The 72089-nt window shown below is 41.7% G+C and overlaps 4 protein-coding genes and 1 non-coding gene across 7 annotated transcripts in view; 3 read left to right on the top strand and 2 right to left on the bottom strand.

The window, feature by feature from the left end:
• The window catches only part of MRE11 (MRE11 double strand break repair nuclease), a 62825-nt gene extending 50217 nt beyond the window's left edge, over window positions 1–12608 (bottom strand). For both annotated transcript variants that reach the window (XR_003001253.1, XM_024731314.1), the window contains exons 1-4: window positions 12503–12608; window positions 11654–11771; window positions 8829–8961; window positions 4491–4651 (exon numbers count right to left, since the gene is read on the bottom strand). Coding sequence is in view for 1 of the 2 variants with exons in the window: in XM_024731314.1 (XP_024587082.1) it covers window positions 4491–4651; window positions 8829–8961; window positions 11654–11673 (314 nt within the window). In the remaining variant the exon portion in view is untranslated. The remainder of the gene's footprint in view (window positions 1–4490; window positions 4652–8828; window positions 8962–11653; window positions 11772–12502) is intronic.
• Window positions 12609–12714: 106 nt separating this feature from the next.
• ANKRD49 (ankyrin repeat domain 49) lies at window positions 12715–18559 on the top strand. Of its 2 annotated transcripts, none has more exons than XM_024731325.1 (3): window positions 12715–12786; window positions 15249–15600; window positions 16982–18559. In XM_024731325.1, exons 2-3 carry the CDS (start codon window positions 15346–15348, stop codon window positions 17441–17443), a joined length of 717 nt encoding a protein of 238 aa, XP_024587093.1. In that variant the 5' UTR covers window positions 12715–12786; window positions 15249–15345; the 3' UTR covers window positions 17444–18559. The 2 variants fall into 2 exon arrangements, with proteins under 2 accessions (XP_024587093.1, XP_024587094.1); XM_024731326.1 differs by lacking the exon at window positions 12715–12786 and adding an exon at window positions 13283–13394.
• A 29444-nt stretch (window positions 18560–48003) lies between these two features.
• Window positions 48004–48110, top strand: LOC112390383 (U6 spliceosomal RNA). Its single transcript, XR_003001257.1, has one exon. It is a non-coding gene; the product is annotated as a U6 spliceosomal RNA (small nuclear RNA).
• Window positions 48111–51991: 3881 nt separating this feature from the next.
• Window positions 51992–54704, top strand: FUT4 (fucosyltransferase 4). The gene has a single exon (XM_024731322.1). The coding sequence runs from the start codon at window positions 52511–52513 to the stop codon at window positions 53885–53887; it is 1377 nt and encodes a 458-aa protein (XP_024587090.1). The 5' UTR covers window positions 51992–52510; the 3' UTR covers window positions 53888–54704.
• Window positions 54705–64978: 10274 nt separating this feature from the next.
• Window positions 64979–68477, bottom strand: LOC112390349 (hereditary hemochromatosis protein-like). Its single transcript, XM_024731282.1, is given in 3 exon segments — window positions 64979–66672; window positions 67588–67727; window positions 68113–68477. Coding segments are annotated over 3 exon segments (759 nt in total). The 3' UTR covers window positions 64979–66418.
• Window positions 68478–72089: the final 3612 nt, after the last annotated feature.

Genomic DNA, 72089 nt, shown 5'->3' with positions numbered 1-72089 from the left:
TGGAGACTGGGCATCAGTATTTTTTAAGATTCTTAGGTAATGATAATGTGCACCCAGGACTGAGAAATACTGATCTATATCAATCTTATAGGAGAAAAATATATCAGTATACTTCATTTTGCATCTTTCATATTCTTTTAATATGTTAAAATGCTACTTTATTTCCTTTTCTATGAACTATGTCCATATTCTTTACCTAATTTTTATTAAGTCATGGATTTTTTTTTAATTGACTTGAAAGAACTACTTAACTATTAACTATTGGGAAAATTAGACCGTAATTTGCCATGAGTTGCAAATATTCTTCCTGGTTGAACCCAGACTTTTGACTTCGCTTTGGGAGGCTCTTGCCATGCAGAAATTTACTTTTACAAAGACAAACATATCAATCTTTTTTTTTTTATGGATTCTGGGTTTGTGTTAACACTTAGAAAAGTCTTTTTCACATCCAGATCTTTTTTTAAAATGTCTAACAGTTTCTTCTAGTTCTTTTATTAAATAAGCTATATTTTTTGTGGAGATATGAGATACCACCTTTATCAAATACTAAATTCCCACATGTATTGTGGCTATTTCTGGAATTTCTATACTCTTCCACTTATCTGCCTATCAATTCATGAGTCATACCACTTTTTAAATTATTGTAGCATTATAATATACTTTCTTTTTTCCAGCTTTATTGTGATATAATTGACATGTAACATTTATGACTTTAAGGTATACAATGTGTTGATTTGATACACTCATATTTTGTAAAATGATAACCACTATAGCTTACTTACCACTTTAAGCTTCACACACACCTAGCTTAACAGCTGCATCATGTCACATAACTGCCATTTCTTTTTCGTAATGAGAATATTTAAGATCTACTCTCTTAGAAACTTTCAAGTATAAAATACAATATTACTAACTATAACCACTATGCTGTACATTAGATCCTGAGAACTTATTCATTTTTAAACTGAAAATTATATATTTTTTTGATCAACATCTCCCCTTTTCCCCCCAACTCCCTGCTCCTGGTAACCACCATTCTAGTCTCCATTTATATGAGTTCAGCTTTTTCAGATTCCATATACTGTATAAGTGATATCACACAGTATTTGTCTCTTTGTCTGATTTATTTTACTTAGCATAAAGCCCTCAAGGTCCATCCATGTTGTCTCAAATGAAAGGATGTCCTTTCTCATGGCTGAATATATATATATACATGGCTGTGTGTGTGCATATATATCTGCACACACACACACACACACACACACACACACACACATACATATATCACAACTTTATCCCTTCTTCCACTGATGGACACTTATGTTGTTGCCATATCTTGGCCATTGTGAATAATGCTGTAATGAATGTGGGAATGCAGATTACCTCTTTGAGATCCCATTTTCATTTCCTTTGGATATACACCCAGAGGTAGGATTGCTGGATCACATAATAATTCTATCTTTAATTTGGGGAGGAACCTCCACAGTGTTCTCCATAGTGGCTGCACAAATTTACATTCCCGCCAACAGTGCACAAGGGTTCCCTTTTCTCCACACCCTCTCCAACACTTGTTCTCCCTTATCTTTTTGATGACAGACATCCTAACAGGTGTGAGTGAGCTGATATCTCACTGTGGTTTTGATTTGCATTTCCCTGATGATTAGTGATGTTGAGCACCTTTTCATGTACCTGTTGGTTGTTCTATTTTTGTGAAAAATGCCATTGGGATTTTGATAGGGATTGAACTGAGCTAGTCACTACTTAGTAGTCTTCTTTTCTCAGTTTCCCTATCTTTGTTTTTTTTTTTTTTGGTCTATTTTTTACATGAACTAGTAAACCAGAGGGAAAATTATCCAAAATATAGTACAAACAGATAAAGTTATAGGGAATATTAAAAAGTGGGTAAAATATAAATAATTTTCAGAAAGAAAAAGAATAGGAAACAGAAAACATACTGGATAAGAATTTTCCAAAATTGCTGCAAAAAAAATTCTTAGTTTGAAATGCATGTAGCCCAAACAGGATAAATAGAACTAAATCCACAACTAAATATGTCACAGTAAGACTGCAAAATGCTAAGGGCAATGAGAAAAACTTAATGGTTACCTGAGTGCTTTCTTTATGCCAGCTATTATTCTAAGCAATTTTCTTATTAACTACTCCTAACAACAATTCTGTAAGATTAGCACTATTCCCATCTTATAATAATGAAACTAAGGCAGGGCAAATCCAGGATTTGACCTCAGACAGTCTTATATCAGAATCCATGCTTTTAAGTACTATGTTATACTGCTTTTCCAGCAACTAAAACGATAGCAAGACTCCTCAAAAGCACCTAAAAATAAGAGTTTACTGACAAAAAAAAAAAAAAAAAAAAAAAAAAAAAAAAGAGTTTACTGACAGGCAGTGAAAAACTACTAAAAACTGTACTTCAGAAAGGAAACTGAATCTAGACAAAAGGAATGAAACATAAGAAACAGCAATAGTAAGTAAAGAAATAGGTAAACACGTCTATGGGGTGGGTGAAGCAGTTTAAAAATAATAAAGTTTTAGATTTGAATAGAAGATGGGTAAAGACTGATCAGAATTCTTAAAAACAAGGACATATGTTAAAAATTACAAGAATCTTTTAAAATCCAATTATATACTCAGCCAAATTATCAATCCGAAGTTAAAAATAGCCATTTTCTTACCTAAAAATATCTCCAAAAATTTACCTCCCAATATAAACTCATTTTTAAAATATATATATACAAATAGATAAGAAATAAATATAGCTATGTCTGTTTTCAGGGGTTACTTTATATATATATATTTTTTTTAATTTATTTTACATTTACATGTATACATGTGTGTATGTGTGTGTGTGTGTGTGTGTGTGTGTGTGTGTGTGTGTGTATTTAAGCTCTGTGCACTGAGAGAGCCTAGAAGCAGTGACAAGACAATAGCCATGTGCATGACTAGCATCCAGATTCTAGCTTCCAAAAGGAACCAAGACTTCTTGAAGAAATGGATGAGTCTAAAGCTAGGGAAAAGAAAATACAAAATTAGCCTGGAGCATCTTACAGAGCCAAAAAGGGGGGAAAAAAGATGACGCCATGTTGAAAGGACCCAAGAGGTGGTCTGAAAGAGTGTCCAATGGCTAAAGCTGGAACAATTTATTTGAGCGACAAAATAGATTATAATAGTATTAAATTACAATTCAAAGGAAAAAAATGAGTTCATACTGATATAAACAATTGAATAAATTCCTACTGATATAGACAATTGAATAAATAAATAAACAAGTGGGGGACAAGGGACAAATCTTTACAGAACTATTCCAATTAATAAATGCAGAAAGAATGTGGGAAATGTTTAGAAAATCACCATTAGGACACCACAGTTAAAACTGCTGTAGGCAAGAGCCACTGACGAGTGCTAAAATTATTGTACAAACTTTAAAGAGAAACAGAATAGTTGCATAGCCTCCCCTAAAATATTTACCAATTACTGTAGTGGTTTTAACACGTCCATAAATTCTTTGATACTCTTTGCTCTCTCCAGGAAATGAAACGTAATGCCCTCTCTTCGAGTGTGGGTTGGACTTAGCTACTCTCTTCTAACAAACAGTATATGGAAAGGGAAAAATAGTAACTTGACAGTGGAGAAACCTGCAAGACACCATCTTAACCAAGTGACCAAGGTTAACCTCACCAGTGCAGGCCATGTTGATAGCATGTACTCCTTACATACTGGGAAGGGCACTTCACCTATAAAGAATATTCTTTCCCCCAAACCAATAACCCTAGTCTAATCACGAGAAGAACCCAAGTTGAGAGACATTCTACAAAATATCTGACCAGTACAATTCAAAAGTGTCAGTGTCTGTCTGGAAAAGACTGGCATAGGCGAAAGGAGATTTTGAGACCATTTCAACTAAATGCAATGTGGTATCCTGTACGATGTTTAAGAAAAAACAGAGTACCTTTATGACATGGGGTTCTAGGTGAATACTGTAAATAAGTCCCCAAAGCACAAATATTAAAGAAGAAAAATAACGTGTTTGACTATGAACATCAAAATTAAATATTTCTGTCATCAAAAGGCCCTGTAAACAAAGTCAAAAGACAATCCACTGATTGGGAAAAAATACGTGCCTAGCAAAGGCTTAATATCTAGAAATAACTCCTGCAAATTCAACAGGAAAAGACAAAAATATCCCAATTTTTAAAATGGACAAAGGATATGAACAGAAGAGATACCAAATGTACAAAAAAAATTTGAGAAGTTACTCATCTCACTATTAATTAGGGAAATAGAATTTAATATAACAATGTACAGAAAATTCAAAGAACTACATTTACCAAGGAAATAGCTTATAGTAAAGGTAAAATGGCTAATTGTTACTGTGTCCATGTGTCTTACACAGAAAATATTATATATTATACATACATGTAATATTGAAATGTCATAAGGAAACATTCATTTAAGCATTTACATATACTTACTTACTAAAACCGAAGTTGACCGACTGATCGCTGATAATTTCAAACTGTACAGGACGATCCCCCATGCAATATTTTCTTAATAACTCAAGGCAGTTATGTACTGTTTTTCTTGAGGGTTTATTTTCATGAAAAAGATCACCCCCTAACAAAATGAAATCCACCTAATCAACAGAAAATAGTGTGAAAATTAGTATGCTTTATAGGTAAAATTTTTAAAACTATAGCGCAAAGAGATAGAAAAAAAATCTTGTAAAACATACAATTATGTGTGGAGATTTAAAGCTTCATATTTTGTTTAGTTAAAGGGCCTTTCAATCTGGTTATTAATATGACTTCAGCTTAGGTTCCTAGACCACCTTCAAAAAGGCCATCTTCAAATTACTACACCAAGTTTCTAATTCACACTACCCAAAGTGATCATACTTCTTTTTTTAAAGTTATCCAAATCGAACATAAACTTAGCACTTTAATAAAACCTATGGAAGGGATAGCAGATTCAATCCAAATTATTCACTTGATTCGTTCAACAATTATTTAGAGTCCCTACAGGCACTGGCAGCTAAGGAAATAGCAATCTACAAAATATATCATGTCCTTGCCCTCATTAAATACAGACAGCGTGCCATACCCTATACTGAGTGTGATAAGTAAAATACGATCCCTATCCTAAATATGTTCAAAATCTAATGGGAGAGACAAACTGCTAAGCATCTAAACGTAAGTCAGACTCTGACGCGCACTACAACAGATATATAGACAAACCAGGAGTAGAGATGACATTACAATTAATTCCAACTGAGAGGAGGAAATTCACCTGAGGACAACGTCTGGGAAGAATGGGCTAACATGGTGGCATCTGAGTTGCACCATGAAGGATAAATGAGATTTCGAGGAAGAACATTCAGGAACAACCAGAGAGAAGGGAAATCACACAGAAAGAAAGTCCAACACACTTTCAAAAGTGTACAATCTACTTAAAGAAACTTGATTAAGTTCTTAATTATACAAAAGAACCCAGCAATACAGATCGCCATGGGCTACAGTAGTGAGGGCAGCAGGATATGTCACCACAAAATGGACCACTGTGGCAATGGGGACTGTTTTGAGGTGAAGGCAATTAAGACCCAGCAGAGTCAGGAAAAGCTTTTTTACCTCTCTCTAAACTGCCTAAAAGAATCTGGATAGGGGGTATGTACCAGGAAGAGAGCTATTACTAGAGACAATTTCTGATATCAGAAAGACATCGCATGGCATGGCAAACACCTGTTTACCAAACATGTGCTCGTCTCATCTTCCTGTGCATTGCCTTCCTCCCCTTTAAAGCCCCAGACTCCTTTCCCCTTCTCCTTAGCTCAGGATGGCAGATAAGCCTCAATTACTTCACTGCTGAGGAGTCTCATACTTTTGTGGGGCTCCCATACATATGAAATTTATTTTTTACCCTGTTAATCTGTCTTACATCAACTTGATTATTAGACCAGCCAGGGAACTTAGAAGGGAAGAAGGCAAAGATTTCTGCCCTGACAACAGTCAGAGAGACTTCAATAAAAATGTGGGATTTAAGCCAGGTCTTCAAAACTAAACGTGATTTGAGTAAAGGGAGAAAATGATCATAATCCAAGGCATAGAAGAAACAAAACAAAAACAACAAAGCAAACAAACATTTTTACAGGGGAGGGGAAAGAGAAATAGTTGTTTAAATGATATAGTTTCCCTTTTACCAGACGAAAAGAGCTCTGGAGGTTGGTCACTCAACCATGCAAATGTGCTTAACCCTACGCAATTGCACCCTTAAAAGAGGTTAGGATGGTAAGTTTTATGGTATGTGTATTTTACCACAAACAAAAAAAAAATTTTTTTTAAATATTTTTAAAAACTGGTTTGTGACTCCAGGGATCACTGAGAACACAACTTGCTTCTGTGGTCTTCCTGCCCAAAGTGAATCTACTCATGAGAAAACGTCAGACATCTCCAACTGAGGAGTATTCTGCAAAAGTAACTACCCTGGATTCTTCAAAAGCGTCAGGGTCATGAAAGACAAGGCAGACAGATGAAACATCCCAGATTACAAGAGACTAAAGAGACATGACAACTAAATGCAAAATGTAATCCTGGATTGGCAACTGGACACCACTGACCTGCCCCCAAACTGCTATGACAGACTTTGTCGAGACAACTGGCAGCATCTTAGAATTACATGATCGTACTGAATCAACATAATTCCCTGGTTTTGATAAGTGCACTGTGGTTACATATGTAATTTACTCTCAAATGGTTCAGAAAAAGTGTGTGGGGCTTCCCACGTGGTTGAGAGTCCGCCTGCTGATGCAGGGGACACGGGTTTGTGCCCCGCTCCGTGAGGATCCCACATGCCGCGGAGCGGCTGGGCCCGTGAGCCATGGCCGCTGAGCCTGCGCGTCCGGAACCTCTGCTCCGCGACAGGAGAGGCCGCAACAGTGAGAAGCCCTCGTACCGCAAAAAAAAAGTGCCTACTGCTTGCCAGATCCTTTCTAGGTACTAGGATACACATGAGCAAACAAAAAAGATTTTTCATTCTCATGGAGTTCACCTTCTAGTAAAGAAGATAATACACACGTAAATAATTCAATAAATTATTTCAGATGGTGCTATTAAAAAAAAATAAATGAGTAATGTGATAAGAGTGTTTGGAGACATCAGGTAAGACCTCCCCCAAAAAGGTAAAACTGGAATTGAGAACTGAGAAGTCAACCCTGGCAAGATCAAGGTGCTCTGAGCAGGAAGAGAACCACACATGCAGAGGTACCAGAGTAGAAAAAACATCTCTGTATGGATGAAGCACAAACCAACCAGGCAGAGTGGAAGGAGATGAAGTCTCCTGGCAGGGGCCAGATCACACTGAACCTTGTAGTTTCATTTTTATTCTAGATTCAGTGGAAGGCCACTTAGATTATAAGCGGCAGAGTGACATGATCTGACATGATTTTTGTAAGTTCATTTTGGCTGCTATGCTGAATACTGTAGGGGGAAAGAATGGAAGTAAAAATACCTAAGGGGAGCTACTGCAGTCCAGCAAAATATGACAAAAGGTTTGGACTAAGTTTACAGACATGAAGGTAGAAAATAGTAGAGAGGTTCCAATTGTATACATTTGGGAATAAGAACCAAAGAACTTGTAGAAAAACTGAAGAGAACGCTGAGGAAAAGTCAAGGTTGAAGTTTGCAAGTTCCCAGCATTTATATTTATTCCCCAGCTGTCTTTTGGGCTCGAGATGGACATTTCAACTGTCTGCTGGAATGTTTCCTTGAATGTCCTATTGGAATCTCCAACTCAAATGGTCTCAATCAGAATTCATCACCTTCCCACATTAGGAAGGATGTTATAAGGAAGTATGAAAATACGGAAGAAATCTTCCTTATTTAAAACCTACTTCTATTATTGGTACCACCATCCACCCAAACATAATACACTCCAGAGTCACCGTCATCCCCTTCTCCCTCATCCCCACCCCCTACGACTGACTAACCAATCAAAGTATCCAAATCCTCTCTTTGTATTATCTCCTGCATTCACTTCCTCTTTTCCATTCCATGGCACCACTTTTAAAAAGCCTCCAACTTATCTTGCCTTCATGCTGGACTCTGTTGCCAGAAGACGTTCTATTAAACGGGGTACAAACTCCTCAATCTGGTATTTGAAGCTCTTGATGCAGCTCAAACCACATTTCTAGTCTTTCAGTGCGCTTTCTAACACGCGACCTACCAGTGAGCCAAACAGCTGCTGTACCCCTAATGGACCAATCATCTCGCCTCTGTGCCCTTCCTACTGCTTCACGGGAGGTGTACACTCTCTTTGCTCTTCACTCATTAAAAGCCTACCATCCTTCTAAGCCCAAGTTAAATGCCACTTCATTCACCTCATCTTGCTATCCTCATCTAAATGTGATCTCTTCTACCTCCAAACTCCCAGGAAATGCTGTTTATAATCTTATGGCTCTTGCATCTGAGCATCTTTGACATTTATCGTATCTCACATACTGACTTGCTTGCTGCATGTTCTTTGAAAGCAGAAACTATGACAGTCATCTTTACATTTCAAATAGAAACTGCCACGGGATACTGCACTCAGTAAACACTGTAAATATTTGTAAATTTTTACAGACTATTTACAAAAGTAGCTCCTACTTGAATTCAGGGAATAAAGCACACAAAATCTGCTTTGGGCTTTCAGTATACTGATATTTAAGCAGGCAGTGTGAGCACATGGGCCTATAAAACAAACCTCTATCTTTAAAAGGAAAAAGAGCAAGTTGAGTAAGGGAACTTGGTAGAAATCGCAAAAATGCAAACTAAACTCACATCATTTTCCTGGGCAAGTCTTAAAATTTCATCAAGTGTTACAAACGTATCATTTCCTCTGACGGCATCTTTTTCCATAAATCCCAGATGAATATCTGTTGCAACTAAGACTTTAAATGTATTTTCATCATCGCTGTATTTAAAAAGAAGAAACATGTCAATATAATTCATTAAAAGGATGTTCAAGCAAACTGAAACCTAAATCTATAAAATAATAGCAGTTATGACGTAAAATCATTTTTCTAGCCCTAAACTAGGTCCAAAAATTTGAAGCATTCAACAGACCATTAATGTCACAGTTTTCTTACCACTAATACAAAGCAGAACAAATGTACACACATTTTTAAAAGGTTTTGTAACTGCTTCAGAAATGTATAACCTCATTACAACCAGTTTCATAAACTGATATGTAACCTGGATTTGAAAGCTTGGTTGTTTTCCTGCTCTGTTCTACAGCAAAAATCCAAGAGGATTTGATCCCAGTATCTAAACTTGCTATTTATCTACTTTGCACTTTCCCACGAAAATTAGAATTAACTGGTTAATTTTAAAAGCCCTTCCCCTTACTTTATAAGTAGATTTTTATCCTAATAAACTAGTAACTTACATCCAGGCCCCTGAAGAAGTTTGCTCTCCATACAAAGTTAGTTTTTCACTAATGACTTTGGCCAAGTAACAAAACTAATTTACAATGCCATTTAAATTTGGTAGTATTCAAAATACTTTCGTGTGAAGCAGCAATATGATAGTTATTAATTCTCTCTTAAACTTAATATAACTTTTAATTGTCTTTAAAATATTTTGGTATCCCTGATCTCATCTCAACTCCCACACATAAACAGGTTAAGTATTGTTATCTCTGAAAAACTAGAAAGCTATATACAGGGAAATTAACTGATTTATCATGAAACAAAATGGTAGAAATGGAACTAAAACCCGGTATTAACACTCAGGCTGTTTTCACTAAACCATACGAACTTCAAAAAAAATTTATATATATATCTCCAAAATTCAAATCTTTATACATAAGAGAATTTTCCAGAAAAGATTTCTCTTCATAAACTTCAAAATGATATGAACAGTTCTGATTGCTATATACATACGGGTAAGTCAGAATACTTTCAGATTACTACCCAGACTTCCATAGCAATTTGTAAGGTATTTTCCCTTGAGGTCTCTCACTTAAATATGTTGGGTCTTCGTTGCTGTGCGCCAGCTTTCTCTAGTTGCGGAGAGCAGGGACTACTCTTCGTTGCGGTGCACGGGCTTCTCATTGCGTTGGCTTCTCTTGTTGCAGAGCACAGGGTGTAGGCACGGGGGCTTCAGTAGTTGTGGCACGTGCACTCAGGAGTTGTGGCTCACGGGCTCTAGAGCACAGGCTCAGTAGTTGTGGCGCACGGGCTTAGTTGCTCGGTGGCATGTGGGATCTTCCCCAACCAGGGCTCGAACCCGTGTCTCCTGCATTGGCAGGCGGATTCCTAACCACCGCGCGACCACCAGGGAAGCCGTGAGAATCATTTGTAATCCAATTATACAAATGAAGAAATGGAGACAAAGTTTAGAGGCTTGCTAACTTGTCCAAGGTTACACAATGCTAATTAAGAAATTAAGGGGACTTCTCTGGTAGTCCAGTGGTTAAGACTCTGTGCTTCCAATGCAGGGGGCCCGGCTTCAATCCCTGGTTGGGGAACTAAGGCCACACATGCCGCAACTAAGCCCACATACCGGAACTACTAAACCCACGCGCTCTAGAGCCCGCAACTAGAGAAGCCCGTGCACTGCAAGGAAGACGGGGCGTGCTGCCACGAAGACCCAGTGCAGCCTAGATAGATTAGATAGATAGATAGATAGACAGATAGATAAAAAGAAATTAAAACAAGGGTGAAAGATTCCAAGTTTGAAGCTTTTTCCACATAACTTTTTCTAGTCCTTTTATTTATTTTCATTTTGGTCAGATTCATTTGCAATTTATTCAGTAATAAAGCAATTTACTTCTTTAAAAATCTGCTTTAGGGCTTCCCTGGTGGCGCAGTGGTTGAGAGTCCGCCTGCTGATGCAGGGGACACGGGTTCGTGCCCCGGTCCAGGAAGATCCCACATGCCGTGGAGCAGCTGGGCCCGTGAGCCATGCTGTGCTTCACAACGGAAGAGGCCACAACAGTGAGAGGCCCGCATACCAAAAAAAAAAATAAAAAATCTGCTTTAAAAGACTTGCATTATGACCTCCCTGGTAGCTCAGTGATTAAGAATCCCCTTGCCAATGCAGGGGACACGGGTTTGATCCCTGGTCCGGGAAGGTCCCACATGCTGCGGAGCAACTAAGCCCGTGAGCCACAACTACTGAAGCCCGCGCGCCTAGAGCCCCGAGCTCTGCAACAAGAGAAGCCACCGCAATGAGAAGCCTGCACACCGCAACCCCGCTCGCCGCAGGTAGAGAAAGCCCGCCGCAACAATGAAGACCCAACGCAGCCAAAAATAAATTAATTAAGAAAAAAAAAAGACTTGCATTAGCTAGTAAGACTTAGTCCAAGCATATTTATAGCTTCAATAGTTTAAGACAAAACATAAGAACATAAACTTATATAGCAATATGCCAACCTACTGCAAAACCCCAATCTATAGCTGCATATTATCTTTAGTTAATAAACATATAGCATGAAATGTTAACCATTCCAAATATTCATTTTGATGACTAACACTTGTATTCAGAGGCAAGGTCTTTATTTACTCATAATTTATTAAATAAGTTTTCTTTTATGGTGATCATAGTTGATAGACTGTAGAAACCTAAAGCAACAAAGACGACTTCGGAAGACAGGTGCTTACAGAGCATCTGCAGGACTCATTTCTATGATCAGTCCAGCTCCTCCAGGACCACTTCTCTCTCCAAGTACCCCTGGGTCCTGTGCTCAAACACGTCAGAAAACTCACTCGATTCCAAATTCTAAAACAAAATTATATTATTTAAAACACATTTTTAAAAAGCAGACTGACAATTTTGGAAGTGTCTCATTTTCAATTAAGCACCTACTATACTTTTATTTTCAGAGCTTAAAAACAAAACAGAAAAACATATCTCCAGTGATACTCTAGTTTCACCATTATGATTAAGCTCCTCTCCTGTTTCCCTTTCTATGCCCCATGGGAAGCTAATGCTTGTTAAATGAACGGGCAAAAAGGGTCACATCCAATAGTTCTGGTTTAGCACACGAACTCTGGATGTGCAGAAATGTTTAAGTTGCATGCATGGGCTACTCTGGAGCATGAGGCGACCCCGTATTTCCTGCTTAAACACAAAAATTTTTTTTTAAGGAATGGGCTTGTTTTGAAAAGATAGGGGGTCCACGTTTAAAGCTAGTGTAAATAAGCAGAAACACGTGGTTTAAGGAAAATGGCCAGGATCTTTGGGGAGGAGCGGCTGCCACCGCGGAACGACCCCTCCCACGTCCGGATTCCTGGTTCGGTGGGGATTCTAAGCCTCAGCAGTCCCGCACCACCGGACCCTCAGAAACCAGAACGCGGAAACCTCCCAGGCTCCTCCCGAGCCTACCCGGCCCAGAGTCAATCCTCTCTGGGCTTCCGCTCGCGATCCTGCAGATACAGAAAGCGACTCCTAAACTACCCCACATCTGGACTCTCCAAAGCCCCACCCTGGAACCCGAGGCTGTCTTTTACCCGGGAAGAAGGAGGGAGATTCTTGAGAAGAAAAGCAACAGCACCGCCTGAGAAGCAGCTTGGCCGTAAACATGAATTAAGCGGGAGAGAAAAAGCACCTCCTTCTCTCGCGATACCTCATAAATGACGTAGGTGCTTCAACTCCTCTCATTGGCTGCCGACTGCCGTAAGGTAGCAGGAAAAGTTGCAGCGAGGACCCGCCCTCATACAGGAGCCAATCCTGAGTAGCCCGGGGGACAAACCCCGGAAGCGAGCTTTCCGGCGGCGATTTTCCCCTCTCTAAGGTGGGTAGGTCTTTCTCGTCCGGGGCCAGGGGCCACGCTTCCTGGTCGCCTGGCGCCACCTAAGAACTCCTGGGCCCAAAGGGGCGGGTCCCCTGTCGACCCCTCCGAGCCCTGCAAATCGGGCCGCGTCGTGGGTCCTGAGTAGGGCTGGAGCGGCTTCTTCGCTCGTAGAAGTTCGGAAGGCCTCAGACGCGACTCCTGGGCCTGGGAAGTGACCAGCCGGTGCTGGAGGGCCGGGACTGGTGGTCTTCTCCCTCACCTCCACTCCCCAGAGATTGAGCATTCGGACTCCAGTTTACAAGACTTTCCCTGCGTCCCCTTATTGTCTGCCTGAATCTCGGGTTCAGCACATCTGCATTGCTTTGTGCTGACAGCAGTAAAATAGAGTACATTAAAAAACAATGTGAAACTTTTGAATTAGAAAATTTGGGCTTTTAGTTCCATTGAAAGTTGTTTTAATCTATCAGAACCTCAGCGCCTTCACTTGTAAAATGGGGTTTACGGCCCCACCTGTCACTGAATTGTTAAGAGTTAACATAGTTTAGATCTCTTATGGAATGTGATCTTTAAAAAACATACCCTAGTTCTTCTTGGTGGAGTGTCATCAAGTAGGTATCTTGATCGGCTTTTAAGCCCTGAATCAGGGAGATGCACCTGGGGTTGACTTTCTAAATTAAATCCATTAAGAAATTTTTATATGTAATTTATTGTACCTGGAACAGTAAATTTAAATTATAAAAAGAGTTTTTATGAAAAGGAAAGGGGGGTATAAGATCTGTGCTATAATGTTACTGTGGTTGATACAAATGACAGGTGAACTATACAGTAAGGTATTTAATAAAGTGTTTAATGAGTAGATTTGTGATGACTTTTGTATTGCAAAGTTCAGAGAACAGTTTGAGGAAAGTGAAAATATTAGAACATAAAGCCTTTCTGATAGGGTCTCTCGATTGACTCTGTAAAGTTGGACAGTCTTTGGAAATCCTTTAGTACAATCCTTTCATTGTGCAACAAAGTAACAGGTCCAGAGAAGGTACTGGTCATGCGGGATAAATTTAAACTTGACTTTAATGCTCTTGGCAGTAGTAATAAAATCTACTGATGCATTAGGATTGTATCAATTAAAGCTCGTGAAAATTAGGTAGAAAGAAATCAGTATCTTAGGGGTACACGACTAACTCAAATTTCTCAGAATCCATTCCAAGCAAAATCAAGTGATAGGGCTTTAATTCTACAAATATTTCTTAATGTTTGCTTTATATAAGTGGGACATAAATGTAAGTTAAATATAGTCCCTATCCTTAAGATTACAATCTTTTAAGAGACTAAAACAAGAACAAAATTAGTGGTGAAATAAAATGGTATGTAGCACAAAAAAAGTAGAAACTAGAGAGAGATCTAATTTGGAGGCTCAAGAAAGACAATGAAGGAGGCAACATCTGAGAAGAGTCATGAAAGACTGATAAGATTTCGACAAGTATAGTTGGGAAGCTGAGAAATATTTTTAAAATATCTATTATTCTCATTTTGTTTAAAGTTTAATCTGCTGCATAACTCTTTAAGCTGATACTGGTTTATAAATTGTTATGGCAGCCTAGCAGAATAAATATCATTTCCTTCAGGAAGCCTTCTCTACTCCCTGAGGACTGGGTTAATTATGACCTTCCTGTATATTCATCATATCTAGATATGGTCTTATTATAGCACTTAAACACTGTCTTTGCCAATCTCCCTGACGAGACAGGAAGCTTCTTGAGGTTAAGACGTGGATCTTGTTCATTATTGAATCCCAGTACCCAGAGACTGGCACATACCAGGCATTCTATTCATCTTTGTTGAATGAAGGAGTAAATGACAGCCAAAGTTCCGTTTCAAAACAAGAACCCAACTAAGAACTATAGTTATCTGTCAATGAATAGGACTACGTTTTAAAGCAGTGAATTTTCCTAAGCCTGAAATTGTTAAAGTAGAAATAGGTTGATTATTACAGATGTCATGATAAAGATATCTGCATTGATGAGAGATTGGGACACATGTCCTCTGGGGGCTATTCCATCTCTAAGAATCTCTGATTCTTGGAAGTAGATTTTTTAGGAACTAAAAATTTTTGCTCCTGCTTTATAGCTTCTGTGTGTCTAGTCTATAAAAATCGTGAATGTGGTTATCTTTATTAGGTATAATTTAAAAGCTTCAAGCATTAATCACTGTTAGCATAATACAATATAGTATGTGAACCAATAGATTCAAAATAGTGTTATAACCACTGACTTAGTAGAAAAACAATATTAAAAATAAAGATAACTGAAATCTATCAGTTCCAATATTTAATGAATGTGAAGGGTATTAATAAACACCAAAAAAGTTTAGACAGGGCTTATTTGTGTATATTTGCAAGACTTATCTATGCTATTGATAAAGCCTCAATAACCATTTTGCTCCTAATTTTTGTGTTTGTGTTTCAGATCTTGATGAATAAAATAAAGCAGACATAATTCATCTCTGGAAAGATTATTTATACTGTGGCATTTGAAATGCTTTGTATTTAGAATAGTAGTAAAAATGGAAAAACAGAAAGTAAATGATGATGGAAAACCAGACCCAGAGAACTTGGACTTTTCTGAACACTTTAACCAACTTGAATTATTAGAAACACATGGACACCTTATTCCCACTGGCACCCAAAGTCTCTGGGTAGGGAATTCTGATGAAGATGAAGAGCAAGATGAAAAAACTGAAGAGTGGTATCAATTGCAAGAAAAAAAAATGGAAAAAGATCCAAGCAAATTGCTTCTTTGGGCTGCTGAAAAAAATCGGGTAAAAAAAGAACAGTTAAAGAGGAAACCTTAATTTAGTAGGAAACGTATTAGATTGGAAGCCAGAAGACCTGTCCTGAATCTTGCTTTAGTCTGTAACTTTGGGCAAAGCCTACTGTTTCTGAACCTCTATTTTCTTATCTGTAAAAATGGCCACCATAATACCTGCCTCTTTCATACAGGGTTTTATACAGAGGCAATGTATGTGAAAACACATAGTAAGCTACAAAGTGTCACATGGGTATTTTGGGGAGCTTTAAGAATAATTATAAAGAGAGCAAGCAATCATCTGTATCTTTAAATCATTTATATTAAGTCATTAGGGTCATCCTAAAGACAAGTCTTTAGTAAAAAGAGGATGGGAATTAACATTTATTAAATACCAACTGTACCATGTGCCTTACTACATTATTGATTTAATCCTCATATATCCCTATAAGATATGTCATATTCTTCCCTTTTACAGATTAAGAAGTTGAGATTCAGGAACATTAATTTGCCCAGAATCGTCCATAGTAGGATGACCCTGCTTAACAGCCAAAGTCTGTTCTTCCCACTTAGCCCTTTGTATCTTGTTTTACTAAGTTCCCCCATGCCTCTGTTAATAAACTAATAAATGGTCTTATATTTTTGGATAACTTTTTAAGCCAAGAGCAGACTGCATCCCACCAGAGGTCCTCAGACCAAACTGAAAATCACTTCCTGAAAACATGTATCTGAGGTTGTTTTAGTTAGAAGGAATTGCGCTCCTTAATCTTGACTTCCTTGTTACCATTGTATTCTACTGTTAAAAGAAGTTTTTTTTTTTTTAATTGGAGGGTAGTTGATTTACAACGTTGTGTTGGTTTCAGATGTACAGCAGAGTGATTCAGTTATACATATATTCTTTTTTAGATTGTTTTCTCATTTAGGTTATCACAGAATATTGAGTAGAGTTCCCTGTGCTATACAGTAGGTATTTTTTAAAGTTTTATACAGTATGTATATTGGTGTGGTAATACTACTACAGAAAGATCAGTCTGTTCCATTACTATGTTTTCTTCGCAGATGAAATATAAAATATTAATACAATTCTAGCCTGTATTATTCATCTAGGACTATAGCTTTTATACAATAAGCCTTCATTGGACCAGGAATAAATGTATGGTTTGGTATTCAGAGAATCATGCTCTTAGAATCAACAGTTTATAGTTAACACTGACTTGTTCATTGTTAAATCAGTTCCCCACCCCCCCAAAAAAATCGTATTTTTTATTTTACAGTCATCTGCTAACAAAGAAGTTTTTATTTAACTTAATTAAATCGAACACTAGATGGTTTAATTTTCTTTGCTTATTGTTTCATTTCGAGTTGGGTTTGTAAAAGATCTATTTTCTTCTCAGCTGACCACAGTGCGAAGACTGCTTTCAGAAAAGGCCACCCACGTGAACACTCAAGATGAAGATGGGTACACCCCACTCCATCGAGCAGCCTACAGCGGACACTTAGACGTGGTCCGGGAGTTGATTGCACACAGGGCAGATGTTCACGCGGTGACTGTGGATGGCTGGACACCCCTGCACAGTGCCTGTAAGTGGAATAACACCAGAGTGGCTTCTTTCTTACTGCAGCATGATGCCGATATCAACGCCCAAACAAAAGGCCTCTTGACCCCCTTGCATCTAGCTGCTGGGAACAGAGACAGCAAAGATACCCTTGAACTCCTCCTGATGAACCGCTACGTCAAAGCAGGTCTGAAGAACAACCTGGAAGAAACTGCGTTTGACATCGCCAGGAGGACAAGCATCTATCACTACCTCTTTGAAATTGTGGAAGGCTGCACAAATTCTTCACCTCAGTCTTAATGGTTCTAATAACTTTCTTAAGTTTCTAAGTCCCAGTGCCTCCTTTGTGTGAGATGTGAAATGTCCCCATGATACAAAGTTGACATCAAAAGTCTTAGGACAGTAATTCAGTGGTACTCACGACAATATCCTTCCAAGTGAATTGCCTGACCTTGATGGCAAAATGTATTTGGAAGTTGATTGGATATATCTTTAACGATTTCCGTGGTGTTTGTGATTTTTATCAAATCATTTTAACTTACCTATACTGAAAAACTTGTCACAAGCTGTACAGAAAACTAATGATATTTTTGGTGCTGATCCAAGAGAAATGTATTTTTAAATATTCCCCCATCCTAGATCTTTGTGCAGTATTTAGTATATTAATGTGTATTTTTATAAGGTCAGGTAACTCAGAATTTCATTTAAAACTCTTAATATACTGGTGCAGTTCAGCTGTCTTCTCTGCATCACCATAGCCATTTGCTTTCATTGTAAACCGTAAGAATGAACATATTAGTGTCTTGAATCTCCGTAAATTAAAAAAAAATCAAGACACCTAGATCTTTGTTTTCTAGAACCTAGGCCATTTTCAGGAAGTAGCTAGGTGTTTAATCCACGAATTTTATATACTGCCCCCTCCCACAATCCACACAATCCTGTGGACCATCCTACCTCACCCTGGTCAACCTGCATATTCCTTATGCTGCTGGTGAGTCAGCACGACCCTTCAGACATACGCACAACTATACCTTGGTTCAGATCATAACGTATCTGCTCTCCAGCTAGTTTTACCTCCCTGGTCCTGCTGAGCTGGGCACTGCTCATCTAGACTCTCAAGTTCACAGGAAATGTTCTTTTCCAGGGTCCTCATTTTATACAAGCCACACAAAGACAAAGTGACAGGGAAAAGGGATTCTAAGAATGAGGGGATGATGATTATATTGGGGTGAGAACCGCAAAGTGGCTCAGGCCTTTTTTAAAAGCCACATTGTGGATAGTGACAAAAGCATAAATATAAATATTCCAAAAAAAATAAAAATTTTGAACAACCAAAAAAAAAAGCATGAATTCTTTTTTTACCTGTGTATCTTCCTTGGATCCATAACATGTTTATTCATTCCAGCTAAGAGATGGAAGCAACCCAAAAGCCCACTGACAGATGAATGAATAGAGAAAATGTAGTATATACAGAAAATTGAATATTATTAAGCCTTAAAAAAGAAGGAAATCCTAACACATGCTACAACAGGGATTAACCTTGAGAACATTATGCTAAATAAAATAAGCCAATCACAAAAAGACAAAGTATGTATGAGTCCACTCATATGAGACATCTAAAATATTCAAATTCATAGGGACTTCCCTGGTGGCGCAGTGGTTAAGAATCCGCCTGCCGATGCAGGGGACACGGGTTCAAGCCCTGGTCCGGGGAAGATCCCACATACCACGGAGCAACTAAGCCCGTGCACCGCAACTACTGAGCCTGCGCTCTAGAGCCTGTGAGCCACAACTACTGAGCCCGTGTGCCACAACTACTGAAGCCCACGCTCCTAGAGCCCATGCTCCACAACAAGAGAGGCCACTGCAATGGGAAGCCCGTGCACTGCAACGAAGAGTAGCCCCTGCTCGCCACAACTACAGAAAGCTCGTGTGCAGCACTGAAGACCCAACACAGCCAAAAATAAATAAATCTATTAAAAAATAATAATAAAAAAATAAATAAAATATTCAAATTCATAGAAACAGAAAGTAGAATGGTTGTTGCCAGGGGCTGGGGGAAGGGAGAAATAGGGAGCTGGTGTTCCATGGGTATAGAGTTTCTGTTTTGCAAGATGAAAAAGTTCTAGAGATCCATTACACAGCAATGTAAATATACTCAACACTTTAAAATGGTTAAGATGGTTTAAAAAAACTATTAGTCATACGGAAAAGATAATTGCAAATGTTTGTGATTGTCGAAGTACCTTAAATGGTCTCATTAATTTTACAAGTAAATATTATGATACAGATTTGGAAAATTAGTATCTTTAAAAGATAATTGACTGTTTAAAGAAAAATATTAACAATTTTTACAGAGTTTATAACATATCTAAAAGTAAAATATATATCAACAGTTATATAATGGCTGGAAGGAGAGAAATGGAATTTCTTTTTTTGGCGGCATTGAGTCTTTGTTGATGCGTGAGGGCTTTCTCTAGTTGCGGTGAGCAGGGACTGCTCTTCATTGCAGTGCATAGGCTTCTCACTGCAGTGGCTTCTCTTGTTGCGGAGCACGGGCTCTAGGCATGCAGGCTTCAGTAGTTGTGGCGTGCAGGCTCAGTAGTTGTGGCACATGGGCTTAGTTGCTCCACGGCACATGGGATCTTCTGGGACCAGGGATCGTACCCGTGTCCCCTGCATTGGCAGGCAGATTCTTAACCACTGTGCCACCAGGGAAGTCCTTGGAATGCTCTTAAAATATGCCTGAAGTGGTATAATATCTCTTGAAGGTAGCCCATGAAAAGTTAAAGTTGTATACCATAAACACTAATGCAACCACTAAAATAACAAAGCAAAGAGTTACAGCTAAACTTCATGATAAAAACTCTCAACAGACTAGGAATAGAAAGGAAGTTCCTCAGCCTGATAAAGGACATCTAAAAAAACCCCAAAACTTGACATCATACTTAGTGGTGAAAGACTGAGTGATTTCACTCTAAGATTAAGAATAAGACAAGGATCCATCAACAGAGGAATGGATAAAGGAGCTGTGGTACATATATACAATGGGATATTACTCAGCCATGAAAAGGAATGAAATTGGGTCATTTGTAGAGAGGTGGATGGACCTAGAGAGTGTCATACAGAGTGAAGTAAGTCAGAAAGAGAAAAGCAAATATTGTATAATAACATATATGTGGAATCTAGAAAAATGGTGTAGATGATCTTATTTGCAAAGCAGAAATAGAGATACTGAGGTAGAGAACAAATGTATGGATACCAAGGGGGAAAGGGGTTGGGTGGGAGGAATTGGGAGACTGGGATTGACATATATACTGTGTATTGATACTATGTATACTATGTATATTGATACTATGTACAAAATAGACAACTGATGGGAACATACTGTATAGCACAGGGGACTCTACCTAATTCACTGTGGTAACCTAAATGGGAGGGAAGTCCAAAAGGGAGGGGATATCTCTATGTGTATGGCTGATTTATTTTGTTGTGCAGTGGAGGCTAACACAACATTGTAAAGCAACAATACTCCAATAAAAATTAATTTTAAAAAATGGATGTTCTTTTTCAAAGTTTCAAATGCTCCCCTAGTAAATAAAACAGGCCACATTTTCAAAAAAATAATAATAATAAGACAAGGATGTCTGCTCTCACCACTTCTATTAAACATTTTACTGCAGATTCTAGTCAGGGCAATTAGGCAAGAAAAGAAAAGAAAAGACATCCAGATTGGAAAAGAACTAAAAGTATCTCTATATGCAGGTGATATGATCTTGTATATGAGAAATCATAAGGAATCCACTGGGAAAAAACTATAAGAACTAATAAATGGGTTCAGCAATGCTCCAGGATACCAGATCAATATACAAAAATCAACTTTAGTTTTATATAGTATCAATGAGCAAACTGAAAATTAAACTAAGAAAACAATTTCATTTATAATAGCATTGACAAGAAAAAACGTACTTTGGAATAAACTTAACAAAAGAAGTACGAAACTTTTGCTCTGCGAACTATAAAAGATTGTTGAAAGAAACTAAAGAAGCACAAAATAAACAGAATGACATCCCATTTTCATGGATCAAAACACTTATTATTGTTAAGATGGCACTACCCCCCACATTGATCTATAGATTCAATGCAATTCTATCAAAATTCCAGCTAACTTCTTCACAAAAATTGACAAGCTGAACCTAAAATTCATATGGAAATGCAAAGAAGCCAGAAGCGCCAAACAATCTCGAAAAAAAAAAACAAAGTTGGAGAACTCACACTTTTTTATTTCAAAACTTACTAGAAAGCTTGTGGTACTGGCATAAGGATAAACATATATATCAATGGAACAGAATTTTGAATCCAGAAATAAACCCTCACATTTATGGAGCACTGAATACTTTTGACAATAGTGTCAAGAAAATTCAATGGAGGAAAAAATAGCCTTTTTCAATAAATGGTTCTGGGAAAACTGGGTATCCACGTGCAAAAGAATGAAGTTGGACTTCTACATCACACTATAATGTTAATACAAAAATTAAAATGATCAAATACTTAAATGTAAGAGCTAAAACTATAAAACTTTTAGAAGAAAACAAATGGAAAAAATCTTCATGATATTAGATTTGGCAATGATTTCTTGGATATGTCACCAAAAACACCGCATTAAAGGAAAAATATAGATAACTGGGACTACATCAAAATTAAAACATTTTTAAAATCAAAGGACACTATCAACAAAGTGAAAAGGCAACTCATTAAATGGGAGAAAATATTTATAAATCATATATCTGATAAGGGATTAATATCCAGAATATACAAAGAACTCTTAAAACTCAACAAAAAACCCAATTCAAAAATGGATAAAATACTTGAATAAACATTTCTCCAAAGAAGATATACAAACAACCCGTAAACACATGAAAAGATACTCAAATCACTAGTCATTAGGAAAATGCAAAGCAAAATCACAAAGAGATACCACTTCACATTCATTAGGATAGCTAGCTGTTATATTTTTAAAAAGGAAAGTAACAAGTGTTGGCAAGGATATAGAGAAATTGGAACCTTTGTGCATTGCTGGTGGGAATGTAAAGTGGTGCAGCCACTTGAAAAAGTTTAATGGTTCCCCACAAAATTAAACACAGAACTACCATATGATCCAGTAATTCCATTTCTAGGTATATACTCAAAAGAACTGAAAGCAGGAACTCAAAACTGATACTTGTACACCAGTGTTCATTGCAACATTACTTGCAACTGCCTAAAGGTGGAAACAACCCAAACGTCCATCAACAGATGAACAGATATACACGATGCTGTATGTACATACAATGGAATATTATTCAATCTTAAAAAAGGAATGCAATTCTGATTCATGCTACAACATGGATGAACTTTAAAAACATTATGCTAAATGAAATAACCCAGACACAAAAGGAAAAGATTGTATGATTCCACTTATATGAAGTACCTAAAGTAGTCAAATTCACAGAGACAGAAGATAGAACAGAGGTTACCAGAGGGCAGAGAGAGGGGGAAATTGAGAATTATTGTTTAATGGGTACAATTTCTGTTTGGAATAATGAAAAAATTCTGGAAATGGATAGTGGTGATGGCTGTATAACACTATGAATGTACTTAATGCCACTGAATTGTATACTTAAAAATGGTTAAAAGAGTAAATTTTATGTACATTTTATCACAATAAAAATAAAGCAGTTATACTTCCAGATCCCCCATTCCTAGCAGCTAGATGGATGACCCCCCCCTCCACTCCAGCAGAAAATTGGAGGTAATTCACTGAAGGAAGTCAAACAGGCTCTCTGGATGGAAGGTACAAAGCACAGTTGAAGGCAGATAGTGGAACGGGAATTTCATGAATACTTACATTCTACATATTAAGCCTTCAGTTCTCCTCTCCCCCTCACTTCCCAGGGTGCTGGTACCAGACTGATTCCCTCCAGCAGGGAGACCGGAGGAGTCACTCCATGGAGAATCAGAGCAGTTCACGAGATAAGACCTTAAAATACCAACATGAGGGCTTCCCCAACTGAACAGCCGAGACAGATCACCCATCAGTGAAACCCCCAGTTGATAAGCCCACCTGTATGCACAGAGTCATATGTCCACTACTAGATAGGGCAAGACAGTCAAAGATCACCTGAAGGTAGAGGAAAGCTACTAAGAGAACAAAACAAACCAGAACAGGTAACTTGGGGGAAGCAACAATTATACAAGAAGAAAGTAACATTGGAAATGAAGTGTATCATTAATATCCTTAGACAGATAAGATACTGCATCCATGGTATAAGGCCAAAGTGTTATACAAAAAAAGAGACTGCAAAAACAAAACAAAAGCAACCTCTTGCTCCAAATAAAGCCCTAGATTTTCCCATTTGCTATTCAAATTAAACTTTTCTGAGTTTGATTTTCTCATGTGTAAAATTAGTTTTTATATGGATTCAAATAGATTGTGAATACTAAAGTGCTTAGGGCTTCCCTGGTGGCACAGTGGTTGAGAGTCCGCCTGCCGATGCAGGGGACACGGGTTCGTGCCCCGGTCCGGGAAGATCCCACATGCCGTGGACCAGCTGGGCCCGTGAGCCATGGCCGCTGAGCCTGCGCGTCCAGAGCCTGTGCTCCGCAACGGGATAGTCCACAAAAAAAAAAAAAAAAAAAAAGTGCTTAGACACTACAAGAGCTGTTTATTAATAATAATAAGAACAACAACAACAACTTACAATCCAAAATTTGGGAATCCTCAACATTGATTTATTCGATCATGTGAGTGTAGCAGGGAGCGGGACACGACAAGCAAAGCACTGCGTGAAACCAGAGACCTTTCCTTGAACTCACTGTCCAGTCCCTCCTCCCGCCCCTACTTGTTCCAGGTGGTGATTTGTTCTTTAGCCTTTGGGGCCAAACTTTTCGGAATTCGGATTCCGGCTGTGGCACTTCTAGTTGTGTAACCTCAGACGATATCCTCTGCTTTTCTTAATCTCAGTTTCCCTACCAAGGAATAGTAAACCCCCTCTTGTGAAACTGGTGTCGCAAACAAACGAGAGATAAATGGAAAGAAAGTACTTTGCTTTGGTCAGTAAGTAATTGCAGCTCCCCAACTCCAGCGCCTTCCTGGGCGCGCGGGTCACCTGTACAAGCCCACTGGGAGCGGCTGGGGGCGGCCGGGGGCGGGGAGGATCCACAGTCACCATGGCAACCGGAGACTCCTTGCCTTCTCCAGCAGCCTGCGGCGGAGCAGAGAAGGCCAGCCCGCCGCGCGCCGCGAAGAAGACCCCCGCGGCATGAGGGGGGAGGAGGCGGTGACCGCGGTGGCGTTGCCCGAGGCGGGCCGCGACGGCGAGCAGCCTCTGCCGCCCGCAGGCTTGGGATGCGGGGCGCGCGGGGAGACCGGAGGCCGCGGCCCCCCAGGAGTCCCGGAAGCAGTGTGAGTTCTCTTTCAGCCTCGGACCCCGCGGGAGGTACGTGGGCGAGGAGAAGCGGTGAAAGGTGAACTGGGGGAAACCGCACTAAGACTAGCTGAAGCCGCAAAGGTTTTGGAGGGAGGGGGCGGAGCTGCTGTTTTGGCAAAGGCAGGGGTGATGGTTTTGTGGCCGAAGGCATCTGGTCCATTTCCCCAAGCCCTCCTTCATAAAAGGCTACCTGAGTCCTGGTATCCTCCAACTTAATTGGTAGTGGCATTGGCCTGGAAGGTATTGAAAAAAACTGTTTGTGTGTATATATACATACATATGATACTAAAAATATTAAATTATAAACTATATCTTAATTATAAAAATGTGTAAAATATAATATATATTTAAGTTTTAAATATATTTAAAAATATGTTTAAATTATAAAAATGTGTAAAATGTAATATATAAATTTAAATTTTACACATCATAAAACTATGAAGTTTATATTTTAAATACATAAATTTTATACACACACGGAAATATGCAGATCATTTTTGTCAATTCCTTCATTTTACAGACCAGGAAACTGAGGTCTGCTCTAGAGGAAAGGAAGTGACTTGCCTACCGTCACTCAGTGCTGGAGAAATCCTTCAAACACTTAAACCCCCATCTCTTGGATTATCAGTTCATAAATTATGATTACCTGATCCTTTTAGAATCTCACAATTATGGGCCACGTTTTAACACACTGCTGTTGTCTCCTCCCTGCCCTGCCAAACACACAAACAACATTCAAATAAGTAAAAGCAGTTCTGGTTCACAGTCACAGCCAACATGGTTGAGTCCACGCTAGGTCCAAGTGCTCTTCCATACTGTTCCGTAAATTTACAGATGTTTCACAGCCCTTTGTGCCCCACATGTCTTCAGTAGTTGGTAAGGAATGATGAAGATGAAAATAATAGGCCAAAGAGGAAGGCAAGCGTTCCCAGCCCTTTTGCAGCACCTCCCTGATTGCCTCTCTAGAGCACCGTGGCTCCCTCTGCGCCAGGACAACAGAAGAGCGAGGGTTGTTCTGAAGCCGCTCAGCTTCCGCTCCTCGAGCGACCACGCACCCTCCTTTTGGGAGACGGAGACCCCCCGAGGAGCCACAGAACTGCTGCCACCTGGTAAAAGGACCTCTTCCCTCAGCATCAGCCACAACGTGCCTGATTATGGTACCTCATTCCTGTTATTGTCAACAGCACGCAGAGACCTTATCTAGAGCAGCTAAATTCACTATATATAAGTATTCAGTATACTTAAGTAATTCCTTACTCCGACTTAAAATTCTATCTATCTGGGAATTTTCCTGTTAAAGATGCTATAATTTAAAGGTTCTGTATTCCCTGTGACTGTAGGAGTAAAAGGTGGAATTAACCATTCGCTCACCAATTTGACAGCTATGGAGTCCTTTTTGCATGTCAGGCATTGGGCTGGTTGCTGGGAAATGAGTAATGAATTAAGGCAGGTGTCCAGACTTTCAGGAGCTCACAAAGTCAGGATGGGGGGCATATAAAGAGTTCCTGCCTCAGCCTTCCTGAGTTCCTGGCCTCAGCTGAAGTAGAGACAGAATATTTACACCTGCACAAAGTACCCATTCAATTTTCAAAACTTTTTTTTTGAAAGGTCTTCAATCTCTATGTTTTGGAAGGGTCCCCAGTCTCTGTACAGCTTCTACTCCCTAATCACACATCTGCTCCCAAATATACACAGATAAAATGTGGTGCTTTCCCACTGAAACATGTTTGAATTATATAGTGGTGGCTATTTGAGCACCCACCAAATCTTTCATAGACTCCGTGTTACCTTTCTTTTTTTCTTTTTTCAGTGTTACCTTTAAAATAATTTGTAGTGCTTTCACCACACTGGCTGAACTATCCCAGTATTCTCCATTTTATTAAATCACTGAATCCAGTACAATCAGGTTAGTGTATGTGGTGGGACTAAAACCTCCCTTGATCTGAAAATTATACTTCTATTAGGTGGATCTAAAATTACATGAGCTGTTTAGACAGACACATTATATTATTAACACACATAACAAACGCAGTCTATGACATCCTTAGTCCCCTCCCCCCCCCCCCCCCCCCCCCTTCAACTGAAAACATTTGACCCAGGCCTTTTCTGTCCTATGCTTATGCAATTCCTTTGTTTGGTCCTAAATACAGGTCGTTATATGTATCCCCAACAATACCGTCCTATGAATTTTAGCACTTCATTCTAGGTGTAGAAGGCCCTTTGAGTCCTGAGTTTGCCATTCAGCACATAAACCATTCACCAGGTTTGTGCCATTCTCACATTTGGTGAGTTTGCTGAAAGTTCCTATATTCAAATTAACAAATTAAATGGTGATCCCAACAGTTCCAAGTAGAGTCTCTAGAAGCCCCTGATCTGTCAGTCAGCATCTTTGGCATGGGCACTCTCTGCCAAAGAGAAATGTAGTTTATCACATGCCTTGCTAAATGCACATACTGCACTGTGGTTACAGCATCTCCCTAATCTGTCTAGTTTAGTAACTTGATTTGAGAGAGTTAGGTAGGCATGCTTTTAATTTTTATGATTTCTGGAAGTTACTTTTTCGTTTATAAAATAGGAATAATTATACCTGCCCATAGGTTGATTGTCAGGAAGAGAGATGATATATGTAAGATGCCTAGGGCATGGTAGCATTCGATAAATTGTAGCAATTGTTATTAGCCAGCTTGTTTGCTTTCTTTCTTTCTTTCTGTCTTTCTTGGAGCAGGGAATATTTGCCTATGCTAGCTCTTTACTACTCTCTCATTTTTCATAGTTCCTCAAAACCTTTGGTGATTTCCTCTGTAAATTCTCATAACAGAAGGGCTGAAATTTGTCAAGAGACTTGAACTTAGAGCAAGTGATCTCTTCCTCTCTTCTGAACTATTACAGCCTTTTCTTCCTTCTTAGCCACATTTCTTAAACCCTTTTTCTGCCTGAAGATCATGATTTAACCAAAAAAGTGTAAACCAAAGTTAAGCTAGAGTAATTCTGACCCTCATTCATCTCTTATTCATATGACTCCTAATTTAGGGGAAACAAGATGCAGAAAGTATCTAACTCTGCCTTGTTCACGTCTGAGGGTGTGTTTGGGTCTCACGACCAGGAATGAACCAGCCCCACAGCCATACGCAGCAGGTCTTTTGCCCTATTTGGGTCAGTCTGCACACAAGTCAAATTTATTTACTTGTGTTCCCTATCGGTTAGTCAGGAAAAGTTGACACCTGCCATATCTTTGTGTTGGTTAGTTAGGTTTTCCATGGCTCCTTGGATTGGGCTTTTGGGCACTAGGACTAGAAATACTGGTTCCCTGTTGTTCACAAGGCTGCGTGCACAGACATGCCTATAGAAGAATCTTTCACTAATTGAACAATGCTTAGTTCCACTTGAACACACGTTTGGTGAGCATCCATTATTATGTCAAACTCTGTTCTAGGACTCTAATGAACTGAACAGACAACATCCCTGCTCTTATGGTATTTATGGCCTGGTAAGGGAGACATATGGTAAACTAACAGTTACACAAATAATTGTATATAAAGGAAATGAGGCTGCACACACATTGCAATAAATCAAATGAAAGAAAAGAGGAGAGTACTATGAGAAAAAGTAACCAGGGGCATTTCAAGATTGTGGAGCCAAGGAAGGTTTCTTTAAAGAACTGACATTTCAGCATAGACCTGAAATTCAGGTAGAAGTTACCCGGGGAAAAAAAATTAGGAGAAAGGCAGTTCAGGCAGAGAAAATAGAATGTTCAAAGGCTTCCATGTGGGGATGGACAGAAGGGCCATGTGGCTGGAGCTCAGAGAGCAAGAGAGAGAAGCTGACAGGAGAGATTAGAGAGATGGAAGGGCTCAAATGATGCAGCGCTCCCTGGGTTGAGCAGAAGAAATGTAGCTAAAGTACTTAGAACAAATAATCCATCCTCAACTATAGCAGTGTTGTCTTGTGGGGGCAGGTTTAGAGGACAGGAAAAAGTCCTATGTCCATTAGTGGCTCACTACTACAATTCAGGTTTATTCTTTAAAAGATGATGAGGGGGCTTCCCTGGTGGTGCAGTGGTTGAGAGTCCACCTGCTAATGCAGGGGACACGGGTTCGATCCCTGGTCCGGGAAGATCCCACATACCACGAAGCAACTAAGCCCGTGCGCCACAACTACTGAGCCCGCGTGCCACAACTACTGAAGCCCACACGCCTAGAGCCTGTGCTCCACAACAAGAGAAGCCACCGCCATGGGAAGCCTGCGCACCACAATGAAGAGTAGCCCCCTCTCACCTGCACGCAGCAGCAAAGACCCAATGCAGCCAAACATAAATAAATACATTTTTAAAAAGAAAAGGAAAAGGTCTGGGGTGGAGTCCAAGAATTTGCATTTCTACCAGGTTCCCGGGTGATGTTGAAGATGCTGGTCCAGGGACCCCACTTTGCAAATCACTGACCCAGAAGAATCTAAGTCATTTAAATGGGTCAAAGCAGCCACGGATTTTATCCCACATACACATGGTATATGAGTTACACGGCCTGGGCGTTGATAGCTTGCACTGATGGTTCATTTGAAAAAAGATGTGCTCTCAAGAATCCCTCATAGATGTTATTTTGAAACTGCTGGAGCCCCTCATTTTCATAGTTCCTTCTCTGATTGCTAGGTGCATTATTTCATGCTTTTCAAACCATCAGGTTTTTACTGCAACCCTCTTGGGTACCAGCAGTTGCTTGAAGATATAAAAGAACTGTAAGGCACAACTCCTATACTCAGAGAAGTTGACATTTTCTGAGGAGGACTGTTGAACAACAGTCTGGTGGGACCCCAATTCACTAAGGATTCCTAAGAGAAGATGCTGCAGGCCCAGAGGTACATCTTTTCAGACTCCATGGTGTATTTTCCCACTTTTTTTTTTTTTTTTCGTATTTCTTCACTCTTCATTTGGTCCTCTTGATCTATTTACTGATCTCAATACCGGTGCCACATTGTCTTTGTTACTATAGCTTTATAATAAGTCTTTTTTTTTCTTTTTTAAAAAATGTTTTCCCACTTTATGTTTTAAAACCAGCATAGAAACACCTTTTAGGGCTTCTTGTGTCACCCATTCTCACGGAAAGAGAGACCAACAAAACGGCTCATTCTGTTCATGTAGTGCCTTTATTTTTTACATATTTATTAGAGTATAATTGCTTTACAATGGCATGTTAGTTTCTGCTTTATAACAAAGTGAATCAGTTATACATATACATATGATCATATAGTGTCTTGAAGGAAAGTTTAAAGTCTTAGAGCTTGAACTTTATGGACGGATGCAAAATGACCTACTAAATTACTTCTCTGAACCACAATCTACATATACTACTTCCCTGGTGATTAAAAAAAATATTTAAGTTAATACTATTATACTTTGGGCCACCTTCATTGTTTTCAGAGATTACATAAAAGCTGATTTATACACTAGTTGGATGTTGTATTATTCTTAATGGATATAAAAATTCATTTTTCTAAGCAGTGTTTTCAAATATTCTTCATATAAAATGGAGAATGCTTGGGGGGCATGGGGGGCTGCATTTTTAATAACATCCACCAGAGGTCGCACGGAGGTGCTATTTTAGCCTAGAAAAATCTTTCAAAGCTGAGGATTGATTCTGTAAGGTTAAGTCTTAAAGGGCTCTATTGACGAAAAACAAAAACCTACTATATTTTTTCTTTTCATTTTCTTCTTCTCCTTCTTTTAATGGCTGGAATCCCCACGTCCTTGGCCAAAATAGGAAACTAGCACCCAAGGAGGGTGCCGCATTCTTCCAGCCTAGCCCAGAGGGCTGGCAGCTCGGGTCAGCCACTGGACCTTCTAGAAGGAGGTTTTCAGTGACACACTCTTTTAAATATCAGAAGAAAGCTATGGCCTCTCTTGCTGGAAAACACACCTTGTCACATACACCCATAATTCTGCATAAAACTCTGAGGGGCTTGTATGACTTATATAGTAGCTATTCCCAGATGTTAGGAGGAAGTATGCTTGACCCATTCATTGTCTTCACTTCTTTACTTATCGTTTGCTCCTTCACCCATCCCAAATAGGCTTTTGCTTCCATGAGTGCAGGGAAATTGTTCTTCTCCGGATTGCAAATGACCTTTTTCTTGAAGGTCAAATGCAGTGATCTTGAAGGTCAAATTCAATCTCCTGGTTTCAGTCGTACCGTCTATTGAGGGGCATTTGTTCTGAAGTTAAGTAACTTAAAAGATAGCATGTTTTACTTCCGATGGAGCTAATGATGACAATAATGGAAGTACCCCAGAGCAGTGGTCTTATTTCCGTCCTCTTTCTTCTCCTTTGGTTGAATGAAATTGGTAAAAGGTCAAAAGTTTCTTCGGTTTGGGTTGAACAATATCAACCAAATGTCAAAAGATCCAGAAGTTAGGTTTTAAGGATGTTTAACAGTGAACATTACATTTATTTTAGACTATTGTTATTTGGGTAGCAAGAAGGGACTCAGGAGAAAGCCGTTCAGTGAGGGACCCTCAGGTGATTGAGCTATCCCACCTGTTCTTGTATGACAACAGTTAATAAGAGCTGTGAGGACCTTGCAATGGCCAACATGTCCCAGCTGACTGTTACTGTGCACCCCACACTTGGGTCTGGGGAATGGCATCAGTGACAACAAGGAAAATGGGCTGCCAGGCCTCTAAGGCTTCCCTCCTCTGGGTTTTTGAGTCCTTCCAGGCTCCTGACGTAGAGCTATATGGGTTCAGTGAGAAGGGGAGGGGTAGGTGGGTGAAGGGAGTCTCTCTAATGATGACGACGATGATGATGATGGAGGAAATCATTAATAATTTTATTTATTTATTTATTATATTGGCCATCACTCACAGCGTGTCTCCTGGACATGAAAGTTTTTACAAATTACCTCTTTCAATCTTTGCAACAGCCCCGTGCTCTTACTGAAGCTGCAGAATGCGTTTTGGGACTTAGTAGAGCATAGAGCTTGGTAGAGCTTCTGTCTCCGTGCAGAAAGAATTCAGTGAGAGACAGAGTGACAGGTAAGGAAAGCGTTTATTAGTATAGGACACTTGTGAGATTTACAAGTGGGTGGGCAAGAGGGGTGGCATGCCAAGAACTTAGTGGGCTGCAGTTTTATAATCAAAGGAACAGTGGGGAGGGTAGACATCAAGCTTCCATCGTCAGTTCCTCCTCCACACTGGGCAGGAGTTTTCTTGTCCCCACGTGGTCAAACAGGGACTAACGTGCAGCAACGGAAATAAGCGAAAAGGCAGTTACATAGACTAAAATATGGCAAATCATCTCAGGTTTCAGTTTAATGTCACCTTTTCCTTGTATTTTTGTCTTTAGCGTGCACGTACAGAGAAGCATGTCCTAGGAATCATTAACTTACTGACCTCACTGGACAGGATGTGGGTCTCATTCCACCACTGTTTTATTGTTTCGGGACCCGTCTAATGCTTCTGTTGCATGGTTTTGGTGCTAAGCAAGCCCACTTGGTTTTGTTGTTAAGCAAGCCTGCTTTCTTGCGTGATCATTTAACTTAGAAGGGTCTCCCGTACATTTTTTTTTACTTATGATCCCTTCGTGGGATTAACTATTTAATCACCTACTCTGTCCCTGTCATTATTATTCCCATTTTGCAGCTCTGGAAGCTGAGGCTTGGGGGAGGTCACCCAGTGGAATAACTGATACTTGAACGTAGGCTCATCAGAAGCTGATGTCTTTGCTCTTAGCCATTGGGATATACTTTAAAATATAAGATTATGTTTTCTTAGAGGAAAAAAGATTTGAAACTGTACTGGTAGCAAATAGTATTCTCTTCAGTGACAACAAAGTTGTCACGATCTTCTCCAGGTTTAAGTTCAAACTTGAGGTAGAAGAGGTTTCAGAGGCTTTACACATTCCTGCCCCAAGCACAGGGGCCTGGATCTACAGGGTCTCATCATCCTGAAATGATGAAAGGAAAAAATGCAATTTTCTGATCAGATCTGCTGCCAGGTGTAAATGGAATTGGGGCCACCTATGGAGCCTTCTGGATAAGTAAGAATTTAGCTAACATCACAATTCATATATTCTTAGTGGTTCCCTGAAGATTTCCCCCTCCTTACAACTTTTTTAAAAATAAGAGGTAGGTTTATGAGACATGCATTATGGGACTATTGCATTCATTTTGCCATTTAGTTTAAGGCTATTTCTACATTTTGAAAATTTTCTATAGAGGACCATGTGGAAATACATTAATGTACTACTTTAATGTTTTCGAATTGCAAAGGCTTTTGTATTTTTCAGGCTAAAACCTGCAGAGTTTATAGTAGTCATGAAAAATTTGATTAATGAAGCTCACTAGTGTTCTCTTATACATTTCCTTTCCCAGTGAATTTCAAGAGTGTACTCTCAGATGCATTCATTTGTGTCTATATGTGCCTGAATGCATGCACACTTAACATTGAGTCTGGTTTGTTTATTATGTTTAGTACAAATTTAAGAAATGTGAAATATTTCCCAGCAAGTGTCGATATTTTTGCTATTCATTAATTCATTCAACGAAAATGTTTTTGTACCTACAATATACAAGGAACTTACTAGACACCAAAGACATGTCAAGATAATTCCCCCAAAAAAGATAATTACTGAGCTTAGAAGTCACCAAACATAAATTTTAATTACTTAAAATTTTCTTCCTGACCATGTTTATACAAAGGAAGCATAGACAATATGTTTCTAAACTGGCTTTTCAAGCTCCCATGTTCCTTATTCACGGTCCTGAGACAGCTGGGGAAACAAAAATATTTTCAAAGGGCGACCTTCTGATAGACCAGGTCAGATCCCATTGGCTAAAATTTTCAGCGTAAAGACTTGGTTTTGTAACTTTCAAATTCAGGATAAAGACACACCTAAAAAGGTGTTTGAGTAGAAGAGGTTTGGGGGCATGAGAAGTGGAGAGAGAAGAAGAATCTCTAAGATTCCGAGCTTCAAGAAAGGATTTGATTCCTTTCTCTTAGCGTCTCTCTTATGCCTGCTGCCCTTTTCCTTTTCAGGTTAAGCTGCCAACATTGAGGTCTCTCTGGCCCCATTCTGCACACCCTTCCTCCTTTGTCTTCTTTTCCTCCTGGAAAGCATTTGCCCAGAGCTGAGAGAGTTGAATTTCCCTTTAAAGAAGCCTCTGCTTCAAAGGATATTCACGCTTCTTTTTGGTCCTCTTTTCCTCCAGTTGAATATATCACTTTCCGTAATGTCTTCATCCAAATATCCTGTCAAATCAAAGTCATGCTACTTTTCCCAGCACCCTCTATCCCCAAGTACAGTAAACACTTACATATAACAACATTTTGCTTTGAGGGTTTTTTTTCCATGCATTTCTAGGCATATGCATTTACATTTCAGGTATTTTCTCTATTAAGCCATAAATGTGATTGCATCTGAAAGAGCCAAATGGATTAGACTAGTACAATTCTTCTATTTAATTTGATGTGGGTTTTCTACCTCTGGATTTTTAACCATTTTGCATTTACCAGACCTTCCCACAATGTGGAACAAAGCTAAATCTATTTACTTGGTTTTACTTGACACGGGGGGTATTGAATAAGTGTTCGTGGACTCCTACATCTGAGAGTTTGTTACCCTTTTCTATCTCTAGATGGGGCAGGAAAGGAAACTGGCTTGATCAGTAAGGGAAGATTTGGGTTAGATATAAGGAAAAGCTTGAACTTTCTAAGGTCTTGGCAGAAGGAGTCTTGGAGTCTTCCTTGAAGGTCTTTGAAGAAGAGAGAGGAAACAAATCTTTTTCATTTTCACAATGTTGATTCTTCCCATCCAAGAACATGGTATATCTCTCCATCTATTTGTATCAAATCTTGACAGATAGCTCCAGCCACTCCGTTCAGGAGCCGGGAAGGAGGGGGACGGACTGACATTCAGCCGGGTGAGTCAGCTCAGTGACTGTGCCTCTGGAAATAGAATCTGAGTCCATGCTTGTACAGGAAAATCATCGTCCCTGTAAAAAAAAAAAAGCTACTATTTATTGAGTACAAAGCATTTCATTTCATCCAACTCCTATAATAATCCTTCAAGGTAGATATTATTGTCATCCCCATGAGGGAACTGAGACATCGTGGATTAAATAACTTGCCCAAAGTCATAGAATTGGTAGGTGGTAGAGCAGAGACTGAAACCCAGATCTCCTCTGAACTCAAAGACTGTGCCCCCACCCACTGCATGGTACAGACTCCTTTAGGGAGGGATCATGTCAGTGTGTATGCCAGTGGGCCGACTTGGATCTGTGGAGAATATTGGGCATTGACATTTGCAGCTTCAGAAATGGGAAAAACAACTTATGGCATTTACCTGAATTCACTTCTTTCTTTGACTTGGGTCACAGTTTTCTACACAGCAGATTTTCACTAAATGCTTGTTAACTGATTTGCAGAATCTAAACATGGATTTTAGGATATGGAGAAAAGCCCAGTGCAAATCATTACTAAACCAATACTTATTGATGGTATCAGGACTTAGGACTATAATTTGCCTCGCACAGTGCATAGACATCACGTTACAAATATTTTGTTATGCTGTTTTCCAGTGAGTTTACTGTTTCTTTCAAGGGGGAGATTAAACAACATCTAGTTTAGAAGATTGTTGGATCTATTGGATGAATTACTCTGGTAACTTTGGGTTATGTTATCTTTGGAAATATTTGTGCTTCTAGGAGTTAAAGCAGAATCAGATAAGATTGCCTGATGAAGTCCATATATTAATGATTGTTTATTCCTGATTTCTCTGCATCTTGCTATTTGTATTTCTTAATTGACTTTTCATCTATTTCTTTAAGGGCAGGTTAAATTAATAACACTGTAGAGGTTAAATTGCATAGGGAATAATTCAATGAATGAGCTAGAATTACAGATTAAACAAAGGCTAAAGACCTTGGGTGGTTTAATCAATCAAACCAAATAAACCTCCACCCAAATGGCTAAAGAAAATAGTCACCAAGTAAATACTTTACGAACATTTTGTGCTGAGAAGAGAAGAAGCTAATAATCATTATCTTGCTTTTGAAAATATTGGCAGTGGCCCTGGAAGGGATTTGGAGCATTAAAAGGAATCTCCCTGTGTGAGGTTTGAAGCCAGGATTGCCGAGCAGAAACAGTTTACTGCCACAAGCCAAGTACTATTCGAGGCACGGAGGGCTACGAAGTAAGACCTGGATACCCTTGACTTCCACCCCAAGCATGGAGGATACTGAGTGGTTTATAAACCAGTGGTATATGCTTTATTTACAGCTCTCAGTCAAAAGCCAATCTTCTTTTGACTTGCTTCTCTCAGGTTACTTGTAGTTTAGCTACATTGCCTCATTGTGGAACTTAAATAGTAATAATTTAAGTAACCAATTTACCCCGCGGATACAATAGAAGTTCACAGTCTTGAGTTATACTCCTGACTCTTTCCTTCCCTTTTTATCCACAGAAGACCTTCCAGCACACAGGCTCAGTGGGGAGGAATCTTGCACTGTCCTTTCTTCTAGACAGATGATCTGCATTTACTAGTGGAAATGAGGAAAGGGAGACGAGGGAATTCAGGAAGAATAAGGCAACTGCTTTGCTAGGTTCCATTAGTTTTACCCTATTTTAGGTAGGAGGCCACCAGGCTGGCCCCAGTAGACTGTTCCTCACAGACATTATGTTTGGGGAAAAGCTATTACTCATTCCTCGCTGTCCCAGCCGATGTCTGCCAGCGATATTTGTGGTAGGATGTGGAGAAGGCAGGGGTTCTGATATGGAAGCACAAGCAGTGTCCAGATAGTGTACGGACATACAACTGGGTCTATAAGTCCTGAAAACAGCTCTACAATTGGGAGGGAACCCTGGGCTGAGAGGAAAGAAGTGGGTAAGTGCCAAGCTTGGGTCCTCTTAACCAAGATATGAGTCATACTGGCAAATGCTATATAGCACTTCATATTCTGGATTCTTCATATATATTTATATATTAAATCTTTACAACAATCACATGAAACAAGTACAGTTCATTTCACAGATGAGGGAACTGAGGCACAGAAAGGTTTGAATAATTTACCCAAGTCACTCAGCTAGTGAGTAGAAGTCACGAGGCACCACCAACTCTGTGAGCCAACGGTACACAGGAACTGGGCTGTCTGGTGAATCTGGAATGGCGTGAGGGCTCAGCCCAAGTGCCTCAAAAGAGGGGGGTCCCCAGGGAGGAAGCCTCCAGAATATGGATTCAGTAGGAGGAAAATACAGCCACTAGGTGAAAAAATAAACAAACAAAAAACTTGTTACTTAAGGGGATTCGTGTAGCAAAAAGGAACCAGTAATAGAGACCTGGGTTTAATAATAATAAAGTAGTAGCCACCATTTATCATGTGCCAGGCATGGCAGTCTTTTGTAGTTATGTAATCCACAAGGTCACATGAGATGAGAGTTTCAATCTTCATTTTTCACGTGAGAAAACTGAGGCTTGGAGACATTACATTACACAAGATACCATGTCTAGGGGGTAGTGAGGCCAGAACTACAGACCTGTTTCCATCTGACTCCAAGACTATGCTTCAACCTTTGGGCCATCATGGCAGAGAATTCGCTCATCAGAAAACAAGGGTGGAATAGTAGTGGTTAAACAGGCACAAATGCCAGGGCCATGGGAATTCAGGGTTAGGAACCTGGGAGTCAACTACATGCAAAATCCACAGAGATGTGACCTGAAGTAATGGTTGTTCCACCCAAGTCTGGGACACTTGCCCAGTGGGGGCTGTTTATTTCAGCTTTCCACCCAATTTGTCAGGTCCCAACTCTAGTGGGCAAATCCATCATTCCAAGAAAACTCACAAAGCAATTTATTTTAGAGATGATTTTCTAAATGCCGTAATATAAGACTGGTTTGAAGAACAAATTACCTTCATTTGAAGACACAGAAGTGCAACAGATTACCCGATTTATCAATTGGGGGCATATAATAAAAAATACATGTTTGATTTTGACCATAATTACATTACTTTCACCCATACGGTTTAGGAGAAACTTATTCACAGCTCCCGCTCATTGATACTCATCCACACTACCTTCCTAGCGGCCCTCAGCCCTCTATCTCCAGCCTGCATCAAGCCCTTACAGTGGTCATGTTATAGTATGTAACTGACGTTGTATGTTTTAGCTTTATCTCTGTAAGTTACCAGCTGCATTTTGCCATATAAACTGCTACTATCTGCTATACAAATCGCGACTGATGAATCCATAAGAATTAGCTGATAACTGAGAATTAGATATTTCTCATTATCAATTAGGAAAGTTAGATGCAAGACAGCAATATCACAGATGAACAAAACCCACAGATAACTCTCAAAAGTTGGTCAGTATTAATTCAAACACTGTCAGAAACCCAATGAAGGCAGGACCCACGTCTCTTTTACTCACCACTGTTTGTCTGGCACTTAGCACAGTACCTGGCACGGTAGGTGCTCAATCACTGTCAGTCACAAGAATGACCGCGCGAACGATGAAACAGGAAATACATACATGTTGAATGCCTCCTGTATGTTCGGAACCTTCTTGCTGCTACCCCACACGTCTCCCCCTCCACAAAAGTATATGGCTTTCCCTCTTTGAAATGCTAAATGAAACAATGTAAACAATAGAAGGAAAAGCAAGGGAACCCATTGACTTTAGTGTGTGAGTCATGAAAAGTTGTGCATATCTTATATACACACTGATGCTTTCGAAGAGAGGCTTTCCTTGGAATACAATATTTCCAGAAACCTCTCCTATAAAGTGTACTTTAGGTAGATAATTTGGGCAATCCTCACTGTCATCTTTTTCCTATTCACTTGTGCTTTTTTTCCTGTTTCTCATGGACAACACGATCATTGTAGTTGTAACTCCTCCAATATTTAATACACGTCATTTAAAATTTAAATTTAGAATCATGATCATCTAATTGTAGTTCTAAATTCTAAAACAGTTTTTGGTTAGAGACCATGAGGCATCTCCTGCTTTCATTATGCTAACAAGATTGAGTCATTTACTTTGATCATTTTCTTCTTATTCTGTGGCATGTAACAACAACAAAATAATAATAATAAAGCTGTCCAGCCCAGCCCTTCTCAGGCTTTAATGTGACTACAAATCACATAGGTATCTTATCAAAAAGCAGTTTCTGATACCGTCGATCTGGGCTGGGATTTGAGATTTTGCATTTCTAACCAGCTCCCTGGTGATGCTGACGCTGCACGTTCAGACACTATACTCTGAGTAATGAGGGTCTAGAAGACCGAGGTTTCTCCAGTTACTTGAATCACATGGGTATGGCTTTTATATTCTGTTCTACGAAATGAAGCACTGTTAAGAAAATTAAATCAATTTTAGATGAAAACGGGGTTGGAATTAAAGAGCATTTCCCCGAAGTAAAAACTTACTTGTTTGTTCACTTATTTCTTTACTCTAGGATAAGATGAACAATTTTTCCATTGAGAAGAAACCACTTTCTCCTGAGGTCTGAAAAAACAGAAGAAACCCATGCTTGTTTCACGGTTTAGATGTGTTTAAAAATATTTATATTAGCCTGTAATTCCTATTATTGGTATTAGTTCCTATCTATAAATTAATCTAAAGCGATGAAAGACTATTGGTAAAGTTTGCTAAGCACCTGAAAACAATGGAGGAAAATATACTTATTTTTAGTTGTCACAGGTAGGGTACACTGGGCTTCTATTTCAGCTTATTTTATTAAGTATGTCAAATATGATAAAACAAAGGTATGTTTATTGAGTCTACTTCAAGGAAAACATTAGAGATGTTAACCTTTCACTGTAATATAATTCTGGTCATCCATTTAAAAAAATTACAGGTATAGTAAAGGTTAGTAAATGAATGGCAGAGGTGAAAAGTCTCTGACTCAGAGGCAACCATTTTAACGCTAGCCTTGGTAGAGCTCATCCTTTCTCTAGAATTTGTCCACTAAATAGTAAGGAGCCAGGAAATTTATGAAGAGATTTTAAAGGGAGGGGGCCATTTTACAAGTACTATAATACTACTGGGGTAAAAAGAGGTTAAAATGGAGAAAAAAACCCTAACCTTCCTTTCCCCCCAACTGTCAAAAGTAACATATGTACTGTATAGAAAAATTGGAAAATAAAGGAAAAAACCCATCTGTAATTCAATTCCTAGAAATAACCACTGATAACATGCTGATATATTTTTATTCTTTTTTCCTATGCATGTTTTACTTTACATACATAGGAAATATTTGAATCACATTGTATGATATATATAACACAACATATAATTTCCCACTCATTAAAATATAACTGAATAATTATATTAAAAATCTTTATATGTTTGTACTATTTTTTTTTGCATTTATTACTCTATGTTTTGGACCTTTGGATTTTTCAGATTTTTCATTTTATACATAACTGTTGTGATTTACTTACACCCCCTCACCCACTTATAAAGTTCTTTTTCCTAGTATTCTGGTTATACACGTTTCATTCTCCTTCCTCTCTTAAGCTCATCTGAAAACTTCCTCCAGTTCGTGGTTCTCAAGTTTATTTCTCAGATTTAATGAAATAAATCAAGTCAGCTCAACAAAGATTTGTTGACTGGGTATGTCTCTTCCCTACTTAAAAATATTTACACTGTGAAACAGTCAATAATCTCTTGAGTCAAAACCCAAACTTTTCCAGATTTAATACAAAAACTTCCATTTAGTTAATACACATTAAGAGATCCTACATGTAAGCCAGTTCCAGCCATCACCATGTTAATGGAACTCTCTCATCATTGGCTACTTAAAAAACAGTGTTGTGAGCCAGTGGCTAAAATTGGAGAGATTACATCTTCAATTAGTCAAGAAATATAACACCCCAAACTACCTGAAAATGGGGTAAAACATTTACAATGCTTACGAATCTAAACGCTTAACCTCCCCCAGATTCTTACCATCAACCTTTCTGCATGTATACTAGGATGCCACACAAAAGGAGCAGTGGCTGGGGAGTATTGACTTTTATTCACCCGTTAGAAACGATGCCCTGTTTGCACTTGGGCTTTCAGGGTTACTTTACAAACACGTGCTCAAGGATTTCCTTCCTCATTTCCACTCTACTTCTGCCCAATACACAATATATATAAACTATATATATATAAACTATATTATACTGTATATTTGTTAAATACCCAAATACAAACAGTGGTTATCTGGGGATGGAGTTGGGGGAGGAGCAATATTTTCTTTATCTTCATTTTTATATTTTCTATATTAAATTTTTTTATATAGTAAATATGTGCTGTATATATGAGACAAACACAATAAATGCTATGAAATAATCTTCCCTGACCGCACCAAGGTAATTTTATATATTTTATTTCTTGCCATGTCGCAGTTACTTTTAGCTTTGTTTTCTTACTCTTTAGATACCCTGTTGATGGTAAATGGTAATGATATCTCTTAAATACAAACCCATATTTTTTTATGGTGCCTGTACAATAGATGATGCCACTTAAAAGGACAGTAAAAAAATGTTTATGACGGCTTTATTCAAAATAGCCTAAAAATGGAAACAACCCAAATGTCTATCAACAGGAGACTAGATAAATTGTAATATATTTATACAGTGGAAAGATACAAGAAAACAAAAAAGAATAAACCATATGAGACCAATGACTCTCACAGTCATTACGATGACAAAAAGAAGCCAGGCATAAAAGAGAACATACTGGAGGAATCCACGTACAGATTTTGAAAAACAGGTAAAACTAACCTAGAGAGACAGAAGTCAAAATAGTAGCTTCCGAAGAACCTGAAAAAAAATACATATATGTATATATATATACATATATATACACATATCTTTATAACTGAATCACTTTGCTGTACAACTGAAACATTGTAAATCAACTATACTTCAATTTAAAAATAAATAAAATAAAACAATAAAAGTAACAGAAGACAATATGGGCAGATTTTAAAGAAAATATTGGGGTGGAGAAGTATGATTTTCTAAGTATGATATGAAAGTCAGAAATAATAGAAATGATAAATTTAACTATGAAAAATAGTGGTTTCCTTTGGGAACTATTGACTAGAAACAAGCATGAAGGATCCTGTTGTGTTTTATATCTTTATCTGGGTAGTTGTTACACAAGTAAGAGTATGTGTGTGTTGCATGTAAAAAGCACTGAGCTGTGTGCTTAAGTTTTGTGTTCTTTTTTCTTTCTTTTTTTTTTTGCGGTACGCGGGCCTCTCACTGTTGTGGCCTCTCCCGTTGCGGAGCACAGGCTCCGTCTGCGCAGGCTGAGTGGCCATGACTCACGCGCCCAGCCGCTCCGCGGCATGTGGGATCTTCCCAGACCGGGACACGAACCCGTGTCTCCTGAATCAGCAGGCGGACTCTCAACCACTGCGCCACCAGGGAAGCCCAAGTTTTGTGTTCTTTATGTATATCTTCAAAACAAAACAGAACATAGGAAAATTATCTCGGGAAAGAAAGGACTGCTTCTTGGAATGCTAAAAGGCAAAGAGATTAGGATTTCCCCTGCAGCTGGGATTGTCTTGAAACTCTAACTGGGCTTTCTATATTCTTATTTAATAGTATTATCTATTTCCTAAGAAATAATATTACAATATGTAAAGAGAAAATGAAAAAGAAAAATATACCCAAACTAATTATCCAGGGACATGTGGGTAGGGTGCAGCGTCATTGGGCCTAAGATTTAGTTGTGTCCTAACAATGTAGATTTGGATTAGCTCCTAATCTCTCTCTTTCTCTCTCTCTGTCTCTGTTTCTCTCTCTCTTCTCCACCCCCCTCTTACTCCCTCTCATTTTCCTCTCTTCCTTCTCATCTTTCCTCCCTTCCTTCGTTCTTTTCTTTCTGACTGCCTGTCTGCCTTACTTTCTTCCTTCCCCAGCAACTCTTTATTTCTTTATACTCTGGGGAGTTTCAAAAAAGATTTACGGGGCTTCCGTGGTGGCACAGTGGTTGAGAGTCCGCCTGCCGATGCAGGGGACACGGGTTCGTGCCCCGGTCCGGGAAGATCCCACATGCTGCGGCGTGGCTGGGCCCGTGAGCCATGGCCGCTGAGCCTGCGCGTAAAAAGATTTACGGCTTCAGATTCTTTAACAATGAGATTTGTGGTCCTTCTATTGTAAGTGTGCCTAGATCATTAAGCTGTGTCTTTTTCCCCTGATCCTGATCTTTATTTCACTATATTCTTTCATTTAAATTCTAATTTAAAGTTTATCAAGTTTGATTCTGGTAGCCAATATTGAAAGGAAAACCTGGTAAGTTAAACAATTCATATTGTTCATAACATTTTAAAAAATTCCCCATGTTGAATGTAGGTTGAATTATGTCTCCCCAAAATTCTTATATGGAAATACTAACCCCTAGTACCTCAATAAAGTTGATTTTTAAGAACACTTAGACTGGGCTTCCCTGGTGGCGCAGTGGTTGAGAGTCCGCTTGGCGTTGCAGGTGACACGGGTTCGTGCCCTGGTCCGGGAGGATCCCACATGCCGCGGAGTGGCTGGGCCCGTGAGCCATGGCTGCTGCCTGCACGTCCGGAGCCTGTGCTCCGCAAGGGGAGAGGATGCAACGGTGAGAGGCCCACGTACCCAAAAAAAAAAAAAAAAGAACACTTAGATTAAAAAAGAAGTCATGGCTCCTTGGAGGAATGTCTGATTCCAGATCTGAGGCAGGAAATCTCCAGGATGAATTTGGAACATCTTGTACAGAAAACAGGGAAGTTTCCACAATTAATAGGTAATATCCAAAGGACTTAGGAGCCACCATGAAGTAATCCTCTGGCCAAAGATGGAGAAATTTTAGCATTAAAAAATTGCCACTCACTGAATATATAAAAAGCCATGAGTTCATAGGGATATTTTTTAAATGAGAGAGAATAAGGTAAACAGCAACAACAAAAACAAACCCAGCTTCACTAAACACCAATCGAGATTGCAAAGGCATTAATTCTTACAAAGGCAGCAACTGAAAAGGAAGAATTATCTATTATCTTACCTTTTCTGAACAATTTGGTAATTTAGGTACCAAATAGCCCTAGGAGATTAAGGGGAGTCCTCTTTACAGAATTTCAATTAATAAATGTGGAAAGAATGATAGATTAGTGAAGCTACCATTTTATAATCCCCAAAACATTAACTGACTCTGCTCATCAATGGGTGAAACCATTGGACGAATGTGGTTTTTTCGTCTTTTTAAATTTATTTGTTTTTATTTTTGGCTGTGCTGGGTCTTTGTTGCTACGCGCGGGCTTTTCTGTAGTTGCGGCGTGCTGGCTTCTCATTGAGTTGGCTCGCAGAGCTCTAGAGCACAGGCTCAGTAGTTGTGGCGCATGGGCTTAGTTGCTCCACGGCATGTGGGATCTTCCCGGATCAGGGCTCGAATCCGTGTCCCCTTCATTGGCAGGTGGATTCTTAACCACTGTGCCACCAGGGAAGCCCTAGACAAATGTTGATGGGAGATTCCTCATTGGGAGAGAAGGCTGGGCACCACAAGAACCTGTGGTTAATCTTAACATCACACAAGTGCAACAATTGGACACCAAGTGCCGCCTGGTGTGAAGTTACCTGTGGCTTGATTGGATTCAGGTTCAGCTCTTTTGGTACGTAGACTTTGCAGGTGACATACTTAATCATGAAGGAATGAAAGATGATATATGGGATTTACTTGAAAACATAGAAATAAAAGAAAAATGGTTAGGTGGCACATAATTGGGCAATCTTAATCGCTGAATCTTGATGAAGGGAATTGGGGGTTCATCACCCTTTTCTTTCTACTTTTGTGTTTATAGTTTTTCATAATAAGTTGTTTGCAGGTATTTATTTTAGACATCAGGGAGCATTTGTTTATGGAAATAATAGAAAGACTGAGAAAGTTCCTTCCTTGGTCATCTGTTCAAAATCAGAACAAACCCAAGAGGCAGACACCTCTCCAGAACTGTTCAGCTCACAAAGGTGTTCATTTCTCTGAGAACTAGTACGCCCACTCCCTGCCCCAAACCACGTACTGACCACCACTGCCCTGGACCCAGTGCCAGACCATAGCTAATTTCACTAGAGGGACACCAGGCCCAAGGTAGTCCAGTCAGATTTTTGCTGCCAAAGACTTAAAACTGAGATTCAAAATCTGCTTGTCATACTCTGCTGTTGGAGAACTATGGAGTTAGGGAGAACTATATTCTGCCCAGTGAACTGGAGAAACACAGAAAGCTGATAGGGGTGGCGGGGTGGAGGGAAAGAAGCAGATGTAGCATTCTGCCAGCATTTTCTGCCCTGTAGTCCTCCTCTTGGACTTTGTAAGAACCCCTTCTCACAAGATAGTAAATTTTGTTCAAGGGAGCTCTCTGTCACAGACTAGCCTTGGGTGCAGGACATCAAGGCCTTACCCACCAGTGAGTTGGTCAGATGAGAGCCTGGGAACCAGTGGACATGTAGGACATCACTGGAGACTGTCCCTCGGTGGAGGGGCCTTTGGACTCATGGAAGGGTTAAGTCTCTCATCATTTAAGGAAATTTCTGCCTAATGACTATTTAACTTAATTACATTAGCTTTTTTTTTCTTACTATTTTTAATAAAACTCTTCAACTATTAAAAAAAAAAAAGGTGGCTCTCTATGAGACCCACTTCTTACATGACAGTAAATTTTGTCCCCCGCCCTGCCCTTTTTTTTTTTGGTCTAAAGCTGGGACTTCCCTGGCAGTCCAGTGGTTAAGACTCTGCACTTCCACTGCAGGGGGCGCAGGTTTGATCCCTGGTCAGGGAACTAAGATGCTGCACGCCGCACGGTGTGGCCAAAAAAAAAGAAACAGTCATCATAAAGCTGTCTCTAGTAAGTCACTGTAATGGCAACGAAAAGAATCCTTAGTAGTACAACTGCCTTTAGTTTTATCTGGCTTAATTACAATACCTGCTTGGAGCATGTGTGTGGGCTAAATAGCTTCCTTCCGGTTCATAATTCCAGGTCTCTATAACTAAAGGGGTTAGAGTGGAAACTTTTGGGTGGAGAGACCCAGGTGTACACCCCACCCCTCAAAAAACATTGCTTCGCTTTAACTTGAAAAACGTCTTTGATAATATGAACAAACCTTGCTTAACTATTTATAAATGGATATGAGAAAGTTGCAAAGATAGGTGTCTGAAAGAACTTTCCCCTCTGATAATGACACTTGATCAGTTCAGAAGTGACAAATGACAAAGTGACAAGGCAATCAAGGAAATGTTGCCTCAAGAAGCAAATAGGCAGGGTTACTAAAGGCCTAACACATCATAGCTTCTGAAGTCTACCTTTGGATTCTTCAGATCTGGAATTTCTCTAAAGCTATAATTTACATGGGTGGGTTGAGTGTGATAGCTACATGTCCCACAAGGGAAGAAATTTTTGTCTGTTTGTTCAAATATACCTCATGTGTCTGGCACATAATTGACATCCAATAAGTGTTACTACATGAAGTTATAGCCTTTGCAAGTTTTTAAGCCCAAACAAGGTCTGACCCCAATGGAGCCCTCCAAATGTCAATATAGAACAATTCTCAGTCCTGTATTTCCTGGAACACACTTGAGAAATAGCTCTGCAAGCTGTTAATGACAAAGGAGTCGTCATAATAAATCCAAATAAAGAAAAACTGCAGTATTTTATCTTTTAAAGGAAAACAGCCAATCCTGGGGTCATCATATCAAAATCTTCTAACAACAATCCCCAAAGTTCTTTCTCAAACTGTGGACAGGGAAATGGGCCCTTGAGAGTTTCAAGGGAACGAAAGAGGCACAGCAGGTTTCCAGTGACGAACGGTGAGAATGTGTGAATGGTGGTCAGGCAGCATCTACGGCTTTTATTCACATCTAATTTCTCTTCTCTGACCTCAAGAGGGGCTATTATTCCCCTCCTGTCTTAGATGATCCTGGAAATTAAGTCTTTGAACAGTGAGCTCACTCAAAGAAGTTCCCTTTTTTTGCAAAAAAAAAGTCCAGTGGTGCTTCCAGGATAGAAGTAGTTCCTGCAGTGCCGTCCTGAGACTGTACAGAATTTGAGCTAACTCATTTGACTGAGGACCCAAGTAGACTTCAGGTGAGGTACAGAGATAATGCTGGTGAACCTGAAGAGGATTTGGGGAGGCCAGTATGATACTTACCATTTTCACCCTACATTTGTGCTATATTATTTATCTTAGTCATTACTTTTTAGTCCAAAGTCTTTTGCATACTCTCCATGAACGAAGAAAGTGAACTGTTTCATAAGTGCCTCATGAAAAGTAAAATTAACAGTGGTGTTCATTGATTCACTCATCTATTCATTTATTTAACAAACATTTATTAAACACCTCGTATGTGCCAGGCATTGCACTGTGTGATATTAACATGTTTATTGCAATGTCAAAATAATTTTCTTTTGTGTAAGTCTTGTATTCCATAACTTCTACATGTGACTTCAAATAAACTCTATTTTAGGAAAGAGTAGTTTAACAAGAAGAATGCAGAAGTAAGCCCTAAAAATATTTTAAATATGGTGCGAATTTTCTGACTTTAACCAGAATTTCACAATGTACCGTTTTCTGAACATCCAAAATTCTTGCACTACCTGTTCAGTCAAGTAAGAATACAGGAAGAACTTGAGTGCATACGAGTAAAACCCTAAAATAAATTCTCATATTGACTATTCATAACAATATCTTCTAGGGGCAGTAAATTTTTGCACTTAGATAAAAAGAAATGACCTTAAAAGTTGGTGTTAGTTTTCTTTTTCTATCAAGGAATTAATAGGGCAATGACCAATAACTTGTGGATTGTTGGGAAATTTATACAATTCCTAATACTTTTAAACTAACAATCATTCCATAATCATCTGCCCAGTTATACACAGTTAAAAACTTGTATCTGACAAAAGAAATAAGCTCCATCTTTTTTTGCATACGGGTTAGCTTTTCCAGCTGCACCTGCTCACTGGCTGCTCCCCATTTCCCGGTAAGTACGTAATACTGGGAGGAACTTTGCCCTTCTATCTCTTCAAGAAAAAAATTTGAAGTATACTTGGCAGGTCAAGGTTCAGCCACAGAAATCTCAGCAGAAAATCAGCCACCCATTTGAGGGTAGCCTGTTTCTCACGCACCTGCAGCCGACCGAGCTTGGTGCTCGCGGGCAGACTCAAGGCGGTCAGAACATGTTCTGAGGCATCCCTGGAAAACAGCAACTGTCTCTGGCGAGGAGCAATAGGACGGGCTTAAAATGAATTCTTTGCCTGGGGAAGAACAAAGCACGAGTTAGATTTTGAGGAACCACAGTTGGCCTGGTTCTTGCCCCCATAGAATTTGGAACTGAATAGGCCATTCTTGGCCCCATTGTGCATGGAGCCCTCATCTATCTTGATTAAATGAGCCTTGAATGCTCGCTTTGGCAGCACATATACTAAAACTGGAAAGATACAGAGAAGATTAGCATGGTCCCTGAACAAGGAAGACATGCAAATTCATGAAGTGTTCCGTATTTTTTAAAAAAAGAAAAAAAAATGAGCCTTGAATTTTGGAGCTCCCCTCTACACATCTTTAGCAAATTCAGGGGCCAAAAGCCCTTCTTGATACCTGACTTTGTCATCATGCTTGCGACTGAAATCCAGTTTTTCCTGTGTAATATTTTGTGGAAACTGGGAGGCCTTTAAATACACAAAAGAAACATTTGTTTATTATTACCAAATTAAAAAGAATCATAGAATGTTTAAAGTTCTAAATTGATTTAGAATTCATTTAGAATAATAATAATTCCTTGCACAAGGCTGGTAGACACGTTGTTTTGGCCTCTGTCCACCATCCCTTCCCTCTTCTTCAGGGAACAGCACTTCACTTTTTCCTTTGGGCAACTACCTTCACCCCACTATTAGTCCACAAGGTTTATATGGGACTGATTCTACCCCCTAGATCCAGAAGAGTGTGTAAAGAGAGTCCACATCCCCTGACCACAGTGATTGCTTCGAGGATGAGCACCCTGTCCAGGCTGGGCCAATGAGACCCACCCTAATTTTTTTTTTTTTTTTTTTTTTGCGGTACGCGGGCCTCTCACTGTTGTGGCCTCTCCCGTTGCGGAGCACAGGCTCCGGACGCGCAGGCTCAGCGGCCATGGCTCACGGGCCCAGCCGCTCTGCGGCATGTGAGATCCTCCCGGACCGGGGCACGAACCCGTGTCCCTTGCATCGGCAGGCAGGCTCTCAACCACTGCACCACCAGGGAAGCCCCGAGACCCAGCCTAATCTGATGGAGTTTCCGAAGCTTGTCCCCGGGGTCCTGATTAATACATGTGTAGCATTTTACACGGAAAGCTTAAGGAGCTTCTTAAGGTCACAGCAAATCATTCACATTGTCAGCTTCTCCTGATACTGGCCCACTTTCTAGTTGGGGAACAGTGATACCAAAAGGTCATTTCAATAATACATTAAGAGCGTTCATTCAGGTATTCATTGAGATGATGAATACTACTAGATGCCTGGTTCTGTGCAAGAGATGGAGTTTGACTGAAACAGCCATGATTGCTGCCCAATGATGTTCTGAAAGATGTGTATATGGGCACACGCAGGAGGGGCATGTACCCTACCCTGGATGTGTTCATATGCGTGTCCAGGAAGGCTTCCTGGAGAAAGAGACTGGCTTCCTAAGTACCTCTGCATCTATTCTCCTTTAATTTTAATTTAATCTCATCCTCACAGCTACTGTCTTAGTTCAGGCTTTTTTTGTTTCACATTTGAATTATAGCAAGAGCTTTCTAACTGGACTGGATACTTCTACTCTTATCCTGGTCCCTAATATCCAACTCATTCTTTAGTGATGACAGAATGATTTGTTTCTTAGCAACATTTTACTGACATATTATATACATACATAAAATTACATATGTAAGCATACAGCTTGATGAATTTCCTCAACCAAGCACACCCATTAACCAGTGCCCACATCAATAAACATGGCCACCACACCAGAAGCCCATCTCACGTCCTCTTCTGTATACTCACCTCCTCCCACAAATGAGTTTTTAAAAATACTAATCTCAGGGCTTCCCTGGTGGCACAGTGGTTAAGAATCCGCCTACCAATGCAGGGGACACAGGTTTGAGCCCTGGGCTGGGAAGACCCCACATGCCGCAGAGCAATTAAGCCCGTGTGCCACAACTACTGAGCCTGTGCTCTAGAAGCCGCAAGCCACAACTACTGAAGCCTGTGCAACTAGAGCCCGTGCTCCGCAAGAAGCCACTGCAATGAGAAACCCGCGCACTGCAACGAAAGGTAGCCCCCGCTCACCACAACTAGAGAAAGCCCACGCACAGCAACAAAGACCCAACGCAGCCAAAACTAAAATAAATAAAATAAATAAATTTAAAAAAGAATACTAATCTCATTATATTGCTCCCTTGCTTTGTTACAGCCTTTCAAGGACTCTCCACAGGCTTCAGGATAAAACCCCATCTCCTTAGCCAAACTAAACTCTTGTAATTCCTAACCTACTATCCTGGTTCTCACTGCCTGGCCTTTGCATATGCTGCTTCTTCTGTTTAGACTAATGTCTCAGCCCTCTTCCTCCCCCATTTTAATCATTCCTAATTATTCCAGGAACCACCTTCCCAAAACCTTCCAAGATCCCTTCCTCTCCATAGATTCTGAAAGGTAGAAATAGTGTTTTTCATCCCAGTTTCCCAGTTGGCTAAATGAATAAATGAGAACACCTGGCTTTATTACTTTCCCTTAAAGTCTTTCCTTCTCTTGCTTCCTCTCCTCCATCCCTTTTAAGTAAGAAGGTGAATAAATGCATATAGTTTGTAGGTAAGTCATGACTTTTTTTTTTTTTTTAGTCATGACTTTTTCACTGATCCAGCCACAACCTTCTGCTTGGTATCCCCTCGCATACACCAAGATATGACTGAAGTAGGGACAGTTTGTGGTCCTGCACCCTACCAAGATAAGTGGACACAATGGAAATTGATATTCATGAGATCTGAGCCGTTCTGCCAGTAAAAAGTTGCTTTAATTGGAATATCTGAAGGATCTAAGGGAAAATTGGGAGTGGGGGGAGGATACAAGCAAGTAGGCTAACATTTACCAAATGCCAAACACAATGTTAGGCTCTATCTATGATGTCTTATTTAACTGAAGTTGGGGAGGAATGGGCATAAAGGTATAGATTTTTGAATTGCATAAAAAGAAAAGCCAATATGTCCTTTCCTTCCTTTGGTTGAAAAAAGTTATTCATGCATTTATAGCTTTTTCTTTCTAATTAAAAATAAGAGTGGAGAATCACTGAAATTTCTAATTTCAAAGACAATTTGCTTAACTAGCTTGAAAAATGATTCTATAAAAACATTATAAAAGTTTTTGGCGTGTAGGAGAAAGTATCACTAGGTTGATGGGTACAGCCAGAGCACCTAACGCTGTCCATTCAGCTCCCAAATTGTCACTGTGGGTGGGCAGGTAATGCCACTTGAAACTACCTAAATGAAACCATTTTTATAGAAGCTTTTACAATCTGTACTTGGTTTTCAATGAAAAAGTTCTGCACAATAAATCCAAATGGCATAACATCAAAAACACCTGACAGGATGGCCCCATTCCCAGCAAGTCTACTTATTCCCTAACATCTTATAACTTACATGGCACTGGGCTGGGGCACCACCAATGCACTGCTGTGATCTAAAAATTCTCTCAAAACTGCCTTCTCTCCTTAGGTCAGCAGTCCACCCATGCCCTATTTAGAACTTTGCTGAATAAAGGTTAAATTACATAAATGAAGACCAAAATCCAGAAATTCAAATTCAAGCCATCAGGGAAAAAAAACTCCTTAAGTCAAGGTAGAAGTAGATGCCTCAGTTGCTTCATTGATAAACCTGAAGAGGCCACTGTGATACTTACCCTTTATACCCTAAACTTGGATGCTATAATATTTATCTTAGTCATCGTTTTATAGTTCAGAGTGTTTTGCTGGATCTTCATGAGTGCAGATATTAAGCTGTTTCTTAAGTGCTTAGTAAAATTAATGGTGTTGTTCATTCATTCATCCCACAGAATAGGCAGGAAATTCATAGCTCTGGTACAAAGAAAGCTATGAGCCAGCAGGCAGAAGCGTTCATTCAGTGGGGGAGCGAAGAAAAAGAACGTGTTTTCATTGCTCAGAAAATTTTCGATTCTTCTCTTTCCTCTTTTGGGGCTGTAGGCAAAGCGAATGTTCTCCTGACAGTAGGGTTTCCTTGAAAACTTGGTTTCACAAAATGCACCACCTTTGTGGGCCGCGCCGCGGGAGCTGACTGCACTACCTGCCTGCGTCGGCGTTAGGTCACGAGGTCAAGGTCGGCTTCGCGTAGGCTGCGCCTCTTTCAGCATGTTTCCTTGGCCTCGCGGGCTCCCTCCCTCCGGCAGGCGTCGCTGGCCATTGATGGGGCGAGAGGAAGGAAGCGGATCTTCGATCCCGCCCGGAGGCTCGGCACCCCTGGGCCGCCTTCCTCCCGTGCCCGCCTGCGCTCGCGCCGCCGCGGCTCCTGGAGGGTCTCGCGCCACCTGCCGGCGCCCAGGGATGAACCGGGCCCTCACTCTGGAAGGCAAGGATCTGGGCGGCCGCGATTGAGGGCTCGGGCGCAGCTGGGAGGGAATCCCCGGCGGGCGAGAGCGCCAGCGCCAGGCCAAGGCGTGAGGTACGCGGAGAGGTCCGGGATCACGGCGACGGCATCCGGAGTCGCGGACGGGGCGCTGCCGGGGAGTCCGGGAACCCTGGAGGGGCCGGGGAGTGGGCGGAGGTGCCGCAGGAGGCGTCCGGGGCTTGGCCGGGTTGGTCTGGTCGGGCGCGCAGTTGAGGGGAGGGACGGGGCTGCGCCGGGCTGGGCCGCTGGGTCTGCTTCCCTCGCCCTGGACCCTCGCTGGGCGATGAGTGTTGGGGAAGAGAGGAAGACCTGCGGGCCTTTAGATCCTGGGACCGCCCTTTCCCGCTCCAGGTCGGGCGGCGAGCAGCAACGAAGGCTGGACCCTCAGTGGCAGCATGAGAGCGGGCGCCGCCGCTCCGGGCTTGCGGCCGCGCGGCAGGCGGTGGCGGCTCTGCCGGCGCTCGCCTTGGGCGCGCGGTGGGGCGGGCGGCGCACTCCGCGTGGAGGCCTGAGGCTGTCCGAGGCCCATCTGGCGCTGATGGCCGCCAGCCTGGTGTGCAGCGCCGTGGTCGTCTATGTTTGCTGGAAGCAGCTGCCGCCCCTGCCCTGGGCCTTCTCCGTCCCGCCGCGGCGGGTGAGCGTGCTGCTGTGGTGGGAGCCCTTCGGGGGCCGGCACAGAGCCAAAAGGCCGCACCCCGATTGCCGGTTGCGCTTCAACATCAGCGGCTGTCTCCTGCTCACTGATCGCGCGGTCTACGGGGAGGCCCAGGCGGTGCTTTTCCACCACAGAGACCTGGTGAGGGGACCCCCGGACTGGCCCCCGCCCTGGGGCGTCCACGTGCGCCCGGCGGAGGAGCAGCAGGTGCTGACGGACGACGAGGAGGAAGCCGTGGAGGCCTTAGCCCTGGCTGCCTCGGGCCCCAGGCCCCCCGGCCAGCGCTGGGTGTGGATGAACTTCGAGTCGCCCACCCACTCCCCGGGGCTGCAGAGCCTGGCAGGTAACCTCTTCAACTGGACGCTCTCCTACCGGGCCGACTCGGACATCTTCGTGCCTTACGGCTACCTCTACCCCAGGACCCATCCCAACGAGCAGCCGCCGGGTCTGGTCCCGCCGCTGGCCCGGAAACAAGGGCTGGTGGCCTGGGTGGTGAGCAACTGGGACGAGCGCCAGGCGCGGGTCCGCTACTACCGCCAGCTGAGCCAGTACGTGACCGTAGACGTCTTCGGGAAGGGCGGGCCCGGGCAGCCGCTGCCTGACGTCGGGCTCCTGCACACGGTGGCCCGCTACAAGTTCTACCTGGCCTTCGAGAACTCGCAGCACCTGGATTATATCACGGAGAAGCTGTGGCGCAACGCCTTCCTGGCTGGGGCGGTGCCGGTGGTGCTGGGCCCAGACCGTGCCAATTACGAGCGCTTCATGCCCCGCCGTGCCTTCATCCACGTGGACGACTTCCCTGATGCCTCCTCCCTGGCGGCCCACCTGCAATTCCTCGATCGAAACCCAGCTGCCTACCGCGGATACTTTAGCTGGCGTCGGAGCTATGCCGTGCACATCACCTCCTTCTGGGACGAGCCTTGGTGCCGGGCCTGCCAGGCTGTGCAGATGGCTGGGGACCAGCCCAAGAGCATCCCTAACTTGGCTGGCTGGTTTCAGCGGTGAAGCCACCCTCCCCTGGCTGTAACCCAGGGAGGCCAAGTCGTCAGCTTTTGGATCCTCTGGATCCTCCGCTGTGCATCTCCTTAACTGCCGAATCATGGGACTGTATTTTCTAAACACCCATTTTTAGTCTATTCCCATAGATTAAAGTTGATTTACCAAGTAATATTATTCAGCACAAAGACTGGGTTGCAAGGGTCCTGGGTGCTTATGGTTTTTGGACAACTAGCAGTTGGGCTTCCTCTGCTGTCCAAGGGCATCTGAGCTCTGGGGTGAAGAATGGGCCCTTCCTCCCCTTGTAACCAGTGCAGAGGTGAAGAAACAGCTTACCTACAAGAAACAATTGTCAGTGGCTCTGAATTTCCTCATCTGCCACAGGCCATATTTGTGGCCTGTGCTGAGTCCAAATCTCACACAATGCTCCTCCACTCACATGACTGGGCCAAATGCGGCAAACCCCTGGTTTCAGAAAGAGCCTTGTTGCAGGATAGAGAAAGGACTGTGGCCACAGGTGGGTCTTTCTCTTTGTGCCTGGATTTCTCAAAGCGTCATCTCCTAAGAAAGGTGAGGAGGGTGGTCCAAGAATCCACTGACTTCCTTAACAAGTGCTGTTGTTTGTTCCCTTGCTTTATGAATGGAAACAAGATGCTGGATTGTCCTTGGAGAAGAGTTAGGATGAATCTTTGGTGTACCTCACTTTACACAAATGTATTCTTGAAAAGCCGCTTTTAAATCAAATTCACTGTTTTAGAAGAGCGCAATATTTAATGGAACCCTATGGAGAATCCCTTTATAATGTGAATAATCATCTGCTAACTGATGTTTTCTGTGTCTATGTTTTTCTATAACCTGGATTTTTAAAAAGCATATTAAAATTACAGATGTGAAAATAAAGCAGAAGCAACCTTCTTCTCCCTCCCTGCCAGAAAACCAGCCTGTGTTTACAAACAGAAGAGAAGGAAGCCACAGTGTCACTTTCCACAAAATTATTTATTTTGTGTCTTTACTGGAGCTGAAATTTAAAACTGGAAAGTCAGTCCTCCATGGGGTCCTGGCATTGCCTGTCTGCAGAACAATGAAAGGGATTGCACTGTGTTATGGAATCATGCAAAAGGAAAAAAGTTTCCTGGTGTCTGTTAATGGCAGTTTTTGATTCTGTTTTAAGTTAAATGTTTAGTTGCTAGGGAATAGAACTTAATCAGTGCCTGCAGTAAAAACTTTATCTTTTGTTACAGAAATCTGTAATTCTCCCTGGGGCCACCAGGTTCCCCTCCTGGTCTGCCCAGTAGCACAGTGGATACATCCCCACATTTCTAGTGCCCTTGAGACTGTGCTGTGGGACCAACTTTGAAAATATATGCATTGACTTTAAAAGTTGTTGAATGAACAGCATATTAGGTGTCACCATGTACCTGCACCACGTGAAACACTGAGCTTGGGAAAAACAAAAATGTGTAAGGCTAGGTTCCTCTCTTTAAGGCTCTTATAATCTATCACTGTCAAAAAGTAAATAGTGGACTTTGATAAATCAATTGGCAGAACTTATTTGTTTAAAGTAATGTTCTTTTTTAAAAAAATTATTTTTGGCTGCATTGGGTCCTTGTTGCTGTGCGCAGTCTTTCTCTAGTTGCGGCAAGCGGGGGCTACTCTTTTTTTATTTGTTTGTTTGTTTTAATTTATTTATTTTATTTTATTTTTGGCTGTGTTGGGTCTTCGTTGCAGTGCGCGGGCTTCTCATTGCGGTGGCTTCTCATTGTGGAGCACGGGCTTTAGGCGCCCAGGCTTCAGTAGTTGCAGCACACGGGCTCAGTAGTTGTGGCACGTGGGCTCTAGAGCACAGGCTCAGTAGCTGTGGTGCACAGGCTTAGTTGCGCTGCGGCATGTGGGATCTTCCCGGACCAGGGCTTGAACCCATGTCCCCTGCATTGGTAGGCGGATTCTCAACTACTGCGCCACCAGGGAAGCCCCAGGCTACTCTTTGTTGAGGTACGTGGGCTTCTCAATGTGGTGGCTTCTCTTGTTGCGGAGCACGAGCTCTAGGCGCGTGGGCTTCAGTAGTTGTGGCACACGGGTTCTCTCGACCGGGGCACGAACCCGTGTCCCCTGCATCGACAAGCGGACTCTCAACCACTGCGCCACCAGGGAAGCCCAAATATGTTGACTGGGCATTAATCCAGTGGGATTTTTTGTTTTTTTTTTTCTTTTTTTCCTTTTTTTTTTTTGATTGACATATAGTTGACTTACAGTGTTGTGTTAGTTTCAGGTGTACAGCAAAGTGATTCAGTTAATATATATATTATATATGTAGTATATATATGTATATAATATATATTCTATATAGCATATATATTATAGATAATATATCTTCTTTTTCGGATTCTTTTCCACTATAGGTTATTACAAGTTATTGAATATAGTTCCCTGTGCTATACAGTGGATCCTTGTTGTTTATCTGTTTTATATATAGTATTGTGTATCTGTTAATCCCAAACTCCTAATTTGGGGGGGAGGGATAACTTAGGAGTAAAGTGACATTCTTAATAATACCATAAATCAATTATTAGAAAGCCAGTTGATTTAAAGCCTGAAATAATGGGTTTGTTTTCTCCTTGATTTATTATAATAAGCACCCTCAGTGACTGTTGTGGGTAGGGTCCAAGATTAATTAGGTTTATACAGAATTCTGCTGTAAACAGTAATTGCATTTGATTAGTACAATTAGCTGAATCATAAAGTAACTTATCTCTATGCATTTGTTCAAAAAGCTCACTAACTCACTAGGTGCTTCAATTCTCCCTTTTCCTTAAAAGGAGAAATTGAAATCCCTGGATAAAATGTCCTCATTAAAATGTTATAGTATGGGCAGAATTATCAAATTATCAATAATTTTATAATTATCAAATTATATCAAAATAGAACCCCCAATAAAGAAGGAAAGATTCTATTCTTAAAATAAGTATTTATGAATTATTGGTCAGTGGTCTTGGTGTTATTGGGAATCTACATGGGACAGTGGGGGATAGTTTGAAGGTAATCTGCCTTAACTCTGAATTCCAGCCATGTGACCTTGGGCAAATTAGTAATAACCCTGAGCCTCAGCTTTCTTAACTGTAAAATGGGGCAAGAAATGACTTCACAGCTCCTTATGAGCTGTTCAGGAAATAAAGTAATAAGGTGCCTAACACATAGTGGTGACTCAATTGGTGACAGAGAGATAAGTTTATTTCCCTTCTTGCAGTGGTTTCACGGTGCCTCCATATCCATTTATATGGATTGTAGAATTAAATCTCAGGGTATGTTACAGAATATATCTGAAATAAAAAGGAAGTGGCCTCATATCATGTATTTCAAATGAATCCCTAAAGCTCAGCCATACTATTTCAAGAGTCATTACTGCCATTTAGATTGAGCTAGAATTTGCAGACTAGGGAGAAACACTATGCTTTCTGTGAAATAAAAAATTGTTTTTGTTTTGGTTAATTTATATTGTTAAATAAGTATTATTTTACTAATGCTTTCCTTGGTATTAACTCTATTTAAAACTAACCATGTTATTTATTGAATACTTAGCATGAGGAAGGTATAATTGCAGTTTTATGTGCAAATTTAGGGTAAGGAACAAACTATATTTTTAGGCTAATTTCATCAAACAGCCAGAGAAATACGGCAATTGCTCATTTTATATGATTTCATTTTTCAAGTCATTCTAAATTGAGCAGGTTAAAATTTCACATACGCTAATATAAAAATACTTAGAGATGCATCACATGTATTTCAAAATGGCTTTCATAAACTTTTCTTTCAAATGTATTGCAAATTTAATTTAATATTTTTAGTGCTCGATGACTTTAATTACACGAGTATGCCTGAAATATTTGCATCAAGAAGACAGTCTGACTTGCTTTCAGTATTCACAGGTCCTTTCCAGTTTCCAAACCCTTCCTCAGCAGTAATTTAGAGGAGACAGGGTAGCTTCATGGAAAGAGCACGCAATTTGGAGTCAAAACCTGGGTGTGTGGTTTTGCCACTTTCTGCCCCTGTGGCCCTGATCAGGCGCGTTACTTAAATTAGCGTCCTCTTTTATAATGCATGAATGCCCCTGCAAAACAAGGATTAAATGTGTTTGCCAGGGTGCTTTGTACATTGTAAAGTGCTATACAGTTACAGGATGCTCCAAATTTTCAAAGCTCTAGAGCAGGGATCAGCACACTTTTTCTGTAAAGGGCCAGAGAGTAGATATTTCAGGCTTTGCTGGCCATACAGTCTCTGCTACCACTACTCACCTCTGCTGTTGGTAGTACAAAAAGCAGCCACTGACAATCTGTAAACAGAGGCGGTGCCGGGATTTGGCCTGTGGGCTATAGTTTGTTAACTCTGCTCTAGACTTTTAGAGATAGGAATTTGAGAACCTACCTGCTGGGGTTTTCTTAGAAGGGATTTACGAATTGGAATTAGAGAATTTTGGAGGCAGTTACTAGACCAGCTTTGCAACGTTTCCTAATTGTCTCATCTCGGGTAAATTATTTAAGCTTTCTGCGTATTGATATTCTCATCTCTAATTGAAGGTAATCATATAGAATTTATGGAGGTGTTGGGAGAATTAGAAAAGACACTTAAAGTACTCAGGACAACGTCGGGCACACAGGAAGCACCTGGAAGATGTTAGCTGTGATGATCACCAGTCCATTTTACAGAAGAGGGACCTGGTTAAGGACTTACCTAAGGTTACAGTGATAGCGGCAGAACCAGCCGTGCTTGTGCAAGTCACAACTCCTTTGAGCCTCTGTCACTTGAACTGCAAAAGGAGGGGGTTGGACAACGTCTTCTCTCGGGACCTTCTAGTTCCATTGCCCTCATTCTACTAACTGGCACCCTAGGGCTTAAAGAACTAATTTACCTCCCTAAGTGCCTTCCTTACAGTCTGGAAATGACTTACTACACAGCATCAGTAAACTGGTGGAAAATCCAGGCACCAGAGAGGGAGACTCTGATGTAGCATTAGTAAAATATATATCTATTTATTTATAATATGTAATTATTATATTTTATATATGTGTGTATAGATGATATATATCTTTTTTTAATAACACGCCTTAACAATCAGGGAAGGGAACCCAGTCCTTGGTAATGAGTATGGTGAATAATTGCAACAAATACAGTTCAAGTCATCCTGGGATATGTCTCAGGGACTTTTACGCTGCACATTCTTACAACAAATCAAGTATTTATGTACCCATGTTCGGATTATTTTGACAAAATGGTTAAAGATGGAAAATGACTCCTTGTTTATAATGTATATTTCCCAGTCACTAATGTACTCAACAATGATACATGGGATGTTTCTTGGTCAAGGGGTTTCTGTAAGTTCTTTGTTTCTAGAAGGGTGACTGAAGTGTGATGGCTTTGCCTTTTCTGAATCACACAAGGTCTCGTTCAACTCGTCCTCTGCTCTTTCTTGCCTGGCTTCTTCCCTTTAACCTAGTGACTCATCTCCAAGGGTGTAAGTAGTGTACCCTTTTCTCTCATTCCAGTTGACTTCACTGAGTGCTCTGATGCCCTCTGTACTGTCTCTAGCTCCTGTGCGCTAAATTAAATAATGCCTTTTTTTTTTTTTTCCGCAGTACGCGGGCCTCTCACTGTTGTGGCCTCTCCCGTTGCGGAGCACAGGCTCCGGACGCGCAGGCTCAGCGGCCATGGCTCACGGGCCCAGCCGCTCCGCGGCACGTGGGATCCTCCCTTACCAGGGCACGAGCCTGTGTCCCCTGCATCGGCAAGTGGACTCTCAACCACTGTGCCACCAGGGAAGCCCTAAATAATGCCATTTTTAAAAGAGGTAGAATAATGGGAATTCCCTGGCGGTCCAGTGGTAAGGACTCCTTGCTCTCACTGCTGAGAGCCCAGGTTCGATCCCTGGTCGGGGAACTAAGATCTCACAAGCTGCACGGCACGGCCAAATAATAAAAAAAATTAAAACAAAGAGGTAGAATAAAGACTAGGAATGTGATGGTGGGCAGAGGCATCTTTCTTCTTAACAGCTTATGCTCAAATTATTAAAAGGGGAAAATATGAACTTGGAAAAACACTATTTTCTCTACTTTCCCTTCTCCAATAGATGCACACTGATGTGCTCATTTAAGTATAGAGTTTGAAAAATGATGATAGCCAGCTGAGGGTAGAAGCAGCTGTGACAAGAAAAGAGGACTCAATAATGAAAGAGTGAAAAAAAATGCGTTATAAAGCAGAATGGGTGGTGAATATATGTGGGGAGTGAAGAGGATAAAGGAAAGACATTGGGGTAAATGAGTAAGAAGTGCTTGAAGAGACAGTGAGAAGATTCGATGGAAAAAGAGGAGAGGGAAGATGAGGGTGAAATGACAAAGAAGTACGATAAAGGAGGAACGTGTGCCCGGAGAATGAGAGAAGAGAGTAAAATCTACCATTCGATGCCACTTTCCTCAAAAGAAACCTTTGTTCCAACTTGAAATGCAGCATCTGTTGGCAAGTGGGGAGTGAAATGACAAGGAGTCAGGAACTTAACAAGGAATAAAGTGACATTTCAGCAGAAATATAAAACTGGCCCGTGGTTGGTTACAACAGATTCTTCTGATTGCTTCTTTTTCATCTTGGAAAAATCACTTTCATTGCAGTTTTTTGGGTTTTTTTTTTTTTCTTTAAATTTCCAGTCAGCATACTTGAACTGTCCTCAATATCTACTTTTAGAGAAATTTATTATTTTTTAAGATAGCCGTAATCAATTGACTCCTTTGAAGAAGGGTCGTTGGGAAATATGGAGGGGATTCAGAACATTTGATACCTTATTAGTGTCATGGGGAACCCTACTACAAAACTATTTCAAGTAAGTTGTAGAGAATTGGATTTTTTGAGATTGTCAAATGAATATTTCTGAAAATTACTGAAGCTTCCCTAAATATACTAAAAAATGATGCCCTATCAGGTCGAGTGCTAAAATCTTAATCTGAATTATTTTGCAAAGAGGGGGAAATGGACATCTTACATACATTTCTTGGGTGTCTTCTCTGCAGGCACTGTGCTAGGACTTGGGGATGTAAATAAAACTAAGGCAAGGACTCTGCACTCAAAAAGTGTATGTTCTACCGGGAGAAACACATTTTGACAAACAATTCTAACCCATAAGTGCTGTCATAAGAAAGACGTCACAGAAAGACGTATTAGATCATGTGCAGAATCACAGAATTTAAGGGGACAGAAAGCAAACTCTCAGTAGTAGCCTCAGAGGGGTCGGAGGATCACATGTCAGGAACGAACTTTCTCCATCACAGGCTAACTCTTCATAATGTTCTTTATGAAGAATACAAGTGCGACAGCCTCTAGTCTCAACATTTATCTACCTGATTATTTTCACTAACACTACAGTTAAAACTAAATGCCATGCTTAAGCATCACGTTCAAAATGACTAATCTCTAAAGGGATTTTGCTCTCCTAGCAGCTAGGCACACCTACCCTGACCCTATGATTTTCTCCTTCTTATAATGTCAGGTAAACATTTAGAAAGCTCTGTTTCACTTCCTGAAACTTATTCTGAAATACAATGAAGCACAACCATCTTACAGATCAAACAGAAACACCTTCTGATAAAAATGAGTCTCATCTAAGGACTTACCAAGCCTCCCTTTTTTTTTTTTTTGCGGTACGCGGGCCTCTCCCTGCTGTGGCCTCTCCCGTTGTGGAGCACAGGCTCCGGACGCGCAGGCTCAGCGGCCATGGCTCACGGGCCCAGCCGCTCCACGGCATGTGGGGTCCTCCCGGACCGGGGCACGAACCCGTGTCCCCTGCATCGGCAGGCGGACTCTCGACCACTGCGCCACCAGGGAAGCCCAAAGCCTCCTTCTTTGGGAAGTATACATTTGTGGTTTTAAACAAGGATTCTTTGCTAGAAATTGTAGTTCACCAATATGTGTTATTTATTAAGCTCTTACTGTATGCGGGATGCTGTACATATTTTTTTTCTATTTTTTAAGTCTTTACATTAAAGGCATTGTAGTAGTCAGTCCCTAAGATGAATCTAAGATTCACCCCTAAGATGACGCCCATTGGCTCCTCCTCCTGGTGTCCACACCCTTGTGTAATTATCTCCTTTTGGGTTTGGTCTGGATTTAGTGGCTCATTTCTAAAGAAGAGAAGAATATGGCAGAAGTGAAAGACTGACACTTCAGAGATTAGGAGATAAAAAGCCTGGTTTTCCATTCCTGGGCCCTTTCCTGCTTTCTAGCTTGCTTGCTCTGACCTGCTGTGAGCTACCCTGAGGCAGGAAACAGAGGGAGGCCCTCTGGCCAACCCAGTGAGGAACTGAAACCCTCAGTCCAACAGCTCAAGAGGAACGGGGTCTGGCCTCCCACATGCGTGAGACTCCAGATGAGACTCCAGTCCTGGCTGATATCGTAACCGCAACCTCCTGAGAGACCCTGAGTCAGAGGCCACAGGGTGAGGCAGGCCCAGATTCCTGACCCACAGGATCTATGAGGTAATAAATGTTTGTTGTTTTAGGGTTTGTTTGGGGGTATTAGATAACTAATGCAGGTATTACCCCCATTTTAGAGATAAGAAAACTGAGAAGCAGGTTAGGCATGTACAATACTGCAGCTAGTACCTGAGCCAGGATTCTAATACATGTCCATTTAATTTCAGATCTTTTGTTATAGTACTCTTTCATTAAGTCCAACTTTTGCAGTAACTGTGATGTGTGCCCCTCTGTCCTAATTTACATAAGTTTTGCCAATCTTCCGCTGCTTATATGGGTAATCTTCTCAACTACTCTGAATCTGCATTTTCTCATCTGTAAAATATGGGGGCACATATTTAGCGCTGGCTTACCAGGAAGCTTGCTGGGACTTCAGTGTCTGGACATCTGGAAAGAAGCAGGAGCTAGAACTGCAGAGGGCTTAGACCAGGTCAACAGACTCACTAGAGGCAATGCCTTTGGGTGGTTGCCAGCAGCTCTTACCATGGTATTGACAAGAGCCTGGAGACCTCATGGTGAGGGCCAGTATCAACTTAATAGCAGTTGTGATCTTGTGGATTGAGTACAAGAGTCTCCAGGTGGACATGACTTGGGGCCAGATGGGTAGCAGCAACCTTGCTGTTTCAGGTGGTCAGTCCATGAGGTTTAAAGCAGGATCACAGCAATGGGCTAGGCGTGCAGAAATGGGGTCCAGTCCCTAGGTGGATAAGGTTGGCAAAAGCTAGAGAAGATTCTAAGTCTTCTGAGTAGGGCTGGGGAAGGAGACTAGAAAACATAACCGCTCTTCTTTTTTGTTTCAAAGAAAAAACAAAACAAAATGTTTTTGTTTCAAAATCTTTCCAGTATCCTTGAGGCCTTACATGATCTAGGCAGGTCCGACATGATCAGACCTCATGTCTATTCCTCTCCTGCTCTGGCCACACCGGCCTCCTCACTCTTCCTTGAACACACAGGCAGACTCCTGCCTAGTGCATTTGCACTCGTGGCTTTTCTTGTCTGGAAAGAACTTCCCCCAGATATCCTCTTAGACGATTCTCAGGTCCTGCAAATCTTTTCTCAAAGGTCACCTTCTCAAGGAGGCCCGCATTGACCACACCAGTAAAATAGCCATCTGCCCTCCCCCTCACATGTATACTCTGAATCGCTTTCCTCAAAGCTCTAACCGTCCTCTAACATAAGCACTTCCCTCATTTACTATGCTTATAGTATAGTCTCCCTCTTACCAACAGAACATATGCTCCACAGGGCCAGCAATGTTTGCTTGTTTTTAGTTCACCGAGGTTTCCTAGATGTAAAAACACTGTGTCGTATATCTGACACACAACAGATATCAGTTGAGACAGTATCTTTATTAATGGAACCTCAGGCCAAATGCTGTTGCGTGGCAGCTGCAGCACAGCAGCCACTCACACTGACATCAGTGCCACCTGTACTTTCCTCACGAGCACTGCCTCCCCTTCCCTCCACCAAGCTCCCCCTCTCACACCAACCCTCCTGCATACTACAGCACACAATTCAGTTTCTCTCTTCAGAAACGAGGAGCCTAGGCTTGTAGCTCCCATTTTCTAAGCAACTGTGAGTTGAATTAGACTCTGTAAATCCATGAGTTTGCATTGGAGCCAGCACTCCGATTATGAGAGCTAAGGGCAGAGAGAGGGGGCAGGTTGCAGAGAAGCTAGAAACCCAACAGGAATTTAATTAAGATGAGAAACTACCAGATCCCTCTTCTCTGCTTATTCCAGGATCTGGTTCTTTAAAAAAATATTGGTAAAGTATGGGAAGAATAATCCAAGAAACACGCCTAGAAAAAGGGCAAGAGCTGGATGAGTCTGAAAATTCATCTCAATACCACAGAGACTCCTGCGTGCAGGGGCTTCCCTGAGACTTGTGGGGACGATGACAGGCAAAATGACTCCTGCTACTGTCAGAAAGAGGGGACACGCCGAGGAGAATGAGACCAGAACTCTAAACACGAAAAAGAACAGGCATAATCCAAAAGAACACCACAGAGGCAAAACATAAACACACGGAAGATGGGAGCTGAGGGCCGGACCCAGGCCTGAACTTAGGCTGACCCGGCTACATGAAGCCCTCACTGCCCATGGTCCTAGAAACAGGACGGGAACAAGGTGATGTCTAAGTCCCTGTGATCACAGGTGCTGGTGGGACAAGGCTCTACCAAAGGGACAAGGACAAAGGAGAAGAGAAGATGACCCAGCTGAGGAGTGACCACACCCAAGCCCAGGATGCACTGAGCACTGGTGCACTGAGCACTGATGCACGCCCCGTCCACGCTCGCTCTTCAGTCTTCCCCATCCCACCCTGGCGCCCCAACAGCAAACACGTGCATGCTGGAAGGTTCTCAGTGCTTCCGTTTACTTCCTGCCTCAAACTTTAGGAATCTTCTCCTTTATTTATTTATTTATTTTTTTTGCGGTACGCGGGCCTCTCACTGTTGTGGCCTCTCCCATTGTGGAGCACAGGCTCTGGACGCGCAGGCTCAGCGGCCATAGCCCACGGGTCCAGCCGCTCCGCGGCATGTGGGATCTTCCCGGACCGGGGCACCAACCCGTGTCCCCTGCATCGGCAGGCGGACTCTCAACCACTGTGCCACCAGGGAAGCCCCTCTTCTCCTTTATTAACCCATCAACCCCACAAGACACAAATTAGAAACGAGAAATTCATATCCGGTTTTTTATTTTCCATAAGGAAGTAAATTATTAGTACAACGTCGGGTCAAGTCAGGGATGGAGATGGCCCAGTGCTGCCTCTGATGGAACAGGAAAGCTGACTAGGGAAGAGAACACAGGTCATGTGGAGAGGGGGTCCTGGTGGGCAGGGGTGGGCCAGTCTCCCAACCTCCTCACGTGATGCTAATAGGAACACAGACACATTCAGATACCAGCTGCGAGAAAAGAGGTCAGGGGACCTTGATGTCACACGGCAAGAGAGTGAACAAATTTTGCATCACTAGTCTCACACAGAGGCAGCTGTCTCACACCGCAGAAGAAAACAACCGCGAACAAATTCAGGCCAGTCACTAACTGTTGACATTCTCAACAGTCCACGCATGCTCAGAATGTCCCACTCAAAGAATCTCCATAACCCTGTTATGTCCCCTCTGCTCCAACCCCTCCCTCACTCCAGGCCCCAAGGGTCTCACCTTTAGGATCTGTGAAAGACACATCAGAGCACTGATCATTTTCACTGACTGGGGTAGAGCAAAAACAGGATGTGGTCAAAGCCCAGAGATGTGACTAAGGGAGAAATTATGGGCTGGGTGAGGTCCCGGCCATGGGCTCCTGCCTACACTCTCCCACGGTTCTCAGGGATCAACCCCCATCCCCACCCAAACTTGGTGCAGCCTGAGCAGAGCTCCCTCCTTTTTTTTGGCTGTGGGAAGAAAACATCACGTGAGAGGCCAGGGAGAAGACTGGACCATGAGATCCTAGACAAACCCCCTAGTCCTGGACTACAGAGAAGTTCCTAGAACTGTGCCTGAAGACTCAGGGCAGGATGGGGAAACATGAAGAAAGGGGATGTAGAAGAATTGGACCAAATGCCCTCCTGGACGTCTGTCCTCAGCAGGGACCTTCCCCTCCGATCTTTGAGTGTCAGGGATCAGGTCCACACACCAGAATTATCAAGGCGAAAATTTTGTCTTTCATTCTCACAAGTGCTTTACAAAAAAGTGAGGGTTAGCAATTAGCTCCAGACTGGGCAAGTACCTGTGTGTGGATCGTATTGCCCATTAATGAGGCAGGGCCAACTTCTACCTAAGGCTTAAAACCCTCCAATGGGATAAGAAAACTCGGATCCCCTCCCTCCCTTCCCTACCTGACCTGCTTCTTCCTTCACATCACAGTTCTAGTCACCACAGCAGGGACCACAAACAGAACCAGGCCAACAAAGATGCCCATGGTGGGGATGGTGAGATGAGGGGCCCAGACCTCAGACTTGAGCCCTGACCTTGCTGAAGGTGTCCAGAAGGGCTTCTGCTTTCTCTGAGAAGCTCCACCTCTTAGCCCCCTCCTTATACCATCTCAGGGTGATGGGCTTGTTGCACTAAGCAGACGTATCTCAGCTCCTCTCCTAAAGGCATGCCCATGGCCACCCACTTCTGGAAAGCCCTTGTCTCCGCAAGTTCCATGTCCTGGATCTGGACCTTCCTGTCACACTGCCAGATCAGAGCGATATCTGCAGGGTAGAAGCCCAGGGCCCAGCACCTCAGGGTGACCTCAGGGGCAGAGATGAGGTGGTGGGCTACGTGCATCTTTGGGGATTCTGAGGAGGAAGGCTCAGAAAATTCACACTTTGGGTTACCTTCACAGGCCACTGAAGCAGCACTCTTGCCCATCCTGAGAATGGACAGGACAATTGGTTTAGAAGGAGGAAGCAGAAACCCCAGACATCAGCCTGGACTGGCGAATCTGGGATAATCTTCTACTCCTTGGAAAGTTCTAAAATCAGGGTGAGAGCCTGTGGTAGGAGGCTCCAAGTCTCTAAGAAGGAGAACACAGACTGCTGTTTCTGACCGGGGTAGAGGGTGAATGACTTAGAAATACCAGAATCAGGCCTCCAAGGATGTCCTCAGGCAAAGAACAAGGGCTTGAGAGAGAAGGTCGTGGTTCACAAGACAGCTGCCGGGGTCAAAGGGAACAGCTGATCAGTCGTTTCAGGGATCGTCTCCCCCTCCATTGCGAGGGACCGTGTTCCTTAACAGTCCTTTAAGGAAACCAACGTTAAAAATTATACTGTTATTTGGTTTATGTAGCAGTCTCAAAAAGAACCGTAGTGGTGAGAACAGATTAGTGGTTGCCAGGAGTTGGAGGTGGGGCGGAGGATGTGAACACAAAAGAGAAGCCTGAGAGAGTGTTTTGGGGGTCACTAAACTGTTCTATTTATATATTGGATTATGGTGATGGTTGTACGAATCTATGCATGTGTTAAAATTTATGAAATTGTACATCAAAAAGAGTCAATTTTAATGTATGATAATTAAAAATAAAAACAAAAATAGAAAAAAAAAGGAATAAAGAAAGAAAGGCGAGCCCTCTGGGCCAGTCGCTCTGTAGTACAGAAGATGAAAATCTAGGTGGACTTCTCCTTCTACAGAGCAGCAGGAGGGGCGGTATTCTGACGCTGATTCCACTTTTCCCTCTTGTGGGAAACTAGCCCCAGCCCAAGGGGAGGGCGGGGAGATCCGCTTCAGCGTCCCCCGTCCTGTCAGATTCTCCAGGTGTCTGGGTTACCACTCCACGCACTCCCGCTCCAAGTAGTTCCTGTGCCGCTCCGGCTCACCGGCTGCCTCCCGCTCGCGCGGGTGATGTGAGCCGCCCTGCCTTCCGCGAGCTCAGACCGCGCCGTCGTTCAGGGCGAGGTAACCGGCGCCCTCAGAGGCGTCCTATTCACTGTACCCAGCGGAGGAGGCGCGCAACACGGGACGGATCGCATCCACCAAACCACTCCCTTGTCTGAGACCCTGGCCCCGCCCCCAACCAGCCACGCCCACACAACCCCGCCCACGTTAAGCCCTGCCCACAGCCCCGCCCCAAAGCCAGCCTCTCCCGGACCTCTGGGCAGTGATTATAGCCTAAACCAGGGGTCTGCAACCCCTGGGCCGCTGACCGGTCCCGGCCCCCGGCTTGTTAGCAACAGGGCCGCTCAGCAAGAGGTGAGCAGCGGGCTTGCGAAGCTTCATCTGCTGCTCCCCATCGCTCGCATTACCACCGGAACCATCCGCGCTCCCCTGCTCCCCAACGAAAATTTGTCTTACACAAAACCGGTTCCTGGTGCAAAAAAGTTGGGGACTGCTGGCCTAAACTGAAAATGAAACCGGGTGAAAGAAGCCGAGGGCTCCTTCCGGGTGAAAGGGTCTGGGCGGGCGGGTGCCGCAGCCTCCCAGCGAAGCTCGGGGCGACCGCGGTCCATCTGTTGGGATGTGGGTAATGACCTGGAACCAGGCACGGGTCGCTCACAGGCTTCGCTCTGGTTGTAGTAGCCGCGCAGGTGTTCAGGCTCCTGGTGAAATACCGGGGCTCCCGGCCACCGGCTGGGACGCAGTGTTGAAACACTGCAGAGAGTGGGAGCATGGCGGTGGGGACGCGCTGAGAGCCTCCATCTCCCCACTCCCGCACTGGTGCCGGGGCCGAGGTCTACGCGGCCGGGAGGGGAGGAGAGGGTGAGGGGGGTAGAGAAGAGGGGAAAGGGACAGCGGGACAGAGAGAGGCCGCGACTTTAGGGGTGGGCGAGAGGAGGGGGCGGGACACGGGGGAGGGCCGGGCCCGGGTCCAGGTGGCGGAAGGGTCGGGGCAGAAGAGGCTTTCCCCGGGGTCCTCAGCTCCGGCCAGGCGGTCCCTTAGCTCTTCCTCCACAAATGACGTTTCTCTCTTGATCCCGCACTCCCGGGTCCGTCCACCCCCTCCCCGTCCCCGAGAGCAGCAAGAGGAAGTGTTAGGGCGCCGTGATCTGGATCCAGGGGGTCTGGGAAGAATCAGTCCCGGCCCGTGCGGACTCTTAACCGAGAATCTCGGTGACCCTGACTGACTTCCCCAGAAATCGGACCCACTAGGGGAGTGCGAACTGGGGCAAGATCGCGTACTCTAGCAGGAGGGTCTGACACAGATTGTGAGGGGAAAAAGTGAACCTCCTGGCAGATGGGGATGCCCCAACACTGAGCTTTCTGTATCTGAAACACTGCTCTCGGATCCTGAGACCCTGAGAGCCACACCCAGGACCTGGTGTTTGCCCCGACCCCTCTCCTGCCTTGAGCATTCTTTGTCACACTGTCTCCCTTAGTCCTGCCCCAGGAGATGACTCATCCATTCTCAAAACATTTTGAATCAATATTATATATATGTACATAGTCTTAGTATTAGTGAGGACCCTAAGGATAATTTAAAAAAATTTTTTATTGGATTATAGTTGATTTAAAATGTGTTACAGACCTACTAGAGAATGAACTTGAGGATACAGAGAGGGGGAAGGGTAAGCTGGGACAAAGTGAGAGACTGGCATGGACATATATACACTACCAAACGTAAAATAGATAGCTAGTGGGAAGCAGCCGAATAGCACAGGGAGATCAGCTCGGTGCTTTGTGACCACCTAGAGGGGTGGGATAGGGAGGGTGGGAGGGAGGGAGATGCAAGAGGGAAGAGATATGGGGACACATGTATATGTATAGCTGATTCACTTTGTTATAAAGCAGAAACTAACACCATTGTAAAGCAATTATACTCCAATAAAGATGTTTAAAAAATAAATAAATAAAAATAAAATGTGTTAGTTTCAGTTGTACAGCAAAGTGATCCAGTTATACATATACATATATTAATTCTTTTTCAGAGTCTTTTCTCATATAGATTATCATATAAGTTTGTTTTCAATATCTGTAAGTATGTTTCTGTTTTGTAAGTAAGTTCATTTGTATCATTCTTAAAAATTAGATTCCACACACGAGTGATATCATATGATATTTGTCTTTCTCTGACTTACTTCACTCAGTATGATAATCTCTAGGTCCATCCATGTTGCTGCCAATGGCATTATTTCATTCTTTTTTATGGCTGAGTAATATTTCATTGTATATATGTACCACATCTTTTTTGTTGTTGTTGTTGCAGTGTGCAACTTGTGGGATTTAGTTCCCTGACCAGGGATTGACCCGTGCCCCCTGCAGTGGAAGTGCAGAACCCTAACCACTGGACTGCCAGGGAGTTCCCAGTATCACATCTCTTTTTTTTTATCCATTCCTCTGCTGATGGACATTTAGGTTGCTTCCATGTCTCGGCTATTGTAAATAGTGCTGAAGTGAACATTGGGGTGCAGGTACATTTTCTAATTATGGTTTTCTCTGGATATATGTCCAGTAGTGGGATTGCTGGATCATATGGTAGTACCCTAAGCATAAGTTTGTTTATGTAGGTTTTATCAAGCAATATTTACCATGCTAGGAATAAAACAGTTTTTAAAATTTTTGTTAATTTATTTAGAATGGTATTAATGACCTATTACATGATTGTTTGAGAGATCTATCCTTTATTGTAATATTTGTAATAAAACATAATTGCAGGGACTTCCCTGGTGGTCCAGTGGTTAAGACTCCACACTTCCATTGCAGGGGGCATGGGTTCGATCTCTGGTTGGGGAACTGAGATCCCATATGCCACATGGCACAGCCAAGAAATAAAAGAAAGGTGTATTTTTAAAATAATTGCATTTAACACGGAAATGTGACTTAACTGCCTTTTGTAATATTAACTGACGGTGTAATTGTAATGACGTAGTTGAACTGCTGTTTATGCTTCTGCCTTATGAATGCCAGGCAAAAAGAGTAGAGAACATTTGCCATAAACGTATTTATTCTGAAGGAAAAGCAAAGGTATGCTAATTAGGCATCTGGCGTCTGTCCACTTTGATACTTGCTGCCCTGTTGATCCAAAATGTAGTATTTCTGCAAATATTTTTCCGACTACTTTAAGCATGTCCCAGGTAGTACAGTGGGAACCAGTCACAAAACCATCAGTAAATATTCATCTTTAGTCTTTTGACACTGATTTTTTTTTTTTTTTGCAGTAACCTCCTATTTCTTTTAAGATTGTCATCTCCTCTTCATAGCTAGTTGCCTTCTGTCTTTGCCTGTGGTGAACACTGTTCCAGATTTTTGTAAAATACCTTTTTTTTGGCTGAACGGTTGTCAATTGTTTGGACTTAACTCAGTGATTGATTCACAGATTCAGGAGAGTTAATGGAACTATACTTTACTCTCTCCATTTACCACTCCTTCCCTCAAATAGGAGTTTTAATTTGAAGATGACAATTAAATGTGACTCAGCTTCTCTAACTGAGCCCGAGACAGAGATTTCTCACTGACCCTGGGCCATGGATCTTGAGTCAAATCACAAACTCATCCTGTTCTCATGACAGTGTACCAGGAAGCCACAATCAATCATTAAAAATCATTTTGCCATTTTTGCTTTGAAGTGAATGATAAACATTTTGTGTTTCTATTGTATGTTAAATAGTCTGCTTGGAGTTTTGTGTATATTATCTCTAATCCTCACAAGGTAGATTGTAATTTTCCATCATTCAGTTTTGGAAATTGAAGCTCTAAAGTTTAAGTAACTTAAGTTCAGATTGTTCTTTATGAACTCTAAAACAGCTCTACCTGACCCTGAAGTCCCTTTTGTTCTACTAAGCGAGCCAGTTTGTCTTAAAGGGCTGGGTCTGGGGCAGCTGTGGGCCCAGGGGGTCTCAAGGCAGCAAGCCTGCTGATGGGTGGGGCTGTGTCCCTGCCTAGCTAGCTGCTTGGCTGGAGGGATCCTAGTACTGGTGCCAACAGGTTGGTGAGGGTTGCGGGGTAGATCCCAGTGCTAATAAGCTAGGGAGAGGATTCCAAAATGGCACCTGCCGGCACCAGTGTCCACGTGGTAGAACACGCTCCCCAAAATGGCTGCTGCCAGTGTCTATGTCCCCAGGGTGAGCTCCAGTTGCCTCTTGCCTCTCTGAGAGGCCTTCCAAGATCAGCAGGTGGGTCTGATCCAGGTTCGTTTCAAATTACTGCTTCTGCACTGGGTCCAGGAGCTGTGAGATTTGGTGTGTGCTCTGTAAGAGTAGATTCTCTATTTCCCACAGCCCTACGGATCTCCTAAAATAAGCGCTGCTGGCCTTAAAGCCAAACATTATTGGGGCTCCTCTTACTA

This window comes from Neophocaena asiaeorientalis, unplaced genomic scaffold, assembly GCF_003031525.2.
Source record: "Neophocaena asiaeorientalis asiaeorientalis breed wild unplaced genomic scaffold, Neophocaena_asiaeorientalis_V1.1 scaffold143, whole genome shotgun sequence".
In the NCBI taxonomy this organism is placed as follows: Eukaryota; Metazoa; Chordata; class Mammalia; order Artiodactyla; family Phocoenidae; genus Neophocaena; species Neophocaena asiaeorientalis.
The sequence above is the reverse complement of the archived record's forward strand: the minus strand, read 5'-3'. Positions and strand labels throughout refer to the sequence as shown.

Bases quoted from the DNA above. Each gene is read 5' to 3' on its own strand.
- ANKRD49 (XM_024731325.1), top strand. From the start codon at position 15,346: ATGGAAAAACAGAAAGTAAATGATGATGGAAAACCAGACCCAGAGAAC. The intron at 15,601-16,981 runs GTAAAAAAAGAA...TTTTCTTCTCAG, and splicing joins GGGCTGCTGAAAAAAATCGG to CTGACCACAGTGCGAAGACT.
- FUT4 (XM_024731322.1), top strand. From the start codon at position 52,511: ATGAGTGTTGGGGAAGAGAGGAAGACCTGCGGGCCTTTAGATCCTGGG.